The 72089-nt window shown below is 38.5% G+C and overlaps 2 protein-coding genes across 6 annotated transcripts in view; both read left to right on the forward strand.

Moving 5' to 3' along the window:
• Positions 1-8386: 8386 nt before the first annotated feature.
• Positions 8387-37260, forward strand: arhgef37 (Rho guanine nucleotide exchange factor (GEF) 37). 5 transcript variants are annotated; one of them, XM_048176408.1, is made up of 13 exons: positions 8387-8481; positions 14375-14673; positions 15525-15654; positions 16934-17081; positions 17214-17413; positions 17555-17685; positions 19911-20015; positions 20289-20402; positions 22414-22731; positions 26126-26254; positions 28064-28259; positions 30910-31082; positions 34102-37260. In XM_048176408.1, exons 1-13 carry the CDS (start codon positions 8409-8411, stop codon positions 34309-34311), a joined length of 2226 nt encoding a protein of 741 aa, XP_048032365.1. In that variant the 5' UTR covers positions 8387-8408; the 3' UTR covers positions 34312-37260. The 5 variants fall into 5 exon arrangements, with proteins under 5 accessions (XP_048032365.1, XP_048032368.1, XP_048032367.1 ...); XM_048176411.1 differs by lacking the exon at positions 8387-8481 and adding an exon at positions 8491-8858; XM_048176410.1 differs by lacking the exon at positions 8387-8481 and adding an exon at positions 8491-8846.
• A 29247-nt stretch (positions 37261-66507) lies between these two features.
• The window catches only part of ppargc1b (peroxisome proliferator-activated receptor gamma, coactivator 1 beta), a 61060-nt gene continuing 55478 nt past the window's right edge, over positions 66508-72089 (forward strand). Inside the window, exon 1 of the mRNA XM_048175781.1 lies at positions 66508-66669. The gene's annotated coding sequence lies outside the window, so the exon portion shown is untranslated. The remainder of the gene's footprint in view (positions 66670-72089) is intronic.

Raw genomic sequence — 72089 nt, forward strand, 5'->3', positions numbered from 1 at the left:
ATCCAGCTCAGATCCAGATGTGCAGGAGGAAGAGCACTATGGCTGACCGATCTGTCTTTATCTATTCTCATTCTGCATCCTCTGTACTGTTTCTCTGAAAGGTCAAATGTGCTCTCTGAGAAACTCTTTGAAAGGGACCTGAAAATTGCGCTGCCAGCCGCTTTCGATTATTTGTGCCCTAAAAGTCCTGTAAAAGAAAAAGGCTCAAACCACAGCAGAAATTACTGAATTCTTTCATAAATGCCTACATTCGTTCTTGCCTGCACCATTACGCAATAGCGGCTTGGCTGGTGTGTGCCTTGTTTCTTACGCTACAGGACATCCATTTCCACCTTTAAATGAATATATTGCATAGCAACTGACCACCGTGTCTTTAAACACAATTAGAATAGCTCAGATTTACATTCAATTTCAAAACTGATGGATGTTGGTAGGATTGGTTTAAACAGCCATGCTTCTGAAAAATCATTTTGTTATAAAATGGGATTCAAAAGTCTAAGGGCATATTAAAAATGTAATTCAAAATCAAAATCTAATCTAAAACCTGGAAAGGTTTTTTTGTAAATAGAAAAATAATAAAACAAAGAAACTTTATGACTTAAAATGAATACTTTTTTGTGATCGGTCAATGCTGCTATTATGAAATATGATTACAATTTAAAATAACTGATTCTATTTTAATATATTGTAAAATATAATTTATTCCTGAGGTCAAAGCTGAAGTTTCAGCATCATTTCTCCAGTCTTCAGTGTCACATGATCCTTCAGAAATCATTCTAATATGCTGAGTTGATGCTCAAGAAACATTTATTATCAATGCTCAAAACAAACAACTTTGATGAATAGAAAGTTCAAAAGGACAGCATTTATTTGAAATGAAAATCTTTTGTCACATTATTAATGTCATTTTTGATCAATTTAATGCATTCTTGCTGAATAAAAGTATTAATTTATTCAAAAAAACCTAAAACAATTTCAGTTTTGCATCGAGGTTCTGATCACCCAGTTGGTGTTTATTTTTCTATAATGAACGGCTGACTGCACATTATCCCTTACGTATTTAAGACTGGTAAAAAGCAAACACATTTAATAGAAGTGTTTTCACCAGTACTCAGACATTTGAACCCCACTCTATTTATCTGTTCCCTGATTTTATTAAAGAAAACATGTTTGTTAAAGCTGCCAAACCAATGTGCGGCATGATATGCACGACCACGTTTCCCTACAACCTAAATTTGGACTAAGAGACAGAGTGTTGTGCTGAGTCTCGATTATACAATTAGACAAGGCAATAAATGTGTAACTTATATAAGCAAAGACCATGGCAAGCAGACCAGCAATTTTTTATTTGACATGGATAGCCCTTAGCTGCAAACAAACCACAATAGCCTCACATCAACCCAGACTGCTCGTTCTCATCATTCAGCCATGATTGCTGGCGAACTACCAATTAGCAGCTTATGGGACGCAGCTATGCAAATGCGGGCTGACTGGGCTTAGACGCCAATCAATGGCGGGCTGAACCGAAATCAATGACACAGTTGACATGTTTTAATGGGCTGTGGGTGAAGGTGTCTCTGCCAGCCAGGAGATTATTTTTGCTTGTGGTAAAATGAAATGTAGCCTTACTCTCTCAAACCCAACAACCCCTAACTCTTCCTGCTCCAGTTCTCTCTTTCACTTATGACCTACTTCCTATCTGACCAAGTCTTACTCACAGAGAAATCACTCAGGTAAGGAAATTGTGAGTCAGGGATATTCTACCAATCTTCAAGCACATCAGCACAGGATTCGAGACAGCCAGGAGGAGGTTGTGGACCGTGCCTCTATCTGGCAGGTGAATAAACGGCCTCTGTTGATGTATGTTCCGATACTGCAGTGCCAATCAATCTGAACACCCACACCCCTTGGAGGAATGAGTCACTTGGGTCATTCCTGGGATTTGGTAATATTTCAACTTGGATTTTGTCATTTTTAAATACATAGAATTAATTTTCTCAATGCCCCACATCACAAGGCACATATCAAACCTCCAACAAATCATATTTTCCCACTTCAGGCATTAAAGACCTTTTATTATTTTCACATTTTATTCTCAATCCCATAACGGACAAAATGGAATATACATCTACCTACTGCTCATGTGTCCCTCATAACAATTTAATAACTACAAATATAACATTTATGAAAATTTTAGCATTTTTATGAGACTGAAGTTAAAAGTAAACAAATTGTGTGTGTCTGGTCTATTTAATTTTGTAAAAAATGTTTTCAATTTAGATGTTTAACTAAAACCACAATTTTATTGCGTTAGTTCTTAACATGTCACGTGGTAATCAGCAAGAAATGTCTTCATTTTTAATCGTCTTCCCTATTTTTTTCCCCAAAATAATAGTTGAGAATACCGTGACGGGGTTGAAGACCGGCTGCGTCCGAAATTGAATTGTAATTGAGTAGTATGCACAAAACAGTATGCAAACAGAGTATTCATAGTATACGAAAAACAGTAGGCGAAAAGTACCCGGATGACTTACTACTTCCGGTGAGATTCTGAAGTGTGCATACGATGGACACTTCACTATCCCATGAGGCCACGGGAGAGGATTTGTGAATGGAGTTGAAGGGACGGAACTGACGCTGGTAGGTCATGTGACAGTAACAACAACATGGCGGATTTAGTACGTCCGAATTCATTCATACTACATGCATTCTTACTATATAGAACGTACTTTTTCAATGGTCGTGAAGTAAATTTAAATTCAAATGTAGAACCTACTCAACAGTGCGTGATTTTGGACGCAGCTATTGCCTTCAATTTTATATATTTTTTCTCTCGTATTGGCTGCCATTTCTGACATAAGATGTCTGTCAATATTTAAGTGCACACATTATGTAAAATATTCTATTTTTAACTAAATTATGAGTTGTCATGATTTTAGTAAGTATATCTTTACTGAAATCATGACAATTTTATTATTATTATTATTAAAATTATTCATAAACGAAGTGAAAAAACTCAACCCTGTCACAATTTTTCAACCCCGAAACAATGAGAAATATACAGATATGTAAATGGCCTAATGTCAAAATGACCACTGCTCCTCTTGCAGTGTAGGGGAGTAGGCCATATATGGCAGCAATGAAATAAGTACATTGTTTAAAGGTGCTGTAGAATGTCTTTTTAAAAAATGTAATATAAGTCTAAGGTGTCCCCTGAATGTGTCTGTGAAGTTTTTTTATTCATTTTTTTTACTGCCTATTTTGGGGCATCATTAAATATGCGCCGATTCAGGCTGCGGCCCCTTTAATTCCTCACGCTCCCTGCCCCAGGAGCTCGCGCTTGCCTTAAACAGCATAAACAAAGTTCACACGGCTAATATAACCCTCAAAATGGATCTTTACAAAGTGTTCGTCATACAGCATGTCTAATCGCGTAAGTACAGTGTTTATTTGGATGTTTACATTTGATTCTGAATGAGTTTGATAGTGCTCTGTAGCTAAAGCTAACATTACACACTGTTGGAGAGATTTATAAAGAATGAAGTTGTGTTTATGAATTATACAGACTGCAAGTGTTTAAAAATGAAAATAGCGACGGCTCTTGTCTCCGTGAATACAGTAAGAAACGATGGTAACTTTAATCACATTTAACAGTACATTAGCAACATGCTAACGAAACATTTAGAAAGACAATTCACAAATATCACTAAAAATATCATGTTATCATGGATCATGTCAGTTATTATGGCTCCATCTGCCATTTTTCGCTGTTGTTCTTGCTTGCTTACCTAGTCTGATGATTCAGCTGTCTTGCCCTTGTCTAATGCCTTGAACATGAGCTGGCATATGCAAATATTGGGGGCGTACATATTATTGATCCCGACTGTTACGTCACAGTCGGTGTTATGTTGAGATTCGCCTATTTTTCGGAGGTCTTTTAAACAAATGTGATTTATATAAGAAGGAGGAAACAATGGAGTTTGAGACTCACTGTATGTCATTTCCATGTACTGAACTCTTGCTATTTAACTATGCCAAGATAAATTCAATTTTTGATTCTAGGGCACCTTTAAAATGTTAAAACTAAGATGGAAAATTATAATTTTCCATCTTAATTTTATCTGATGGGGTTGAGTTGTACCCTCCCTGACTATAATACACCTCATAAAGTATGATACTACTTACCATCTTCTGCACCACTGTTAAATTATGTCATTTCTGGTAAATGATGTCACATATGGGTGGAGTCTAAATTATTATTGTCGGAGAATGTTTGGCATGACGGGGTTGAGTTTAGACTGAGGGACATAACTTTATAGTCTGTTTTTTATAACATATCTTGAATTTTTTTAGAAAATTATTTTTTCACAAGAAAGTAACACAAATAAATACTTTAAATATTGCCAAAAAATATAGACATTGTGATTTTGTTTGCCTCAGGGACATGACAAAATGCTTAGTGAACCACCAGTTTAAAAAGTCTGGGGGGCTGAAATATTACCAAATCCCGGGAATGTTTTAGCCTCGGTCGCTTCTCATGCACTGTATTTATGTGCGTGGGCACATATTATGACAAAATCAAAAAGAAAGTGGAAATATCCATATTAACAACGACAACCCGCTCAATATGACGCTCACGCTCTATAGAGGGTGTTTATTTTGGGTGTTTCGAGGGACTTTATGTACCGCAAATTCATATGTATGAGTCTCTGTGTGTTTATACTGTATGTGGTATAGTGAAATACAGGGCAAAAACATGTGGGAGAGCTGGAACAAGCCCTGGAGTGCATTAGTCCAGGTTCTCTAGTTTTTTAAGTTGAACTTACTTCAAAGGTAGCCGATTCTTTCTTGACTCATTGGACCTGGCGTACCCTTGCTATAAACAGAGAGAGAGAGATAATGGGTTTCAGTCTATTGGCTGTATCTGATGATATTCCTTAAACTTTTTATAAACATAAACACCAGATAAAATGAATCACACTTCTTTTAAGGTCAGCTGCTGCTTCCAAATGTTTTTACTTGCTCATACTGCCCCCTCCTGGTGTAATACAGGTACTCAGAATGTTTATTGTCATTCATTGGCTGTCAGAGTGAGACTGCTTACCTAAATTGACCCCCTGATGAGAAACTAATTTCCCAGAGCTCAAAGTACATAATGGTCAGCACTTAACATAAATGACAAAGGTGACTCATGCTGTTGGCTATCACTCTACAAATGATGGGGATCATCAGGAGACGAGGGACTAAATTAGCCTCTGGTCTCTTAGCGAGTGATTCAACCATACTCATTTTGAATGAATGATTCTAAATTAAAGAAAATATCCCTTCTTAAGGGATTTCTACTTAACTTTGTCCAGAGACAGATGTTTCCACCAAATATATACAATATGTGGAGAGTGGTGATATCATTACCGAAAGAAAACAGTCATTTCTTTATGTCTGGTTGTTTAGGCCTGGAACATATTATGATTATATACAGTATTTTTCATTCAGGATGAAAACATGTTCATTTTAAAAAGCGATTTTTAACACCCCTTACTCTTGTTTAGTGTTGACTGCACTGTAAAAAAATTATTTTCATGATTTGTTATCACAACATTTTTTCTTTTGGCAAATCAACTAGCATAATATTTTGAGTTTCTGTTGATTAAACCAGTCGCCTTTATTGCAGTAACTAACATTTCTAATTTCAATGATCTAAAAATTTTAAGGCAACTTACTTTTTTAAGTTAAACCAACAATTCTTTTTTACAGTGTGCATTTGTGGTGAGAGGACATAATGACAGGTTGCTGTTTCTGTGTGCAATAGTTTGTTTGATAGGGTTGGGCTGTTGCCATAGCAATGTAAAGCTGACCTATAATGCATGTGCAGCCTTCATTCTCGTGTGTTGAATTGTTTTTTCTCGGAAGAAGCTGCAATTTACCTCACCAACATTGATAACCAGGAAACCACAGCAGCGCTTCCAGTCCGAGCTGGAATGAAGCATGCATTCATGGAAGAGTTATGTATGGAATGCACTAAATGTCAGAAAATAAAACATGTGCATAGTCACGATTTTTACCTTATTTTTTACTTACTCGATTGCTTGTGCAAAAAAAGGGCCATTACTCTGTCAACTGAATTAAAAAATAGGACTTTCTAAGAACAATTTAAGAAGATTTGTGATGTTATTATAGGAAAAGTAAAGTAGCATGTACAGGGAACATTTCTTTTATAGCTTTGTGTATGTGCTTTTAGTAAAACCTACTGTCTGTAAAGCCTTATTCTGTAAATGACAAGCAAGACAGATGGAAAATGTGCAAATAAATGGCTACATAAAGGTAAATATCTACAGTATAGGGGAGAGCAGGGAGTGACACGGTCAGTAATAACACAGAAGAAGTAGAAGACTCTGTGTAAAACTATAAAGGACAAACTAAAAATGTGTGATAATGTTAATGGATGTACTATTCAACATTTCACACAAGCCGTTCATTTGCATGTATAATAAAACTTTAGGTTAAATATCAAGTCAGAGCAGAAATGACTTGTAAGCCTGTTTTGTGTATTTGTTCTGTATTTGTATGTCTTTAGGCTATTTGTTGTTCTGATGAATCTGTTTAAGAATTAGAATGGTAAAAATGAAACAAGGATTAGGGAATTGATAATGAGAAGATGGGGGAAAAAAAGCACAAACATTTAAACTGACAAAATTAAAAATGTCAGATCTTGCAAATGGGGTGCAAGATCTGTTTGGTTACTGACATTTTTCCAAACATCTTTCTTTGTGTTCAGCAAAACAAAGAAACTCATACAGGTTTGGAACTACTTGAGGGTGAGTAAATGATGACAGAATTTTTATTTTTGGGTGAACTGTCCCTTTAAGAAAGGCCTATTGTAGGACCGTGAGAAACATAAAGTGTGCCCAAACTTTTGACAATGAATATGTGGTTTTATACACAAATACTATATAAAATGAAAACCTGTAGTATAAAATTAAAACATTGAAAGACGAATTTGAGGTGTAGACCTTATTCACAGCAGTGCCATCTTTAATTTTTAACGGGAATGAAAGAGGCTGTGGGGGATAGACATAACATGATAACACGTATAACATGAGCACTGACAGGTGAAGTGAATAACACTGATCATCTCTTCATCACGGCACCTGTTAGTGGGTGGATATATTAGGCAGCAAGTGAACATTTTGTCCTCAAAGTTGATGTGTTAGAAGCAGGAAAAATGGACAAGCGTAAGGATTTGAGTGAGTTTGACAAGACGACTCGGTCAGAGCATCTCCAAAACTGCAGCTCTTGTGGGGTGTTCCCGGTCTGCAGTGGTCAGTATCTATCAAAAGTGGTCCAAGGAAGGAACAGTGGTGAACCGGCGACAGGGTCATGGGCGGCCGAGACTCAGCGAAGGCTGGCCCGTGTGATCCGATCCAACAGATGAGCTGCTGTAGCTCAAATTGCTCAAGAAGTTAATGATGGTTCTGATAGAAAGGTGTCAGAATACACACGTATGGAGCTGCATAGCTGCAGACCAGTCAGGGTGACCAAGGCTGACCCGCCGAAAGCACCAACAGTGGACACGTGAGCATCAGAATTGGACCACGGAGCAATGGAAGAAGGTTGTCTGGTCTGATGAATCACATTTTCTTTTGCATCACGTGGATGGCCGGGTACGTGTGCGTCGCTTACCTGCGGAACACATGGCACCAGGATGCACTATGGGAAGAAGGCAAGCCGGCGGAGGCAGTGTGATGCTTTGGGCAATGTTCTGCTGGGAAACCTTGGGTCCTGCCATCCATGTGGTTGTTACTTTGACACGCACCACCTACCTAAGCATCATGGAAACTGTATTCCCTGGTGGCTGTGGTCTCTTTCAGCAGGATAATGCTCCTGCCACAAAGAAAAAATGGTTCAGGAATGGTTTGAGGAGCACAACAACCAGTTTGAGGTGTTGACTTGGCCTCCAAATTCCCCAGATCTCAATCCAATCGAGCATCTGTGGGATGTGCTGAACAAACAAGTCTGATCCATGGAGGCTCCACCTCACAACTTACAGGACTTAAAGGAACATCTTGGGGTCCACAGCACACCTTCAGGGGTCTAGTGGAGTCCTCGACGGGTCAGGGCTTTAAATGTGGACCAACACAATAATAGAAAGGTGGTCATAATGTTATGCCTGATTGGTATACATCTCTTCAGTGGGTTGTACTGTGTTATTTAATGTGTTTTGGATCGTTCTGCAAAATATATTTCCAAGAAAATTACAGACAACATGAGCTGTGGAAAATTATAAGTGATCAAGGAGATTTATACAGCTTTTTTCCAGGTCTCACAGCCTCGCTTTTATACCTGTCATGGCGCTGCTCTGAATAAGGTCTATTTCATAAACACTGAGCTGTACCCCAGGCGCCCACGCGATGTCTCTGTTTCCCAGACAACAGCTCGCGCACAACCCTGGAGAGCAGCATGCGCCCTTTTACCTTGACAACGGTGTGTGTCTCTTCTGGTTTACCACTACTACTGGCAATCGATATCGCTCGTAACCTGTCTAAGAAATCAACGCACCAGATGCCACTCTGCAGCATTCATCCGTTTTAATATGCTAATGAGGAAAACAATGCATGTCATACTTCTCGTGACTAAGCTCACCGCGCGCGGCATGATCGGAATGCGTGACGCGGGGCCTGGTGCGTGAACCTGTTTCTCAGCCAAGGACCGTAAGAACAGGTGGTACTGAAGCAACATTAGTCAGTCTTGCTTTCGAGGTCAGATTAACTTTGACAGAGCGGTACACTGCTTGTTGTTGCGATGTTTCAGTGTTCTGCGTCCAAGGAATCTCCGCTGTAAACATACAGGTAAGAACACAGGTGAGATGCAAACGTGTATTTAGCTCTACAGTCGAGATTTCACGCTGCGCGTCAACCATAAGATTAAAGGGACAGTTCACTCAAAATGAAACTCCTTCCATTATTTACTCAACCTCTCTTCAAACCCGTTTGACTGACTTTCTTATGTGGAAAACAAACGAAGATGATACGGAATGGCAGTCTCAGTCATCACTCACTTTAATGGTCTGGAAAAGGATGTACTCTAACTCGTAAATGATGGTGTGGAAATAGTATAATTTTCATTTTTGAGTGAGCTACACAGGTAAAAAAAAAAAAAAAAAGTAAATTTCTATAATGTACTTAAAGTTCTCTATTTCGTGCACTAATTTTGTACTTAATATACTTAAAGTTCTTCTTTAGTACGTCTTAAGATAATCTTAAGGACATCTAAGTGTACTCAACTGTGCTCTTTTGAGACGGCATTAAATATGAACTAAAATGTGCTGTATTTAAAAAATGTATTTAGATATCACTTATAGTACATTTGAACCCATCATGTACTACGAGTGATATCTAAATATATTTTTTAAATACAGAGATGGTATATTAAAAGCACATTTTAGTTCATATTTCATGCCGTCTCAAAATAGCACAGTTGAGTACACTTAGATGTTCTTAAGATTATCTTAAGACGTACTAAAGAAGAATTTTTAGTATATTAAGTACATAATTAGTGCACAAAAATAGAGCACTTTAAGTACATTATAGAAGTGTACTTTTTTTTCACCTGGGTTTACAATGTGTAAGGTGAAATTACGTATTATGTGACTGAGGATTGAGTGAATACATTTGTTGAATAATTGTGAACATAGATTACAAAATAAATTGTATCGTAATCATACAACACTGGTTTTTCATGTTCATGACAAACAGTTTTCCTAGTACATAGTCCATTTGTTGTCAGGAAAAAATATAGCCTAAGTAACTGATAAGATGTCATTAATGAGTTTCTAGGAGCCTTTTATTATAGGACTAAGTATCATGCTATAAATGCAAATCAATTTATGTATAATATATTCAGTTCATTTGCATAAATTAAGAAACACACACACACATTCCACATAATGTAAGGCTGCTGTCAGAGTTTTTGATATGACATCTCAAGCATTTTCCTGCAGTGTGTCATGCTATACTTCCTTAACTAGTTAAAAGTCAGTTTGAAACGGAAGTTGTGATAGACTTTTTCTTCCCTGTTGTGACACACATCTACGTGAAATGGCTTCTCAGACAAGAAAAAATGTAGGGCGGGACTTGATTTTGTCTGTTGAATTGATTGGATGGTTGTGGTTTGCTATTGGTCGATCTAATGTGAGTGACAGGTTGATCCGCTGTTATAGATTTTAAAGTAGGCCTATGTGTGTTTTCTGAAGACGGAAACCCATGACCTTTGAGTTGCAGGCATTGTGCTCACTATAATCTACATTTTTTTTTAAATACAATAAATAAAATAAGTAAAAAATGTCAATGCAGTGAACTACACAATTCAATATTTTTTCTCATTATAAATTACATTAACGGCATAATGCGAATAACAAGTTTGCTTGAAAAAATGACAAAGTGAACATGCATATATGCATGTGAATATGCATTTCTGAATATCACTTTTATGGTTGATCGACAATTTACACATTTTAATAGGAATCCACACGATTAAGAATTTCAAATAAAGTTGAAAGATTTCGCAACAGGTTCAAGTCGGTCATGCGAATTTGCCACTTGCCACTCTTTTGTGACTCATAAATTGCTACTCTATTGACAATAAACAATAGGCATTTTTTCCCCATTTTGCTAATGTGACCGAACCTTTAGTATTTGGATTACCCCCCTTTTGGCCATACTTGAAATGTTTATTCAAGGGTTAGTTCACCCAAAAATGAATTTTCTGTCATTAATTACTCACCCTCATGTCATTCCAAACCCGAAAGACCTTCGTTCATCTTCAGAACACAAAAAATAAGATATTTTTGATGAAATCCAAGAGTTTTTTTTTTTTTTTAAATCTCCCATAGAAAGCAACGAAATTACACATTCAAGTTCCAGAGAAGTTGTAAAGACATCATTAAGATTGCAGTGGTTCAACTTTAATATTATGAAGCGACAAGAATACTTTTTGTGTGCAAAAACAAAACAAAAATAATGACTTTATTCAACCAATTCCTCTACCCTGTCAGTCTCTTACGATAAAAAAATTTCATATTTCATACTCTCAGATTTCATCAAAAATATCTCAATTTGTGTTCCGAAGTTGAATGAAGGTCTTGCGGGTGTGGAACAACATGAGGGTGAGTAATTAATGGCAGAAATTTCATTTTTGGGTGAACTAACCCTTTAAAGTCTAAAAATAGAATTTAAGGATTTTGGATCTTACACTGTTTATTTCAAGGTCTAAAAATATCCTAGATTTTTAATGTAGTTTCAAACTTGTAGAAATTTGTGCAAATTTGAACCTAAAATCTTAATGATAACAACACTTTGTGTCCATTTTCATCCTGAAGTTGTCAGGATGTGTTTAAAACAGTTGGCTTTTTAACACCTCCCATTGACCAACAAGTCAGCGAGTTCTTTCCTGGCCACATGGGGCTTTTGTTTACTGCAGTTGCTGCACAGTTGAGTCTGAGTGTGTTGCACCAGCTCTTGAACTCATGCCATCCAATCAGCTTCATCCTTCGCAGGCGTCACTTCCTTCCCAATGACTCCTGCGGTCAATCTGTGTATTTATTAAAGTGTGTGTATCTGCAGTGGTCCATTCCAGATCCCCACTGCTAAAATCCCACCTCCCCCCGGCTTACTCCTGCCAGCTGACCCACCCATCCCCCCCTTCCCTCACACACCCGTGCCACATGAGGCCCTGCAGTGTGACTCAGTGGACAAACTTACACCAGTCTGAGAGTCTGGCCCAGGCTTTCCCCAGCTGCACACCTCGTTTTTCCAGCGCTAGAGACACCAAGGGTTAGTATTTCCCTTGCTGTAAAGGTAATGATGCATTCGGTTGTTTTCTTGGGATTGTTCTTGTTGTAAACCTGTAATTTCTTTACTCCTTTAAGTAGGGGTTAGTCATACTGCAGTGCACCACTGTTAAAGCTCTCAGTGAGCGAGCGTAAGCGCTGCGCTACATGCTGAGTTTGTGGTTTTCGCTTTGAGTGTGCTTGTCTTGAGCACTTGCTACAAGTATGTTGTTTTCTTATTAATGGCAACGGATGTGGTGAGATTTGTGCTTAAAGTTTTTCTTTGTAAACATAGATGTGCTTACAGATCAATGTGCATGTGGGTGTAGCAGGAATTGTAACTAAGGTGTTTGTGGTCATCTTCAATGACTGCACAAATATCATAAAAGTTTGTTAGACTCTGACCTTGAGTTTGTTTATTTTTTGGATATATATATGTTTTATTACAATGAAGTGCATTGCAATCAAAAGCTGTCTTTGGTAGCATCTTCTTTGAAAGTGTAAGGGTCTTCAGACACATGGTGTTTTACCCCCTCTGGGTAGGTGACAATACAGAGCACTCAGCCCTTTATGGGTGGTCCTTATAGTATGTGTCGGAGGAGTCTGGTTTATGTGTAATAGTCCTGATTGATGACCGGTTTTAACTTATTTGAGATAAGCTTATAAGGGAAGTTCATGCAATCCAAGATCAGCATTCTTTTAAGGGGCGTTTACACTGACAAATAACCGCAGATACAGAGCAATCGGAAGTCATTTATTTTCAATGAGACTTGGCTATTTGAGTTCAGATATTATTCAGATGCGCAGTGACTATCAGTGGGAGTGCAGTAAGTATGTTTACATGTGCAGTTATTATGGACTTACAGTGGGTTTTTGCCTAATCAAGCCATTGTTGTTGTTGTTAACTAAAACTATTTAAAATTTGCTATTTAAATGTTTCTGGTAATTGAAATGAAGCTGAAATAAGATATAAATGTTAGATGGAAAAACTTGGTTATTTCAGTTAGTTGCCAAGGCAGAATTGCTCATTTTGTTGTTTAAGTACTATACTTAGTAAAACTGAAATAAAAATAAAGCTGAAATATAGTTTGCCAGAGGAGAACTGGCCCTCCGACTAAGCCTGGTTTCTCCCAAGGTTTTTTTTCCTCTCCATTTTAACACCTATTTTCCACTTGTTTGCCACCTGATGTCACCTGTTGGAGTTTGGGTTCAATGCCACTGTCGCCTTTGGCTTAGTTGGGGACACTTGATATTTGAATAAATCATTTCAAAATAATGTACCAGTTATCAATGTAAAGCTGCTTTGACCCAATCTACAAAAAAAAAAAGCGCTATATAAATAAAGGTGACTTGACTTGACATGACATACTGTAGGGATGGGCGGATTTCCCAAAATTTCATATCACGATCTAGGGGTGGGCGATATGACCAAAATGTTAAGATAGGAGTAATTTTATATCATGATAATATTAATTTGGCTTTAAATAAGTTTTTTATATCACATCACAGTTTTTCATAACATTGAAATGTCATAATTCTACACCATTTTCAATATTTAAAAAATGAATACTAGCCTAAAAAGACTCTCAAGCTTACTGAAGAAAAGAAAACAGTGACAGAGAACAGTCTTTTGTTTAATATTAATGACACAGACAGCAGCAGGTATTTGCATGGATGCATGGATCTAATATAATGACACGCATCCGATTTCTGTTTATTCACTTAAGATGTAACTGACTGTCTTTATGTACAGTAAATACTCGCCAAGATGGACATTTTTGTATATATTTGACTATTTAACCCTTATGCGGTCTTCGCATAAGGAACTACACTCGTGGTCTTCGGGGTCTCTGGAGACTCCGGCAACAAAATGCAATTTTGTAACAATATAATATATTTTTTAAAAACCAATGTAATTTTACTCTGTTTATTAATGTTTTTACTCAACATTTGTGCAGTTTTTGGAGGATTTGTGATATATTTTAAATTTATATAAATAAATTAAAAAATCTTATTTTTATATAAAAAGCAGCTTTTTATGTAAAATTCACTTTATGAAATTTTTCATTCATGGGGATAACATGGAACATTTGACATGGTTTAGTGTGAGATTTTTGCCCATCTTTTGGAAAATGCAGTTATAAAAGTAAAAAAACTATAATTTTTACCAGTAGATGGCTGCAGAGCTCCACTATTCGCTATGTGCTATTTGAATGACTGAAAGACGTCTTTTCACAATTTTTTTTCAGTTGGATTCATATCTAAATGTTATGAAATCACAAAAATTACTTTTTACTAAATTTAGATCTTAAAAGTGTTAACCACCGTACAAAGTCTCATGCCATTTGGACAAAGAGAACATTTTTTTTTAAATTTGAGCAAACATCATTTGCGGGTCAAAAAGACCCCAAAGACCGCATAAGGGTTAAGCATGCACAATATGCATATTGTGCATTACCATCGGACAGGTAAACATATTTACTGTGAGTGCTCCCTGTTAAGTTCTTTAGAAATGTAAAAGCTGATTAACCACTTTTATGTGCATTTTAGGCATTCCTGATATGGCGAATTCGCTGAAGGCAAATGTAAGATTGATGGCAAAGGATGAGATCAGAGAGGAGAAGGAAGAAGCTAAAGAAATAGATGACACCCTGGAAGAGCCTACAGAAGAAGAAGAGGATGAAGAAGAGAGGAAGGCACGGGCCGCAGCGGAGGAGGCAGCAGCCAGAGAGAGAGCCGCTCAGAGGCAGCACATGACGGTAGAGGAGCTGGTGCAGACTGAGAGGAACTACCTGAAACATCTGCAGCTCTGTACGGTCACCATCCACAGCAACCTGCAGAAACTCCAGGTACACACGTTCTCTTGTCATTTTCATGCATTAAATGTCCTAATTTAATTTATCAACAGACCAACTGCCCTCTGTGTTGTATACGTATTGCTTCCACCACCACTAAAATACCATTGAAGCACTCTGATATCATTCTTTATATTAATATAAACATATAATCTAATTATAAATTAGATTATAAATAATAATCAAGTCAAAATAGTCAAAATAGTCAAATAGTCAAAAATGCAATAATTCTACAGCAAGGGTGTAATTTACTACATACTACAACATACTACTTCTATAAAACAAGATCTTATTACAGACATGATCAAAAACCAAGCAAACATAAATAACCAACAAAGAAGTAATATTAAAGGAAATTAGGTAAATAAATAAATAAGGGAACACTTTATTTTAGGGTCTTTTAACTAGTTTCTTATTAGCTTTCATACTACTAGGATATTGGCTGTTTACTAGTACTTATTAAACACATATTAATGCCTTATTCTGCATGATCATATTCTACATTCTTAATCCTACCCAATGCCTAAACTTAACAACTAACTTACTTACTATTAATAAGCAGTAAATGAGGAGTTTATTGAGAGAAAAGTCATAGATTAATAATGAATATGTGTTCCCCATAGAATAATCAATCAAATTGGGATAATACTAATATTAATATTTGAATCAAACCAGGGAAATGGGACCTAAAGCAGAAGTCATGTTTTTAAATTATTATCTTATTATGTTATTTTATACATCATAAATGGGACTAAATGATTTTGCTTCTGTCATATTGTGGAATGTATATACCATTGTAGGTAAACAAGCTTTAGTAATGTCATATATTATTGGGTCTCTTGCAGCCTCCTCCACCGAACCTAGAGAACATGTTCCAGAACATTGATGAAGTGATGGATGTTTCCAGCAGACTCCTGAGCCTCCTAGACCAGGCACAGATACATCACAGCGATCCGAAATACCTGGAAACTCTCTGTGAGTACAGCCGGACAGACTGGAATTTCCAGTTTACTTTCGATTTCTCAGTTGTTTCACAGTCACGCTGTCTGCGTGTCATGTCCACCTACGAATCAGAATATTTATTTTTTTCCTTGAGCTCATGGCTGAAGAATTCAGAACTTGAATTTCAAGATAAGAATAATGATGTATAAGGGTTAGAATGTTGTGTAAATTCCTTTTTGTCTTTTTGGAGCTCTCTTATGCTGAAAAAGGCTATTTATTTAATCAAAAAGACAGTAAAAACAGTAATATTGTGAAATATTATTTCATTGTAAAATAACTTTGGTAACACTTTACACTTTGTTTTAGTATAGGGAACACATGTAAACTATTAACTATGACTTTTCCCTCAATAAACTCCTAATTTACTGCTTATTAATAGTTAATTGTTAAGTTCAAGTATTGGGTGGGATTAAGAATAGAATAATCATGCAGAATAAGGCATTAATATTTACTTGATAAGTACTAATAAATAGCCAATATTCTAGTAATATGCATACTAATAAGCAACTAGTTAAAATACCCTAAAATAAAATTTGAAAACTTTTTTATTTTAATAATTTTTAAAATGAATTTTTTTTACTTTGAATTTTCCGCATCATTACTCCAGTCTTCAGTGTCACATGACCCTTCAGAAATCATTCTAATATGCTCATTTACTGCTCAAGAAACTATTTTTATCAGTGTTAAAAACAATGCTGCTTAATATTTTTGTAAAAACCATGAGACATTTTTTCAAGATTTTTTTATGAACAAAGTACAAAAGTGAACCATTTATTTAAAACAGAAATCTTTTGAAATATTGTCTTTTCTTTCACTTTTGATCAATCTAATGCATCCTTTCTGAATAAAAGTATTAATTTATTTAAAAAGTAAAAAATCGGTAACACTTACTTTAGGGTCCAGTTCTCACTATTAACCAGTAGCTTATTAGCATGCATCTTACTAGGATATTGGCTGTTTATTAGTACTTATAAAGCACATATTAATGCCTTATTCTGCATGATCATATTCTACATCCCTTAATCTACCCAATACCTAAACTTAACAACTAACTTACTAACTATTAATAAGCAGTAATTAGGAGTTTATTGAGGCAGAAGTTGTAGTTGATAGTGATAATTAGACCTTAATCTAAAGTGTGACCAAAAAAATCATACTGACCCCAGACTTTTGAACAGTAGTGTACTGTATGTTGTATGTGAAAAAAGATGTAAATCTTTTATATTATAAAGTATCTTATTCTTTCTCTCAGGTGAATCTTTCCTTAGTCTGTCTCAAGATATAGAGATGGCCTATAAGGAGTATCTTGCCAACTACAACAACATTACAGCTCTAGAGAACAGCTACAAACAGAAAGAGGCCCTGTGGGCAGAAATGGTCCGAACCATCAAGTCATCCGCGTAAGTTCATAAACAACAACTGCCTGAGGTTGTGTATGACTCAAACAACTCATTGAGAGCCGAATGACAAATACACCAGTGTATTACCCAACATTCCTTTCATTTTTGACCCCTGATCCCATCTGTCTTCAGTCCTGATGTGAATGCGTCCACTCTGAGTTTCTTCCTGGTGATGCCGGTTCAGAGGATCGCCCGTTACCCCCTGCTGCTCCAGACCATCCAGAAACACACAGACCCCCAACACCCGGCCTACCTCATACTGGAGCACGCCGCTCACACTGCGGTCCAGATCAACTGCAGGATCAATGAATACAAACGCTTCCGTGAAGTGGGTGAGAACAGGCTATCAATTTAGAAAGTAAAGCTGACTGAACCAAAGTATGCAAATCCATTGATAATAATAGCAGAGTAACATCAATGAAGTGCTTGAGGTTTTGATTTGCTTAATTATTCTCATTCTCTGACTGGCCCAGCTGACAAGTACAAGAAGACTGAGAACCTGACCATCAAGGATAAGATCAATCGACTCAGTGGCCACAGCATTGCCAAAAAGACGGCCCGGCTCAGTCAGTACATAAAGCATGAGACAGGAATGGTGCCAAAGGTAACTTCCATACACTGATACTACATCGAAGAACCAGAGCTTAAAGGGTTAGTTCACCCAAAAATGAAAATTCTGTCATTAACGACATGAGGGTGAGTAATTAATGACAGAATTTTCTTTTTTGGTTGAACTTACCCTTTAAAAACAAAAACAATTCAGTCGAGTCACTCCGAGCAGAATCAGTATTTTAACGTTTCGGTTCCATTTGTAACATAATCGCTCTGAAAACGGTTAGATTAGAAAAAACACCAGTTAATAACGTTTGTTTTTTAGCCTGTACTTTATACCAGAGCTTAAAATTAACTTTATACTAACAGCTTGTGAATAAACCTCGTAACTCGAGTGAATCCTCAAACTGTCAGTAAACCTCATACAGAAGCTCATGAATGAAGTGCTGCACACATTTTGGAGACCGTCTCTGCTTGTTTGGTAAATAAAAAAAACTGGTTCTTTGAATAAGTACAGCGTTTTCTTTATTCAAAACATGATGTGTGTAAAGACTAATGTTTATGTATTTGAGGAGCAGGGAAGAGTGTCTTAGTCTCTTTTGGCCAAATATATTAAAGGTGCTCTAGAATCAAAAATTTAATTTATCTTGGCATAGTTAAATAACAAGAGTTCAGTACATGGAAAAGACATACAGTGAGTCTCAAACTCCATTGTTTCCTCCTTCTTATATAAATCTCATTTGTTTAAAAGACCTCCGAAGAACAGGCGAATCTCAACATAACACCGACTGTTACGTAACAGTCGGGAACATTAATATGCATGACCCCAATATTTGCATATGCCAGCCCATGTTCAAGGCATTACACAAGGGCAGGCAGTATTAACATCTGGATCTGTGCACAGCTGAATCATCAGACTAGGTAAGCAAGCAAGAACAATAGCGAAAAATGGCAGATGGAGCAATAATAACTGACATGATCCATGATAACATGATATTTTTAGTGATATTTGTAAATTGTCTTTCTAAATGTTTCGTTAGCATGTTGCTAATGTACTGTTAAATGTGGTTAAAGTTACCATTGTTTATAACTGTATTTGTGGAGACAAGAGCCGTCGCTATTTTCATTTTTAAACACTTGCAGTCTGTATAATTCATAAACACAACTTCATTCTTTATAAATCTCTCCAACAGTGTGTAATGTTAGCTTTAGCCACGGAGCACTATCAAACTCATTCAGAATCAAATGTAAACATCCAAATAAATACTATACTCACATGATCCGACGCATACATGCAGTATGCATGACAAACATCTTGTAAAGATCCATTTGAGGGTTATATTAGCTGTGTGAACTTAGTTTTATAGTTGAGAGCTCGGGAGGGCAGGGAGCGCGAGATTTAAAGGGGCCGCAGCCTGAATCAGTGCATAGTTAATGATGCCCCAATATAGGCAGTTAAAAAAATTAATTAAAAAAAATCTATGGGGTATTTTGAGCTGAAACTTCACAGACACATTCAGGGGACACCTTAGACTTATATTACATCTTTTGAAAAGACGTTCTACGGCACCTTTAAACGAGCACCCACTTATAGCCACAAGAACCTTCGTAAACTGTAAGTTGATAAAAAATGTAATGCGATGCACTTTCTGCCTCAGATTCGGCTGTTCTAATGACAGACAAAACACAAATCTCCGATATTCGCTGGTGAAAATCCTCGTAGCTCCATTTGAGCTTGATTTTGGTAAAATGCTAATAATATGTGACCACAAAACCAGTCATAAGGGTCAATTTTTTGAACTTGAGATTTGAGTTGAATAAATAAGCTTTCCATTGATGTATGGTTTGTTAGGATAGGACAATATTTGGCCGAGATACAACTATTTGAAAATCTGGAATCTGAGGGTGCCAAAAAATCAAAATATTGAGAAAATCACCTTTCAGCGTCACATTTGCATGAGCCGTACTATTTGAATTCATGATTGGCTGACTGCCAAATTAAACAGAACAATAAAATAACATTATTAACCGGTTAATGGTAATTTCAAATAGGCGTTTCTGTTCAGAACGATTAAACTTGATTACGTTCCTGTAGAAATTTCCGTTCCGTTATTGTTCCTTGAACCGGTCGGGGCCCTGCGAAGAACAATGCTTCATGTAAACAAAGGAACAGAAATGTTTGTCATGTTGAAAGAACCACATTGTTTCCAAAAAGCCACATAAGATGTTTTCACAGTGAATTCTTAAATGATGATTTGCAAATCAATCCCATCATAGGTAAAGGATGAAGAATTTGATGCTCTTGCTGGCTTCTTCTTTGTCCTGGAGAGGGGCGTCTCAGAGCTTCACGATAACATGGAGGCCTATCTCCACTATCTACAGGTTTGGTTTTACTGTTCTTTCTCTTAATGACTATAGCTACAATTTAACATCTTCTCATTTGTTTTGGTGTTCCCTCAATGTGAAGCAAGAACGCCCATGGGATCAAACTCTTCAACATTTTCCATTGTTATTCCAGCTGGTGAATGAAAGGAAAATAACGTATGAGGGTTGATCCCAGGGCAGATGTCGGGTTGTGAAGTTGAGATTATGGCTGTGTGCTTGGAGTGTTTGTAAAGATTTATTTAACCATCTGAGCTCTGTTTCTGTGTACAGAGGTTCCTCAGCTGCAGCCCAGAGGAAGCAGATCTTGATCTGGAAGGGGAGAAAACTGCCTTGTTCTCTAAAGAAATAACAGTGGCACTCAGACAGTGGATTTACCCCTCATATGTAAGACCTTAAGAAGAGTGCAATTCACATCCTTCTGAGAGATTCAGTTCTTGTGAATCTTCCAAATTAAATTGTGTTTTTTGGGGGGAGAACTTCAAATCCTTAGTGAACCGCTTCAAGCTTCCAGCTAAATGACTTCAGTCATTTAATTTTGCATGAAAGAAACAAGGCTGTGAAGGGACAGAATGACCGTTCAATATGTTGTACTGTGCCTTAAAAAACATTCTTAGGTCATGTCTTAATCCTGATGCACCTCTTGATGGAAATAACATCACAACATTTATTTCCATCAAGAGGTGCATCAATTTTTGGTCAAGATCTTGTATTGACAATGCAAGAGGTAAAGTCTCCTTCAGCACATCCCAAAGACTTTCAATGACTCAGAGGTGTCAATTCATGTCAAAATGATTCTTCATGCTCCCTCCTAACCATTCTTTTACACTGATGAGTCTTGGCTTTGTCATCCTGGAATATAGTCATGAAAGACACATGGAAGGTTAAGAAATGAAAAGCTACAAACTCCAACAATTAGGGTTAGAAGAACTGTTGTCAAACATAAAACATGCTAGAAACAAAATAATCACTGCAATAATTATCCAGTCATAGATGCTTAAAGGGTTAGTTCACCCAAAAATGAAAATTCTGTCATTAATTACTTACCCTCATGTCGTTTCACATCCGTAAGACCTTCGTTCATCTTCAGAACACAAATTAACATTTTTTTGATGAAATCCGATGGCTCAGTAAGGCCTGCATAGCCAGCAATAACACTCCCTTTTTCAATGCCCATAAAGCTACTAAGAACATATTTAAATCAGTTCATGTGAGTAAAGTGATTCAACCTTAATATTATAAAGTGACGAGAATACTTTTTGTGCACCAAAAATAACAAAATGGTGACAAAATCTAGTGATGGGTGATTTCAAAACACTGATTCATGAAGCTTCGAAGCTTTACGAATCTTTTGTTTCGAATCAGTGGTTCAGAGCGCCAAAATCCCATGATTTCAGTAAACGAGGCTTCGTTACGTCATAAGTGTTTTGCAACTTCAATAGTTCACGTGACTCTGGCAGTTTGATACGCGCTCCGAACCACTGATTCGAAACAAAAGATTCATCACTAGATATTGTTAAATAAAGTTGCTATTTTTGGCGCACAAAATGTTTTCTAGGCGCTTCATAACATTAAGGTTGAACCACTGTAGTCACATGAACTATTTTAAATATGTCTTTAGTAGCTTTCTGGGCATTGAAAAAGGGAGTGTTATTGCTGGCGATGCAGGCCTCACTGAGCCATCGGATTTCATCAAAAATATCTTACCATCTTATCTTATTATGTCACCAACAACCTCTGTAGTCCCATTTAGCCTTTAGCAACCACCTTTTTCAAGACACATAACACCTCAAAAAAGCAGAAGGGGGTATTTTCTGTCATTGATAAAATGTCTAAATATCTTGTGTTAACCACAGACCTTATTTTAGCCATTTAACCGAACAAAACGTATTCAAAAAAACCCATTGAATTCAGGACAATTGACCCGAAAGTTGAAATATGTTAACTCGTTTCTGGGTTTTTAGGACTCATTTCTGCAGCACTCTGTTACACACTGCCTCTTTTTTGTACTTGTCAAATTAAATATGGCATCTTTGACGAAAGTCTGGAACATCAACATTTGTCTATGACACAGTATTTCTTCACTGTGGTGCCTCTATTCGCCATTTTAGTTTTCTCCATTTATCAATGTCTAACTCTGCTGGAACCAATACTGCTGCAAAAACACCATGTATCATGTAGGAATACAAATTGTGCCAAGATTTTTTAACTGCTCACCAACCATTGAATTATGTTCGCGCACAGCATACTTTTTAGCAGTATTAACCATCTCCATATTTGAGAGGAAGACATATGTGCATGTTGTTTGTTGTTTAAATTAACCATCTACATACTGCATCTGGCCTTCTGAACTTAATTTGCACATCTCTTTTTCTTACACTTTTGCTGCTACTCACAGGAGAATCGTTTGAAGACCCTAGTCTTTAAGCCCTTGTGCTCACTGCAGGAACTGATGGCAGGACCACGAAACCTCATTCGCAAACGTCAAGACAAGCTTCTGGACTATGAGCTAATCGAGGAGAAGAGTAACCTGAATTTCGATGAGCAAGCCATAGCTAACACCTACAAGACCATGAACACTCTGCTGCTAACCGAGCTGCCGCAGTTCAACGGGAAAGCCCTTCAGCTCCTGTGGGCCACGCTGGAGGCCTTCAGCTGTCTGCAGAGAGACCTGGCGGCGGATATGGAGCAGCTGGCCACCAGCTTCACTCATCAGGTACTTTTTACAATGCTGAGGACAAAATACAGTGAGATTTAGCTCACACTTGTAGTTTGGTTCTTTTTTTCTGGACCAAAAATGACAATGGTACATTTAGTCCCAGTTATTTTTAACACCGAACCTTAAACAAAAAACAGGTTTTATGAAGTACATTTTGGAGCTTACCGAACATCCAAAACAATGTTGTGTGCTGGGCTAAATGTGCCTGTTTTATGTGTGCACATATAATGGTGTTTTTACCAGATGAGAACTGGTTAAGAGCTTATAAAATGTGTAAAGCAGTGAAAACAGTGCCAGGAATTCCTCCTTTACACACACAAACAATGATCTGCTGGAAGGAGAGGGCGTTTCTGACACCTTTACCAGACTATCGAGGGCAACGTAGCTCCTATACAAGAAAAAACGGGTATACTTAAAAGATTAGTTCACTTTCAAATAAAATTTTCTGGATAATTTACTCACCCCCATGTCATCCAAGATGTTCATGTCTTTCTTTCTTCAGTTGAAAAGAAATGAAGGTTTTTGATGAAAACATTCCAGGATTTTTCTCCATATAGTGGACTTCAATGGGCACCAAACAGTTGAAGGTCAAACTGCAGTTTCAGTGCAGCTTCAAAGAGCTTTAAACGATACCAGATGAGGAATAAGAGTCTGATCTAGTGAAACGATCGGTCATTTTCTAAAAAAAAATACAACTGTATATGCTTTATAAACACAAATGATCGCCTATTCTACTTACGGAAAAAAACGTAACTGCCGCCACGTACGTTTTTGACGAATAAGGAAAGTGAAGCATGTGCAAGACGATCATTTGTGTTTATAAAGCATTATTCCCCGTACTCTTATTCCTCGTCTGGTATCGTTTAAAGCTCTTTGAAGCTGCACTGAAACTGTAATTTTCACCTTCAACCGTTTGGAGGCCATTGAAGTCCACTATAAGGAGAAAAATCCTGGAATGTTTTCATCAAAAACCTTCATTTCTTTTCGACTGAAGGAAGAAAGACATGAACATCTTGGATGACATGGGGGTGAGTAAATTATCAGGAAAATTTTATTTGAAAGTGAACTAATCCTTTTAAGCATACTGTCCTTTTCAGGGTTGCATCCCGTGACATCACGTCCTGTTTTTGGTTCATTTAGATGTCTTTGGTCCACGTTGCGTTCATATTTCAGTCAAACCATGCCAGAGTTTGTTTGGAAGCGGACCAAGATCCACCTTTTCAGGGTTCAGTTGAACCGCACCAGAGTTTTAGAAGCAGACCGAGACCCTCCTTCTAGCAATCTTGGTCCACTTGTTAGGGTTCGGATGGCAGTGTTCACGCTTATTCAAATGATCCGCACTAATAGAGCAATCGCACCTGAGTTTCTGATGCGGTTCGACTAAAACACGGACCAAAGACATGTAAACAAACCTGTTTTTTCTCATAGTAGCAATGTTTTCTATTATGGTTCGGTACAGGCGTCAGAACCGCGTCTCCTTGCAGCAGATCTTCATTTGTGTTAAAGGTCCCGTTTTTCATGGTTTTTTGAAGCTTTGATTGTGTTTATAGTGTGCAATATAACATGTGTTCATGTTTCGCGTGTAAAAAACACAGTATTTTTCACATAATTTACTTATCTGTATACCGCTGTTTCCACTGTCATAAAAACGGGCTGATGACTTCATTGTTCTATGAAGTCCCTCCTTCAGAAATACGTAACGAGTTCTGATTGTGCCAGCGGTTCCTGTGTTGTGATTCGACAGCAGTTTAGCGCATCTTGCCCGGAAAGGTCACGCCTCTTACCATAACGTGGAGATGCACGCGCTCAGTGTTATTGTAAACATGTCTTTAATTTTACCCTATCAATTTGAGCCGGAATCAGACCCGGTGATTGGACTGCGGGATGAAAATTACAACGTTTCGACGACATGGCGACAAACACACTCTACAAACGCAACTCTTGTGTATTCCTGTGGGCGGAGGTTAGTCAAAAAACTGTTTTAGTGACGTCATTAAAGAAGGAAGTAGAGGGATGTAGTCCAAACTGGCCGTTCGATGTAGGCGACTTCTGTTAAATAAAATATCTCGCTTGGCATTGAACTTTGAGCTTTAAAATTTTACAGATTTTATTTATACTCTAACAACAACATTACACACTAACTAAAGTTTGAAACATGGGATCACGAAGAACGGGACCTTTAAAGGAATTCCTGCCGCTGTTTTGCTTTTCATAAGTTATGAGCTCAGTCATATACCATCATATGTACACACACACAGGCGAGTGCATTTAGCCCAGCACAACAGAAATCAAGTTCTGTTGCAAAATATACTCTGATTTTTTTGTTTTGTTTTTTGTTTTTTGTATCTTTGGGTTCAACGCTAAGCGAACCAGGACTAAATGTATTATTTTCTTTTTTTGGTCTGGACCAAAAGAACCAAGAGAACCGAACTACAAGTGTGAACACTCCCTTAAACGCACCAAACCTGAACTCATTTTTAGAGATAACTTATTAATAAATTATTAATTTGTACAGTGCCTAATTCTAGGGTGAATCAAAGTTTATAAATGAGCTTTCTACTTAGTACTTTCAATCTGACCCTATATTTATTTTTGATCAACCACATAAAGCATCAGCATAAATTAAATGCAGTGCATATACAGTCAAACCAAAAATTATTCAGACACTAGATATATTTTTACTAGTGGGTGCAGGACACACTATAGTTCATTTATGTAAGTGAGGATAACAAAATAAAGTAAACTGTGACATATTATACCCAAAAATTCTTTTATTAATATTAACCATTAAAACTGATAAAAATTTGGATCCAAAAATTATTCAGACACTTTGACCTGACCATGTTTTGTTTAAATGTTATCTGACATAATTATTAATTTAACTCTGAGATCTTGTCATATTTAATAACAATTTTTTTAAACTATAGTAAATAAACTGTAATAATGAATGAAATGTCAAGGTGTCTGAATAAATTTTGGATTGACTGTACTACCAAGTATTACAATTTTTAAATATTTTTTCACATGAAAATAATCTCACAATACAAAAAAAAAAAACAAATCTTAATGGTACAAAACAAGTTTTATTTATTTATTTTTTTTTTTTGTCACACAAAACATTATATATATTTGTCCTTTTGATTTTCAAGTAAATTAAAACCTGGACATGTTGTTTATAGGTTTCATGAGATTCACCTTCAGCGTCATGTAGTTACGTCTTCCTCATGATTTCAGTTACACTCAAATAGCTATCAATTTCAGCAACTGTTGGACATTCTGTGCAATAATCCACCCCTGAACGACACGGCAAGCATGTGGTTGGAAAAGTGTTATTAAATTTAGCTTTTTGCAGGCTGGCAGTGTTTATGAATTGCTCTCTGTCTCCTGGCAGCTCCCACACAGTTATTTGGAAACTGGTGAGTTCTGGAAGTGGGCAGAGACTTCGGTGCTGGAGGGTTCGAGGAGGATGGAGAGCCTGTGTCAGAGCGTTCAGGATGAGCTCAATGCTCCCATTGTGCAGGTCAGTTCCAACACAGAGACGCACTATTGTCTGTTGCAGGGTGGAGACGTCTTCTTCTGGGACACTTTGCCGCCTTACTGCAGTTTAATGTTGCCTGTGGACAGTGCTGGAAAACAACCATAGCTAAACACAGCCATTCATTCATCTTGATATAGTTTAGACCTCATGTGTTTTACATCAATTCATTCATTAATTTAGAGCATATCGTAGTAAAATATGTTATGTCCTGGGGTTACTGTACTACGGGTGGCCCTAAACAGCTGCTTTTTATTTAGTAAAATGCAAATTACAGTAAAATTATACTACCGGTCAAAATGGGACGGGGCTTGATCATGCATCAGAACTTGATTGGTTTGTGAAAAGTGAGCTATGATATTTATGGGTCAAGATTAATTATCAGAAAAGAAAAGCTGTTTGAGAGGAGATGAAAGTTTGTATTCATAAACTTTTTTTTCCACAATGTTCACTGATGAATCATGTCATTAATTTCTCACCCTCATGTCGTTCCACACCTGTAAGACCTTGGTTCATCTTCAGAACACAAATTAAGATATTTTTGATAAAATCCAAGAGTTTTTTTTTTTTTTTTTTTTTTTTTTATCCTCCATTGAAAGCAACAAAATGACCACATTCAATGTCCAGAAAAACATTGTTAAAATAGTCAATGTGACTACAGTGGTTCAACCTTAATGTTATGAAGCGACATGAACACTTTTTGTGCGCAAAAACAAAACAAAAATAACGACCGTATTCAACAATTTTTCCTCTTCCCTGTCAGCCCGTTAAGCAGTTGCCGCATTTCTATGTTTCCATGGTTACGTACGAACGCCGGCTCCTGCGTCAGCATCACACGCATGCATCATGCTGCTCACCTGATCAGGCGTCGGCCAATACTGAGCCGCGGTTTGGAACGTAGAACTTGGAAGCTGCAACGAAAGTAGTGTAGCAGAGGAGAGACGGAAAGAGACAGATTTGTTGAATAAAGTCATTATTTTTGTGCACAAAAATGTTCTCGTCGCTTCATAACATTAAGGTTGAACCACTGCAGTCACAGTGACTGTTTTAACAATGTCTTTGCTACTTTTCTGAACCTTGAATTTGGTAATTCCGTTGCTTTCAATGGAGGATAAAAAAACCTCTCAGATTTTATCAAAAATATCTTAATTTGTGTTACGAAGATCTTACGGGTGTGGAACGACATGAGGGTGAGAAATTAATGACAGAAATTTCATTTTTGGGTGAACTAACCCTTTAAGACCAGGAGCATTTATTACATTAAATAGGGTGCATTTTGATTTCATGTTGTGCATCTTATCGTCTTCTGACGGCGTATGCAGAGACGCCACCATTGTCATGTTTCATATTTCAAAGCCGTATGAATGTTATGTGTTGGTATTACCTCTCTGTCTGTCATGTCATAGGCATTAGACCATCATTACAGCTAATGACACAAACAGTTGTTATTACCCAGAGTCTCAGCGTTCAGGTTCTGATCAATATAATGTCTTCCATCATTAAGACATCAGTCCTGATGAGTTTATAGAGAAGGCAGAAGGATCAAACAAAGAATTGCTCTGTAATCTTCAGAATTACTGTGTGCTCAAAATGTAGATCACAGATGTAATTCCTTGGTGTATCTTCCTCTGTTCATTTTCTCTCTTGGTTCACTGATCCTGCACTCTAATTACTGCACTTATGCCTTATTTCATGTACATGTACTTCATAATGCTGCTGCATGTAATATTGTGTTAAATTTGAGTAGGTACCAATTAAATCAGTGTTTGCTGTTTCCTATCTGTGACGTCTCAGGCCCCCAATCCCATGTGTGAGCATCGTCTCAAGGCTCTGACCGCTAAGCATGGCTCAGAGAAGATCTACCAGCTGACAGGCCCTGTGGTGGGCACCCGTGACCTTGACCTGACCCTCAGCAAGGGAGAGCTGGTGGCTGTCGTCAGTGAGATGGACACACGAGGAGACCGTCGCCGCTGGCTGGTTGACGCAGGAGGTAAAACTGGCATGTGGAAACCTGTGGAGAATTAGGTCATGCTAGTGCATTTGAGCTGAGCTGAAATCGGCAGATTTATTCGTTAAGTGGGTTATTAGGTGAACAAGATTGATCCACATCATTCTCTCATATACTGCATGCATATGGGCCTAAGAACAAGAAGAAATTGGAAAAGAAATGTGCAAATGCAAAAAAAAGGTCTTTTTTTAAATTAAACTTACTTTAATGATCAGTTCAACACTTCTGCCGATATAGATTTCACTTGCTCTAATGCAATCTAAAATCCATCTGATTAAACTGATTTCACTTGCTTTAAAGCAATATATAACCATCTGATAATGCCAATTACACTTACTTTATTGCAGTGATTTGCATTTTGATAGTGTCTGTAAAATGTAAAGATTAGGTCTAATGACAGTAATGGAGGTGTACTGTAATAATAGCTGTTGAAATAAAGTGGTGCTAGAGAACATAATGGTGTAAATGCATTTTAAACATTCATAATTTGTGAAAATTTGCATTGCTTGGTAGTTACTGTTTTGAATTTTGTATGTTCCTTGGACCCTTTGGACATCTTTGTTGGTCCTGGAACAACATTCCAATCAACTAATCTGATTTCAGGATCAGGTTTACAGTTAATGTCAAGTTTAGGCTTACAAGGGCTTCTACACCATTCTTATTCACCTATTATTTCCCTCCCTTTAGTGATAAATTATGGGTTTAGGGGTAGGGTTAAGACTATGTTTTTAGACAGGAATGTTGTTCCAGGATCAACAATAGCTGTTGATCCAGGAACATGTCCAGGGTTTCTGCGTGTCTTAAAAAGGTCTTAAAAATCTTAATTCACCCTTAAAAAGGTCTTAAATCAGAGCAGAAAGTCTTAAATTTATAAAGTCATGGCATTAAATGTTGCATGAATGGCAAAAAACTCTTCCTCTTCCTTCATCCTGTTTCCAATACAAATATGTAAACCTTTAAATCAAAATACATTTACTTGCAAATGCAAAATAAAGTGAGTTTATGCTTAAAACTTTTTCTTTTTTTTTACCCTATTGGCAGATATTTGTTCTTGTTTTGATCATAAACTCACTTCATTTTGATCAATTTCACAGAAAACAAGACTTCATATTGTATATCATTTTGTATATCCAGTAAATGCTTCTTGATTTGTGAATCTTTAAAGATGTAATATAAGTCTAAGGTGTCCCCTGAATGTGTCTGTGAAGTTTCATCTCAAAATACCCCATAGATTTTTTTTAATTAATTTTTTTAACTGCCTATTTTGGGGCATCATTAACTATGCACCGATTCAGGCTGCGGCCCCTTTAAATCTCGCGCTCCCTGCCCTCCCCCAGCTCTCGACTATAATACAGTGCATTTACAAAGTTCACACAGCTAATATAACCCTCAAATGGATCTTTGCAAGATGTTTGTCATGCATGCTGCATGCATGCGTCGGATCATGTGAGTAAAGTATTTATTTGGATGTTTACATTTGATTCTGAATGAGTTTGATAGTGCTCCGTGGCTAAAGCTAACATTACACACTGTTGGAGAGATTTATAAAGAATGAAGTTTTGTTTATGAATTACACAGACTGCAAGTGTTTAAAAATGAAAATAGCGACGGCTCTTGTCTCCGTGAATACAGTAAGAAACGATGGTAACTTTAACCACATTTAACAGTACATTAGCAACATGCTAACGAAATATTTAGAAAGACAATTTACAAATATCAGTAAAAATATCATGATATCATGGATCATGTCAGTTATTATTGCTCCATCTGCCATTTTTCGCTGTTGTTCTTGCTTGCTTACCTAGTCTGATGATTCAGCTGTGCACAGATCCAGACGTTAATACTGGCTGCCCTTTTCTAATGCCTTGAACATGAGCTGGCATATGCAAATATTGGGGGCGTACATATTAATGATCCTGACTGTTACGTAACAGTCGGTGTTATGTTGAGGTTCGCCTGTTTTCCGAAGGTCTTTTAAACAAATGAGATTTACATAAGAAGGAGGAAACAATGGAGTTTGAAACTCAATGTATGTCTTTTCCATGTACTGAACTCTTGTTAATTGTAAATTCAATTTTTGATTCTAGGGCACCTTTAAACATTTGCACTGGAAAACAACTTATAAATACTGAGGAAGAACATCACTGTTTTACTAATACAACTCATCGTGTTTCTCCTTTGACATTTTACATTTAGAGAACATATTGATGTATTGATTTCCCTTCAATTAATTACTTAAATATTCTTTAATTGGTCTTAAAACGGTCTGCAGAAATCCTGATGCCTGTCTTGGCAAAATCACAGTGATCCTTCTAACAGCCAGGTTTAACGTAATAAACTAATTTTTAAAAATGTATTGATTTATTTATTGCAACTGGACAAAGGGATAATGTTGTCTGTTGAAAATGTTCATGTGTGTTTTAAATATATATATATATATATATATTTCTTGCATACTATCAGCACAACAATTGCTGGTGAAAGCCTTTGGTAATGCTATGACTGACATCTGCTGGTCAAGTAGAGTTAAAGCACTCTTTCAAATCAGCTCTCATCAATCTGCAGGATAAAGACCTTTAAATGTGTGAATTTGAGTGTCTTGATAGGACTTCTAATTTGTATTTTTCTTCAGGCCCGAGGGGATATGTGCCCGCCTCAAAACTGACACGCTACCACCAGTTAACTGTTGACCCGCCGCAGTCTCCTCATCTGAACGTCATGCCCACCGGTCCAGGACCCCGAAGACACTCCTACACACCTGGAGCCCAGCCGCTCCCAACCGTCGTGACCACACCCTGTTTTCAGGTGAGTGACACAGACATGCGCTTTGACTGACGGGTCATAAGGCCGCCTAGTTACTCGGTCTGATTCGTGTGTCAAACAGAACGGGACCTTTGGAGATTGATGGCAGGTCTGCGGTATCTCATGATCATCAATCACACACTTCAGCATTTGTGAATTCAGTATTGGAAGAACAGAAATGAACTGCCGCTCCTTGTCAGCAGAACTGACGTACTCTATCACGGCCACCTACGCACACACGCGGCACCCACACATACACACTGATTCAGTCATCTGCATGATCTGACTTTCAAATGGTTCCATATCGTTATGGCTTCATGTTTAGGAAAGCAGAAATGTCAGAGGTAGATCTTGACTCTGGGAGGTACACTGCTGTTGTGACTGTAAAAATGTGACTACGTTTTCTAAACCTCCACGAGTTGTTTATCATTGTGACAGTGCAGAAATTCTCTTTCAGCTTGTGAGAAAACATGACCGGCTAACATTACAGCTCCCAGATGAATTATATATCCAGTTTTTGTAGTCTCAGGTTATATAACTTTGCATTTACAAAGCATTGTTTTCCGAAAACAATATTTTCTGAAGAAAATGTAAGTTGTTGTAGATAATCCATTACACATCTCAGTATGCAAGGATAGATCTGCCGCTACTTCTTTTTTATTGCAGCTTCACCATTTAGGGCCCTATTTTAACGATCTAAGGCTATGTTCACGCTGCGAGCCTTAATGCTCAATTTTCTGGGTTTTTTTTTGTATAGCTGTTCACATTGTTGTTTTAATTGCGGCCAATATCAGATTTCCAGTGTGAACAGATCATGTTTCTGAACTGACTTGCATGCACAAAAGATGGGGTTTCCAGGTTTTTACCACAAAATCCACTTAATTGCTTCTCAAAACTTGTCCAAAACTAGCCCAATTTCATTCCGTGGGGTATCCCAGTAAAAATTGCATTCCGGGGGATAAATATCACGTTAATGCATTCGCTTTAACCCACTGAGTTGCAAAACAACCCGCAGCAACAGTGGAAAAAAGTGACAATTTTGTGGGAAAATCACAGACTTGGCAACACACACAGTGCGCTGTCATAATGAAGGGCCGAGGGCATTAAAGTAAGCAATTAAGCATTTTTTTATAGTGTGATCTGCTACAGGAAGGCAGCAAAATTATGCATAGGAAATATGAAAAATAAAGACAATAATGTGACAAAAGAGTTTTGAATCTTTGATACGAGCCCTCGTGTTTTGCTTGTGTCAGACCTTGTATTATAGAGTTGTCTCTGTAATACTTGCGTCACTTCTTCTACTGACTACCCTTCACATCTGTTTTAATAATTTGGGTATGTAAAATCTTTGAATAGACTCCCATGAGCGCAGAATTGTGTGACGTAAAAATCACATGCGGTCACATTACAAAACATCTGACCCGTATCGAATTTAGTACCACATATGGAAGTGGCACAAATCAGATCAGAATTGAAAAGATCCAATTCCATGTGGTTTGTACTATTCACACTGTCATGGGAAAACAGATATGAGTCACATGTGGGCAAAAAAATCAGATTTGGGCCACATTTACCTGCAGTGTGAACGTAGCCTAAGTGCAAGGCGCAGGTGCACTTAGGGCGTATACGAATCCGCTTTTGTTAGTTTAATGATAAAATTGGTCGGCCAGGCGCATGGTCCAAAAGGGTTGTACCTAGTCTCTTAATGAGTCATGGGTGTGTTTTGGGTGTCAAAGTCCCTTTAAGACAAGCCATTTCACTCAGCGGCCATCTTTGAAACGCCTCTCGGGCATTCAAGTGCAGCTCCTATCACTTTTAATGGGGAAACCTCAAATTCTCCAAAGCTGTTTGCCAAGATTTCGATTTACATTTCATATATATCACCAATGAAATCTGACAACAACGGTCTCATAAATTTTGTTTCTAAACGCTTGAATCGTGACAAAAAAACTGTATTTTTCAGGTTAGATCAAGCTAATGCACATGCGCAGTCATAAAAGCGCGTCTCGTGTCTTATTTTGGATCCGCGCATCTGACTGTTTCTATAGGAACCGGAGTTTCTAACGGCCGCGCAATGACTTTACCAATTGGCGATTGGCTCTTATTTAGATGGCCGGACTTATTCCGCCATATTGCGCGTTGCACTTTCTCCCATTCAAAACAATAAGAGTGACATGTCTTGTGTTATTCTATAGTCTTTGGTAATGTGCAATAAGCCAATCAGAGTCTCATCTCCCATTCCCTTTAAAAGCTTTTAAAAGCGGATTGCTATTTACGTGGCGGAAAATATGTAGGCGCATATTACTAACGCGCCCTTTAAATAACAAAAAAATACTGCGGCATTGACTTTAGAGCAGGTTTTTGTTGGTCAATGGCGCAGTTGTTTTCAGTGTCCTCAAAATAGCAACATGCCAACAATGCACCTGAGCACACCTCATTTTCAGACCAGCATTTCCATGGGCGAACAGATGGGTGCGAGTGCATTTGCTATTTAAACAACGGGTGCTGGACATGAAAATAAAAACAGCATCGGGCTGAAACTAGCAAAAAACACTTGCGTCACAATGCGCCGGGTGTATGATAGGGCCCTTAGAGTTAGAGATGTTCAATTCCCTGTGAGAAAGTGTGATGCTAGCCTTGGCAAACACCACTCATGATGAACATGATTCATAAAGCATTATCGCTGTTAGCCACAGGGGGGAGCACTTCATCTAATTTCTCTTTTCAGTTTTTATTTTTCCACCCAGCTTTTTTTTTATTCCCTTATAAGCTATAATATCATAAACCTCCCACTCTTAACACTTGAACATGTCTCAAGCACATTGTGTAACACTGAATACCACTTAAATCTAAAAACATGTTGCATATACTCAACAGAGCAGAGCACTCAAACACATTCATTCTCTAGGCAGATTTCAGTCTCAGTTGTTCAGTTTTGTTGTTTGTGTGGGTTTTGCCAATGACTCACAGAAAAGAACTCATTCCAAACCAGACTGAAACTCTCTCTATTCTCCATTTGCAGGTGTACGCAGGCTATGACTTCACGGCGAGGAGCGGTCAGGAGCTTTCTCTGAGGGCTGGTGAGCCGGTGCGGGTGGTGGAGCCTCACGATAAGCGTGGAAACAAGGAATGGAGTCTGGTGGAGGCGCGTGGCAAGAGAGGCTACGTCCCCTCCAACTACCTTGCCATCCTCCCCTCTGTGATCGCCTCACCCACCTTCCCTTATCGCTAGCTCTGAATAATATCCATGAAAGAACATCATCTCCTGTTGATATGAGTCTTCGAGCCAGTACCCAAACACACACAGACCATAAGAAGCACTTTCCCTGAAGGGCTCTTCATACGTGAGGGGGCGGATGGCTGCTGTTTGATGCGTCGTTTGACTGGTGTATGTACTGGAGTGGTGCTTGGGCCCTGCTGTGGAGTGGTCGTCCGTATACTTGATCTCCGCTTCGCCCAGGGCTGTTACTGTTGGAGATCTTTTTATCCAATGAGAGAAGAGCTGCAGGGGCAGGCAGACACATGGCTACTGCTGGAGTGCGCTGTTTCCTGCAATTACCGCTTGGATCAACACCTCAGCTGTCCTTCGAAATGATGATTTGGGCAGCCCTGGTACTACTTGCCTGCTTCACTGTCTTACTACTGAAGAAAATGAGAATATTTGGAGTTTTGCTTGTTTTATGAGTCAAAGCTCTTTTGCACTGGTTCCCAGCTTATTGAGATGACTAATATGCTGACTTAAAGACATTCTTACTTTTGCATTTTAATAATACTTGATGGACAGTTTTATAGTTATTTAAATTTGTACAGTGGATCTAAAAAGTATTTGGACACTAAGGACACAAATTAATGTCCTAAAAATAATGCATTGGAAATAAAATATTAATCCAAGTGACATTATAAAAGCACCAATACACTTCCCAAGCAGAGCTTTTCACATAAAGCGGTCGGCTAATATATTGTCAATGCTGATAATTGCCTCTTTTTTTAATATTTGCAAAAGCTGAAATGTTTTTCTGCTTGCCTGATAAATGTTGGCAGACTTTTATTTTGACAGCGATGAGAATGTTGGTGTCTAAAAGCAGATGCATAATTCTATGTAATTCTATGCATATAATTCTAATTCCAAATTGTATGCGGAAAGGAGAATTCTGTTGTCACTGGAACAGTGTTGCCAAGTCTGCGCAGAATTGGGCTATTTTAACACTTTTGCCGCAGGTTTTTATATCTGTGGGTTGAAGTGACCCCAAATAACATGATATTTAGCCTCTGGAATGTGAATTTGTCCTGGAGGAACCCTGCCAAAAAGCGGATTTTACCCCCTGGAACGCGTGGACCCACTCTGCGAAACACGATTGGGTTTTGAGTAGCAATTGGGAGGGTTTTGTCATGGAAATCTGGCAACCCTGCACTGAAAACACATGAAATTTTAATGTATTCACTTCAAACTACGATGCCATATATAAAATTAGCATTTGAGAGAACATGATTCCCAGTAAACACAGACTTGCCAGATTACTGAGTGCACTAGTTTCAGTGCTTACGTCCTTTTTTGTGAAAAAATACTATAATTTGATTACTGAATCAAGAAGTTGCTATTTATTGTACAGGTTTACTTTTTTCCATATTGATTAATGTTCTAATATTACATAAAAAATTATTAATCTTTATATTAAATATCTTTAAATATATTGGTTTTATATCAATCATTAGCCACCCTGCTTTTGAAGATATCAGCATTGCCATCAACCATCAAAAAAAAACCTATATCGGTCGACTACTAAAAAAAAGTATAGTGATGCTTTCTAGTTGTCAAACATTTGTTTGCAGATGCTGGTTGGATTGATATTTATTTATTTATTTATTTATTAATGCAGTGACATTCATACATTTTTAATTGTGTCTTAAATGTCCAAATACTCTTTGGAGGCACTGGGTGGTGGTGGATATCGAAGACACTGTAATGATGCAGATTCAGAACTGCATTGTTCATAACCTCTGTGATGAAGGACTCACTGAAAGATTCAAAGGTGCAGAGGAGTTGCTGCAGTGTCCGTCATGAACAACTGTCTGCCTGCACTTGCATCTGATGTCCACTGGAGGCACCAGAGCACCCTCTGTGAAGACTGTCATGTTACCTTACTCAGTGTTGGATTAATCCCCCAAACAGAATCATATATTATTCATCTGATCCTCACAATGGCCTTAACAGGGATCCAGTGAGAGGCAGTTCGTCTCCTGGCGGTACTACCCCCTGAATATGGCATCATCTGTACATATCACTTTGAAGAGATATTTATTTTATTTATTCTTCATGTCCACTCTAAAATTAAACAGATTCAGTCTTGAATTAAGCCATCAGAACTGTTGAAATCCATCTCATACCTTGACATTTCTGCTGTTATTATGAGAAGCTGTTATTCGTCGTGACTGAAGTCTTCTGCCTGACCTCTGAATGCTCTTATTTGTGACCAGCCAGCAGATTAAAACACTGACGTGAACGAGGCAGATTATTTCTGTCTACTGCAGAGGTTTATTTTGGAGATATGCATTGGGTTGGAGGCTGCTTTTAGCCCAAGACAAGTGCTGCTTTTCCTCTGAGAATGTGCAAATGTCACAGCAGGGCTGATGATGACTGTGTTTTGTCATGCTGCAGGCAGAGTAGACATGCGGTTCGTTGTCCGAGAGAGCACTGCCTGTCAATCGCTCCTACTTCTGCTGAGAGCTGCTTGTCAGCAAAGCTTTGATCCTCTGAACCCCTACAGCTACTGCTTCCTCTATGCGACAGAACTCGAAGCTCTATAAATAAATTTCTCTATTCAATGGTCTAAAAATAGCTGCTTGTCGGCAGGATCCCTCTATGGCTCACCCTATTGGAGCTGTTGGGGACTGCAGCTGCGGTTCCTCTCGCTCCTCTGGGAGGTGGCATCTCTCGCATTACATCAAATCGTGCCCTGGCCCTACTCTTCGTCTCTGCTGAAGAGCCATGGGAAAATGCTACGTAATTAGATATATAATGTATCCCTCACAACATTACATACTATGAAGCATTTCCTAGTGAGAGAGCAAGCAAACCTTACACCCCTATTCTAGCTCCCTGTATCATGTCTGTTTGTGTGTGTATTAGACGGAGAAGGGACGATAAGCCTTGCAGTAGGGGTTTGTAAGTCCGCAGTAAACATTGGCTGTCTTGGTGGCACTGCATATTCATATGTACACGCATGCGCAAAACCTTTTTGTATTTTTGTCTTGTTTTACAGAAATAATATCTGAACATCTTTAAAACAAAAAAATTATTCAAGTAAAATTGCATGAGATATTAAAATATTTTTGTCAGTATATCAGTGGCACAAAGCTAACAATAATTAGTGGGATTTATGGTTAAAACAAACAAAAAAATGGCTAATAGGGTAAGATAAATGAATTCTGGTATATGATATATTCATATAAAATAAGTCTTAATGCTTTATGTAAATATTAAGTTTGTATCATATTATTAATAGTAATTAGGGGTCAAGCCCCGACAGGCTCATGCTAATTCAAATGAACCCTATATGAATATTTTTCTGCCATTTTGAATTTTCCGAAAAACCTATTTTTTTTTATTTTATTTTTTTTAATTCAATTTGCATGAAATTTGGTATGTAGCATCTACTCACACTTCAGGCAAAAAGTTATTAAAAGATTTTTGTTTGGCCAATCCATTCTCATATAGCACGTCAACGAATTTGACAGCAGGCATGCAAAGATGGATTTGATGCTGTATCTTCACAATGATTTGGTGTATTGACACCAAACTAGTCATCACAAGCATGACTTTGCACAGTATCGTCACAGCGCCACCTACTGGTGCCGAGATAGGAAAAAATGTCTATTTTTGCTTATAACCTTTGAATGCCTTGTCCTAAAATCATGAGGATGGTCTCCTTAGATTCCTTGAGGCATGCTGAGTTGAACGATATCCAATTTTCTTTGGTCGGTCATTTTGGGCATCAGCCATTTTTAATTTTGTCATAAATTGTGTTTTACCAACGCATAAATGTATCATTACAAAACTCGGTATAAATCATTGAGGTCATGTTCTGAGAGGACCTGTAAAGTTTTAGGTCAGATGCACCCTAGAGATATAATGAAATGTATGAAAATGCTTATAACATGAAAAATTCAACATATTGTCATTTAACTTGCATCATTAGATTTGTTGGCTTAAGCCGAGTCCTACGATACCAAATTTGCCATATTCTACCGTACTTGATGTCCGCCATATTGAATTTTATTCAAAACCTGCTTTTTCGAACTCCTCCTACAAAACGTATACGAAAATTTTGTATGAAATTTGGTTTGTAGCATCTACAGACACTCATGACAAAAGGTAATTTAAAAGATTTTTGATAATCCCAACCGTTGTTTTATACTGCGTCAACAAATTTCACTGTGAGCATGCCAAAATGGATATGCGGCTGTATCTCTGCAAAGGTTTTGTGTATTGACACGAAACTTGGTACATGTCATCACAGGCATGACTTGAGGGTGCAGGCAGAGTTTTGTCATAGCGCCACCTACTGCTCAGAAGTTATAAACCATGTTGTTATGTTATAAGTGCTTTAACTGTAATTTAACCCTTAAATGCATGACTGTTTCGCCAATCATTCTTACATTTTCTATATCTATATCTAACACGGAAGGATCTTTACCTGAAGAAAACTCCTCTGATATTAGAGTAACAATTACAGAAGAATAAAATAAAGCTTATTTTGTTACCTTTTGGAGCTTGAAAGGGCTCCGTTTGAGCAGATGTTTTATGCCATCATCACTGTCCTCGTCAGAGCTCATTTCCCAGTAAATTCAGCAAATAATAGGCTAGTTTTATGTTTGAGGTCACGAATATGAGCCCATTCGCGATCTCAAACGTATTCTCAAATCTATATAATTTTCAACATCTTCAAAATCAATATTTCGATCGCTAGATCCATCCAATAATAGTTAGTCATATTTGATTGCGTTCAGTACTTGCTCTGCAGTAAATCGCTGAGTCATTTCATGTTTTCTTATTATTTTGTTTTCTGTCTGAATGAGTCGTCACTTCAGCGTTGTGTATCAGACATTGCCACCTTGTGGAATAAAGGTGAATTGCACTTATTCTGTCATCTAAGATTAAATTATTGTTGTGAAGAAACAATATACCTACACTCATACACACCTCGGGTCATTAGCGACCCTATACAATTTTTACAAAAAATGAATACAAAAATAGGCATTCTTTTATAATTTTATGATTTTTTTCTTGTTATATTCTTTATAATGAATTGATTGAAGAATACCATGAAGGTTGATGTCTAACTTTAGATAATGAACGAGGAGGAGGGTAGTGAATGATGTCCCGGGTCACTAAAGACCCAAGGTATGCATTTAAGGGTTAAACAGCTTTATGATCAATTCATTGCATTTCCCAGTATAAATATCTAAACCATGTTAAAACAAGATGCATTTACAGTACTTGAGAAGCAAAATTGCATAACATATTAAGATGTTTTCTGAGAATATATCTTAATGGCAAATTGTTTTTCTTGTTTTAAGCATAAATGATGAAAACAAGAAAAAAAAAACATCTCAATTTGATATATTTACTCAAAAAAGGTCTTAATATCTTAAGTAAATATAAAGTAAATGTTATATTATTAATTAAATATTTTTAATCTCAAAATTAATCTATTTAAAAAGATTATGTATTTTAAAATGTTTACTATAAAACAAGAAAAATACTGATTTTTTTCAGTGGGGGTGAGGGATTGGTAACAGATCTTTATTCAATATCCAGGAAGATTTTTTTCCCGGAACAATCAGGAATCAAAGAGCCTGAGGTCAGCATAGAACAGCTTGTGTAAGTTGACCTGTCAAAAGCTGCTGTGTAGAAATAGACACAGGCCTTGTCCGGCTTAATGCGGGACTGCATTTAGTAACTTTTTGGTGCTGGTGTCGTGATTGTGTTAGGGCCGTCAGCTGACCTGTGGCACAACCAAATAACTTTAACCTACACCGAATCTTGTCCTAGCTTGATCTTAAACCCCCTCATTACAGAGGACTTAGTGCACAGAGTGTACACTGCGAATCTGTCCCTTGCGGCCCCAATGTGAAATACAGCAATGCTCCTCAGACACCTCCTTCAGTGACCTCTGAGCGTGTCTGTATGAGAGGGAATGTAGACTCAACAGATCACGCAGCTGTTTATAACTCTGAACTCTGAGCTTCTTAAGTTTAGAGGTCATGGTCATGCCTATCTGACATTAGAGGCTTGTGTATTTATAGAGGATATGATGTGGAAAGTCTTGGCATTTTTAAATGAATTGTACATCTTGTCAAGTTAAAAAGCAATCATGTTCAAGTCATGTGTACATAAACATCATATTGACAAATAGAGATGAATGCGTACTTTTATTCAACTTTCTGGGCTGGTTTACATGTTGACCTACATGCACGCTGGGTCATTGAACTTTCACTTCCATAAATCCTATTGGCCTTTTAGTGTGTGACCAGGTAGTCATGGAGCCTGTCCAGCACAAACAGGCGAGAACAGATTCAATAAATCAGCTCAATGAGGATCCAAACACGAGGCTTCCATTTGCAGTGGTCTCTGAGAGGTTGGCATGATGTACTCTCTGGATGTCGAACAACACACTCCCTTGCCCTGCGAAATGTTGCATCGGAGTGTCATTTTCCTTGATTTTTGTATGTGTGAGTTCTGGAGAAGAACACTGTTTGAGTGCCACAACCATCAAACTTGACTCATTTTGCAGCCACCTCTGTTTAAACCCTTCATATGTAACCCTCCTCTATGGATTCTGTCTCTCAGATCTCTTCACCTTTACTCTTCCTTTGCAAGCTCTTGTAAACAGTGCTGGCCTAGAATGTCAATGATGTCAGGCATCAACAGGGGGTTGAGAAACTTTGATCTTCAGAGTAAAGGCTGGGACGGGGTTTGTATATGTTTAGGGGTCATGTTCATGAGTGCCCTAGTTTGTAGTGCATGTGCCCACTGGAAATTTGATAGGATACTTCATCGCTCTTGTCCGATGCTCAACTTACAGGCTGTCACTCATTTTCACTACGTGAATTTCAAATGCGTTGCAGCTGAATGCTTTGATCTGAAACACATTTCTGCGTGCAAGCTTTCACACCTACTGCAATCAGAAATTTGATCAGAAAAATCTCCCCCCAATCGTGCAACCCTAATGTCAGACTGATTCTAGTCTACCAACACATAAACCTCTTTAAAAACATCTAGTAATTGTTAGATTCCCCTCAAGGTTGTTTTCTGATTATTGCAATCTTTCACAACTTTTATATTGTGTCATATTTTTGGGCTGTCGAGCGGCGAGAACACTTGGCAAGGCTCAACGTATCTTAGCGCCTAATAGCATTGATTGAAGGAGCCACTCAGCTTTGCAGACGGTATTTGTGCTGCATGATAATGCTGTTTGTATAGAGACTCTATCCTATTTTATAACACATAAGGCAGATTGTAGCCATAAAGGAAGCTATAGCCATAAATGGGGATCTTAATGGCAGTTGGAATAAAGTGGCCCATCCGCTCGCCCACGCAGGTAAGATCTGCTGACCTTTCAGAGTCCATTTCATGCCCTCTTGTCCAATGTTCCTGTGTTTGTCATGTTATATGGAAGCCTGTCCTCCTTCTGATCATCACAAGGACATATGATGTATCTTTGAGAAGTGCTCTTATATCCATTTCACTGGGTTGAGGTGTTTTAGATGCTTTGAGGCTGACACTTCTCAACCAATGTTGAGCTAATATCAAAAATACTTGTCAAAGCACTTTCAATTATTATGTTAAAACTTGTATATTATTTGAGCTGGAACACTGTTTAAATAATTTTAGTCATTTTAAAATGTATGGATTGGTGCATTTTTGGGCATTTACTGCATTTATTTGATCAACAATATGGTAAAAATAGTAACATTTTGAAATTTTTATATATATATATATATATATATATATATATATGTAACCCCCCTTACCCAGGTCCTACTCGCCCCGCTCTGTGCGGGCCTCGAACCCGGGTCTCCGGTGTGGGAGTCGGACGCTCTAACGAGGAGGCTAAAGGCTGCAACCTCTAGCGTCAGTCGCTAGAGCATCTCTTGAGATCAGAGGAGTGAGGTTTACTCGCACAGCAACTACTAGCTGGCCTCCGTTACACTCACCCCCCTAAACCTCACTCCCATCCGGGTCACGGCACCAATGTAACCCCCCTTACCCAGGTCCTACTCGCCCCGCTCTGTGCGGGCCTCGAACCCGGGTCTCCGGTGTGGGAGTCGGACGCTCTAACGAGGAGGCTAAAGGCTGCAACCTCTAGCGTCAGTCGCTAGAGCATCTCTTGAGATCAGAGGAGTGAGGTTTACTCGCACAGCAACTACTAGCTGGCCTCCGTTATATATATATATATATACAGGTGCTGGTCATATAATTAGAATATCGTGAAAAAGTTCATTTTTTTTATTGTAAATTATTTTAAAAAATGAAACTTTCATTTATACTAGATTCCCTACATGTAAAGTAAAACATTTCAAAAGTTTTTTTTTTTTATTATTATTATTTGTTGATTAGAGCATACAGCTAATTAAAGTCCAAAATCCAGTATCTCAAAATATTAGAATATTTACATTTGAGTTTCATTAAATGGCCATCCCTACAGTATAAATTCCGGGTATCTCTTGTTCTTTGAAACCACACTAATGGGGAAGACTGCTGACTTGGCAATGGTCCAGGAGACAATCATTGACACCCTCCACAAAGAGAGTAAGTCACAGATGGTCATTACTGAATGTGGTGGCTGTTTACAGAGTGATGTATCAAAGCATATTAAATGCAAAGTTGACTAGAAGGAAGAAATTGGGTAGGCAAAGGTGCACAAGCAACAGGGATGACCACAAGCTTGAGAATACTGTCAAGTAAAGCCGATTCAAACACTTGGGAGAGCTTCACAATGAGTCGAATGAAGCCGGAGTCAGCGCATCAAGAGTCACCACACTCAGACATCTTCAGGAAAAGGACTACCAAGCCACTTCTGAAACAGAAACAACGTCGGAAGCATCTTACCTGGGCTAAGGAGAAAAAGAACTGGACAGTGAACAGTGGTCGAAAGTCCTCTTTTCAGATAAAAGTAAATTTTGCATTTCATGTTGAAATCATGGTCCCAGAGTCTGAAGGAAGACTGGAGAGGCACAGAATCCAAGCTGCTTGAAGTCTAGTGGGAAGTTTCTGAAGTTAGTAATGATTTGGGGGGCCGTGACATCTGCTGGTGTTGGTCCATTGTGTTTTATCAAGTGCAAAGTCAATGCAGCCAACTTCCAGGAGATTTTGAAGCACTTTATGCTTCCATCTGCTGACAAGCTTTATGGAGATGCTGATTTCCTTTTCCAGCAGGACTTTAGCACCTGCCGACAGTGCAAAAACCACTTCCAAGTGGTTTGCTGACCATGATATTACTGTGCTTTATTGGCCAGCCAACATGCCTGACCCCTGAATCTATGGGATATTTTCAAGAGAAAGATGATCTGAAGGCTCAATAGGGCCTCAGCAGTGCCACAGGCTGATCACTTCCATGCCACACTTCACTGATGCTGTAATTTGTGCTAGGAGCAAGTCATTTGCTGTAATGTGTGCTGCCAACCAAGTATTGAGTGTACAAATGAACATACTTTAAAGAACTTGAACTTTTCTGTTTTGAAAATCCATTTTTTGATTGATCTTAGGAAATATTCTAATATTTTGAGATACTGGATTTTGGACTTTCATGAGCTGTACGCTCTAATCAAAATTAAAAAAAACTTTTGAAATGTTTTACTTTACATGTAGGGCATGTAGAATATATGAAAGTTTCATTTTTAAAAATAATTTACAATAAAAAAATGAACTTTTTCACGACATTCTAATTATATGACCAGCACCTGTATATGTATATATATATATTTCTGTTGGGGATTGTCATAAAAACAACAGATATAAGTGGCACACTGTATGTTGAGCTAAACTGAACCCAGAATATTCCTTTAAGGCCTTTTAGAGTTTGTGGTTTGTCAGATCATTACCTACTTAGAATCTTCTAATTAATTAAGATATATTTAATTAATTAGGAATGCATGCTAATAATATTGGTTGTGTACCACTTATATCTGTTGTTTTTGTGACAGTCCCCCCCCAGTGCTGGCGGAGAGCTGTTATTTCTGGCAGTTCGACCAGCAGACATCATTCTTTGAAAGCTGACACTCGCAATCTTTTCATACAAGTGTGAGGAAAATAACCCTGTCGTTCACCTTCCCAAAGGCGGGTGGCTGGGAAAGTATCCAGGAAGGAGAGGGAAGGGAATACCACTGCTGCGGATCCCATGTCTTTACCCAGCCCGAGTCCGATCTCACGGTTTGTTTGTTTGTTTGTTTGTTTTGAGACCCGGTGATCATGTGCTCAACTCCTGTCATCCCAAATCCGTCATTTCCCTGTTCTTGGGTTAGCAGCTTTTCCCATCCTCATCTTAATAGGCCTGCTGGGAAAACGCATAGACATCATTTGGTTTTAGCTGTTGTTGGTAGACTGTGTTTTGTTTAGATACACACATGGTGATGTTTTGAGAACTTGCTTGGAGGAACTTTGAGAATGTTCAGAGGAGATTAACAAAGAACAGAATGTAAACACTGATCTGTCTTGCCATGGAAACTCCATGGAGCTGCTCCTAACACACTTTCATTAAACATTAGTAAACCTGTCTGTCCAAAAGCATTTAACTGTTTCTAATGTGATCTGTTTAGCATTATTGGGAAACATTATGACGTGTTATAAATGTAAACTAGATTTTTTGCACGTTAACAAAAGATAATATTTACCACGACAATGCATTGGTGTTTGAGGGGGATTGCAAATGCATTGCAATGTGTTTTGCTAAGATGTTTTCAGTTAGTTTTTTTTAATAGATAGGGTATTGATAAGTGGTTGTTAGGTTGTTCTGGTGGTTGCTGGCACATTGTGGTGGTGCTATGTAGTTGTTCTAGGTGGTGAAGGCATTGCAGGGGTGTTCTGGGTGGTTGCTAAATGTTTTTTGTGGTTTTCAAGTTTGTTCTGGTGGTTGTTAGCAGGTGTTGTGGTGGTGGTTAGTGCATTCTGGGGTTGCTAAGGTGTTGCTATGTGGTTAATAGCGTGTTCTGGGTGATTGCTAAATGTGTTGTGGTGGTGGTTAGTGCATTCTGGGGTTGCTAAGGTGTTGCTATGTGGTTAATAAGGTGTTGTGGGTGATTGCTAAATGTGTTGTGGTAGTGGTTAGTGCATTCTGGAGTTGCTAACATGTTGCTATGTGGTTAATAGGGTGTTGTGGGTGATTACTAAATGTGTTGTGGTAGTGGTTAGTGCATTCTGGAGTTGCTAAGGTGTTGCTATGTGGTTAATGGGGTGTTCAGGGTGGTGGTGAAGACATTACAAGGGTGTTGTGGGTTGTTGCTAAATGTGTTGTGGTGGTGGTTAGTGCATTCTGGAGTTGCTAAGGTGTTGCTACGTGGTTAATGGGGTGTTCTGGGTGGTGGTGAAGACATTGCAAGAGTGTTCTAGGTGGTTGCTAAATGTTTTCTGGTTGTTTCTAATTTATTCAGGTGGTTGTTAGCACTTTCTGTTTGTTGCTAAGGTGGTGTGGTGGTTAGTGCATTCTGGGGTTGCTAAGGTGTTGCTATGTGGTTAATAGGGTGTTGTGGGTGGTTGCTAAATGCATTGTAGTTAATGCATTCTGCGGTTGCTATGGTGTTGCTATGTGGTTAATAGGGTGTTGTGGGTGATTGCTAAATGTGTTGTGGTAGTGGTTAGTGCATTCTGGAGTTGCTAAGGTGTTGCTATGTGGTTAATGGGGTGTTCAGGGTGGTGGTGAAGACATTACAAGGGTGTTGTGGGTTGTTGCTAAATGTGTTGTGGTGGTGGTTAGTGCATTCTGGAGTTGCTAAGGTGTTGCTACGTGGTTAATGGGGTGTTCTGGGTGGTGGTGAAGACATTGCAAGAGTGTTCTAGGTGGTTGCTAAATGTTTTCTGGTTGTTTCTAATTTATTCAGGTGGTTGTTAGCACTTTCTGTTTGTTGCTAAGGTGGTGTGGTGGTTAGTGCATTCTGGGGTTGCTAAGGTGTTGCTATGTGGTTAATAGGGTGTTGTGGGTGGTTGCTAAATGCATTGTAGTTAATGCATTCTGCGGTTGCTATGGTGTTGCTATGTGGTTAATAGGGTGTTGTGGGTGATTGCTAAATGTGTTGTGGTAGTGGTTAGTGCATTCTGGAGTTGCTAAGGTGTTGCTATGTAGTTAATGGGGTGTTCAGGGTGGTGGTGAAGACATTGCAAGGGTGTTGTGGGTGGTTGCTAAATGCATTGTGGCGGTGGTTAGTGCATTCTAGGGTTGCTAAGGTGTTGCTATGTGGTTAATAGGTCATTCTGGGTTATTGCTAAATGTGTTGTGGTGGCGGTTAGTGCATTCTGGAGTTGCTAAGGTGTTGCTACGTGGTTAATGGGGTGTTCTGGGTGGTGGTGAAGACATTGCAAGAGTGTTCTAGGTGGTTGCTAAATGTTTTCTGGTTGTTTCTAATTTATTCAGGTGGTTGTTAGCACTTTCTGTTTGTTGCTAAGGTGGTGTGGTGGTTAGTGCATTCTGGGGTTGCTAAGGTGTTGCTATGTGGTTAATAGGGTGTTGTGGGTGGTTGCTAAATGCATTGTAGTTAATGCATTCTGCGGTTGCTATGGTGTTGCTATGTGGTTAATAGGGTGTTGTGGGTGATTGCTAAATGTGTTGTGGTAGTGGTTAGTGCATTCTGGAGTTGCTAAGGTGTTGCTATGTAGTTAATGGGGTGTTCAGGGTGGTGGTGAAGACATTGCAAGGGTGTTGTGGGTGGTTGCTAAATGCATTGTGGCGGTGGTTAGTGCATTCTAGGGTTGCTAAGGTGTTGCTATGTGGTTAATAGGTCATTCTGGGTTATTGCTAAATGTGTTGTGGTGGTGGTTAGTGCATTCTGGAGTTGCTAAGGTGTTGCTACGTGGTTAATGGGGTGTTCTGGGTGGTGGTGAAGACATTGCAAGAGTGTTCTGGGTGGTTGCTAAATGTTTTCTGGTTGTTTCTAATTTATTCAGGTGGTTGTTAGCACTTTCTGTTTGTTGCTAAGGTGTTGTGGTGGTTAGTGCATTCTGGGGTTGCTAAGGTGTTGCTATGTGGTTAATAGGGTGTTGTGGGTGGTTGCTAAATGCATTGTAGTTAATGCATTCTGCGGTTGCTATGGTGTTGCTATGTGGTTAATAGGGTGTTGTGGGTGATTGCTAAATGTGTTGTGGTAGTGGTTAGTGCATTCTGGAGTTGCTAAGGTGTTGCTATGTAGTTAATGGGGTGTTCAGGGTGGTGGTGAAGACATTGCAAGGGTGTTGTGGGTGGTTGCTAAATGCATTGTGGCGGTGGTTAGTGCATTCTAGGGTTGCTAAGGTGTTGCTATGTGGTTAATAGGTCATTCTGGGTTATTGCTAAATGTGTTGTGGTGGTGGTTAGTGCATTCTGGAGTTGCTAAGGTGTTGCTACGTGGTTAATGGGGTGTTCTGGGTGGTGGTGAAGACATTGCAAGAGTGTTCTGGGTGGTTGCTAAATGTTTTCTGGTTGTTTCTAATTTATTCAGGTGGCTGTTAGCACTTTCTGTTTGTTGCTAAGGTGTTGCTATGTGGTTAATAGGGTGTTGTGGGTGGTTGCTAAATGCGTTGTAGTTAATGCATTCTGTGGTTGCTATGGTGTTGCTATGTGGTAAATAGGGTGTTCTGGGTGGTTGCTAAATGTATTGTGGTGGTTAATGCATTCTGCGGTTGCTATGGTGTTGCTATGTGGTTAATAGGGTGTTCTGGGTGGTGGTCAAGACATTGCAAGGGTGTTCTGGGTGGTTGCTAAATGTTTTCTGGTTGTTTCTAATTTATTCAGGTGGTTGTTACACTTTCTTTTGCTAAGGTGTTGCTATGACATTAATAATGTGTTCTGAATGGTTGCTAAATGTGTTGTGCTGGCACTTAGTGCATTCTGTGTTTGCTAAGGTGTTTCTGTGTGATTGTTAGTGCATTTTTATGTGGTTGCTAAAGGTGTTTTGGTGGTTGTTTGAGCATCCTGCTGGTTGCTGTGGTGTTCCGGTGGAACGGATGGTTCTTAGGTTGTTCTGGGTAGTTGCTATGGCATTGATAGCTGGTTGCTAGGGTATTACTAGGTAGTATCTAGGGTGTTCTCGTGGTTGCTAGGTAGTTCTGGGTAGTTGCTGGGATGCATTCTTTTTCTCTCTCTCTCTCTCTCTCTCTCTCTCTCTCTCTCATTTTAATGTCCACAGGGTGAACATCATAAGTAGTTCCCCTCATCAAGCCACATGATTTGAGGTATCACTCATGTCTGTAGCACAAATGGAGTGGGACGAGTTACACAGTGAAGTTAAGTATGAGCAGCAGTAATAGTGAAGCATGCCTTAGCAAGCACCAGCAATCATTCTTCGTTCCAAGAACAGCTTCCTCAATTCACACATTTGTTAAACCACTTAATCATCTCATTTCCCCACTGTAGGTCTGGTTTCTGTTACTGTCCATTTCATTAAGTAACCTTTCATTTTCACATTCACTGTAACAATTGCCCTGCTGCTTCTTGGTCAAGGTTGCTCAGGAGCTCAAGGTCAGCCGCACAATAGTGCTGACAGGCCAGGAATGCAACTGCGATAAAAAATGTCATTGGTCCCAGGCATGAGGGCAGAGCTCCATGCAGCCTGCAGCCCAGGGGCTTGCATGCGATAATCACGTGCCACTGCAATGGAGCTCTTTCAGACCTCTCCGTTTATGCTCAAGCGCCGATGGGGTCACCTCTGGCTCATCACATAGTAATCACGCTTGCCGGAAACACCTGTTTCAATTCGCCAAAATAATCTTTAGTGCAGATGAAGAGATTTCGAAGTCTAATCTTTGGCATTTACTGCCTTTTTTTAAAACCGGCCCCTCTGCACAGATGTACAGCATACTGCAAACACAGGACTTATTGTTTTGCCCCTACTGTAATATGCTTTATGTGTAAACACAGCCCGCAACAAAACCCTGTTTTCAGTGTAAATAATCTGCAGGAGACAACTGGAAATGAAAACACTGTCTAAACCGGTGTTGATTAAAACATAAACTAATCCCAAGAAGTCATAAAGGAAAATTAACTTTCTTTTTAAATAATTCAAAGTCCTTTTGCTCTGAATTTGAATTTCCATAGAGTCAAGCAGACCAAAGGTGTAAATATTATTGTGCTTGAATATAAAATACTAGTATATTAAAATGTGCCATTTTTCTGTAATAACCGCCTGGCCTTTGAGCTGAAGCAGGAATTGTGAATCCCCTCAGGCGACGTTCTCATCCTCAGTCACGTGAATGATTGCTACTATTGCTGTCTGGAGCTGTATTTATGGACTACTGATGTGAAATGTGACCACTAGGGGGAGTTTTGTGCTGCTCTGTCTGCCATTGCAGCAAAACAAATAAATATCCTGCTTTTTATGTGTCTCCATCTGTATTAATCTGCCTGCAAATCACAACAAGCAGATAATGCTTTTCCATAGTGGCAGTAATGAAACGCTCCACACACTTGCTGAGGCAGCGCGCCATATCTGAAGGTTAAGGTGTCCTCGACTTCCTGCCTGTGGCGAATAGAGATTTAAATTAACCAGTCATTTTCTGAACAGCCCTTTGATATTAAATGGGGAAAAATGACGTGGCAAAGCAATGAAAAATCAGAGTTGATATCCGTGAGCAGAACTCTGAAATCATTCCGTTTTGTGGAGCACAGTGTCACTAAAAACCAGGAACTTCAGGAAAATGTTATCAGCGTGAAATGACATCAAGCGGCACTCGGCTTCGGTTTACTGTTATTGCTGTCAATATGGAAACAGAAGGGCAGGTCAGCATGAGTGCAGTGCTGAAGCAATGGCGAGTTTTCATAAACTGAGACAGGGTCATTCCGGTGCCCACAGTTGCTTGACCTCTGTTCCCTGCTGCCCTGCTGGGATTTGCGTCAGATTATGTCTTGCAAGAAAACCGATTTCCATTTCTCCCTCCCTTTTTGCGTTGTTCTGCTGTAGATGCCTGTGGCCGTCCAGGTTTGCTCTGTCAATTTCAAACCGAGTCCTTTCATAAAGCCTCCGGTAAGAGTCTTAAGCCTAATTTGATTACATCATGACCGACAGCACTCACGTCTGACGTGACAGAGTCCCGGAAGAGATTTTCCGTCCTCAGCTTTAACCAGTCCAGTGAAACATTGACACTGTGGAAAAAGGATGATGAAATTTCGTTTTGTCAACACTAAGCTTTTGGTCCCATGACTATACATCACCTGTCCGAATGTTACACAAATATTTTGAGCAAATTCCCCATGGAGGCACTTTCTCTTGGCCATGTATTATTTTGTGTTTTTTTATATATATATTTTGTATTTATTATTTTATATTTACTATCTACTGTATATACTACAACTATTCTAATTTTACCTTTTCCAAGTACATCCAGAGCGCTTGTAAGAAAAAAATGATGAGGACGTTGAAGATCTTGATTGAGTTTAATGCATCTTAACAGTGACAAAGTCCATGCAGCACCTTGTGTTCAACAGAGTTGGAATGAAGCCAGAACATCCAAATCTCAAGCCTTTTATCCCATGACAGTTTACCACCCCTAATGTAAATGAAGTTTCTCCTGTTGGAACAGCTGTGGTCTGTATGTTAAGGAAGTTCAGAGACCCCATTTTCCCTCACCTGCTCCCATTCTACAATTAATAACCATTTGCTCGTGATGTGATCCACTCAAGTGGTGCAGTAACAATAAAACTGTTGACTTTGTTCTTCTCTATGATAATTAAGCCATTTTGGGGAATGAGCCTGATCAAACCACCTATCTTGAAGTGGAATCTGAGTTGGGGCAGAATATAATTTCTTACACACTTCACTTTATCTTTTGTCTAGTGACGAATGAGCCAGCAGTGATATCAACACTTTGAGATGTCTTATGGATTCATTTTGTATTTAACATGTCAAAATTAAGACATTTCTTTTTTTGTTTTGTTTTTTGTTGTTGTTTTTTTCTTGCAACTCCAGGCTTCACCGTCACATGATTCAGAAATCATTCTGATTTGGTGCTGAAGAAACATTTCTTATTATTATCAATGTTGATGCTTAGCATCAATGAAGCAGTAATACTTTTTTTTTTTTTTTTTTTTTTGATGACTTACATTTGCCAAAATTTCTAAATATGCATACTTTGTCGTACTACGGAAGAGGATTAGGGCCAAGCAATAATAAAAAAATAAAACCATCTTGAGATTAAAGTTGTTAAATTTCGAGAAAAACGTCGAAATAAAATGTTGAGAATAAACTCATTCAATTACGAGAAAAAAGTCGAGATAAAATGTTGAGAATAAACTTGTTAAATTATGAGAAAAAAATCGTTAAATTTCGAGAAAAACGTCGAAATAAAATGTTGAGAATAAACTCATTAAATTACGAGAATAAACTCATTAAATTTCGAGAAAAAAGTCGAGATAAAATGTTGAGAATAAACTTGTTAAATTACGAGAATAAACTCGTTAAATTTCGAGAAAAAAGTCGAGATAAAATGTTGAGAATAAAGTCATTAAATTATGAGAAAAAAGTCATTAGATTATGAGAACAAATTCGTTAAATTATGAGAAAAAAAAGTCATTAAATTTCGAGGAAAAAAAATCGAGATAAAATGTTGAGAATAAAGTCATTAAATTACAAGAAAAAAGTCGTTAAATTACGAGAACAAATTCGTAATTTAATGAGTTTATTCTCAACATTTTATTTAGACTTTTTTCTCGAAATTTAACAACTTTAATCTCAAGATGGTTTTATTTTTTTATTATTGCTTGGCCCTAATCCTCTTCCGTAGTCCTACAATGCAATGTATCTGACATTTATTTATAAGATGACAAAGTATCCATCAGTGATTTTTTTTTTTTTTTTAAATCTTAATTTATTTATTGAAACTGCCAAAAAGTACAACATTTTTACACACAATTACAGTACAAATACAAAAGAATTGTAAAAGAACTAGACTACTGTCTGAATTAAATTAAACGTATACTACGTTTTGAAATATTTATTTACACATACTGCGTATAAAGGTAGTGTAGGTAATTTTGGAGAGGCTTGCAATAGCAAACTAGTTTTGAAAGCACCCTCCATTCAAAGATCTCTCCAAAGCCACGCCTCCTTCAAAACACATGAACGTGTACAGGCAGAGCAGAGTCTGCAAATCGTCACAAGAGACTGCATTAAATAACCTAATGTCTCAAAGCACATAACATTACAATAATATTGAACACAACTTACAGAGCTCTAGTTGTACCACCTGACTGCTGCAGATTCATTTCAGCATTTAATAGTGTTGCCAGAGAAATGCATAAATCTGAGTCTGAGGACTCAAACAGCTCCGGGTAGAATTTTATGCATTTCCATCTCTTAATTACAGTAGTTATGGCCTGAACGCAGCATAGGCTCGTAATGACGTGTGAGGTCTGTGTGAGCAAAAATCACGTTCCAGGGGGGATAAAATCCGCGTTTTAGCAGGGTTCCCCTGGTAAAACTCGTATTCCGAGGTCTAAATGGACATGTAAAAAAAAAAAAAAACACTGCAGCAGTGTCAAAGTAGGCCAATTCTGCGTGGACTTGGCAACACTGACGTTCATTTAACCCTCGCGCCACCGGCCTCGCTCTGCTCGTCACAGTAACATTAAAACGACAGTAATTTGAACAATAAAGTCTTGTGTATTTTTTCATGTAATCAACTATTGTTTTCAGTGTCGACTACTCTTGCACATCCCTAGTAAATACATGGAAATACATACATCAACAGGCAGGTAGGACATCCTATTATTGCATTCGGACTAAATGCAATGATTGGACGAGATATTTAGATCACTTCTAATATTGATTGCTGTCTGGATGTCAAGAGAGTTTCAACCAGTATAACAAAAAATGTTTCTGGAAAAAAAAAAAAAAAACATACCCTACCTTTTAAAAGAGTAGTTTTCTGTATGCACTTTTATTACGTGCAGTATGCAGTATGGAAACATTCTTTTCCGAACATAGCCAGATATATCATCCGTTTGGTACTACCCATGGCTGTTTGTCATTCCAAAACCACAATGACGAACTAACTTTAATATAGGATCTAAATTTAATACAGGTGTAATTTAACAAAAGCTGCTGTCTGGGATTTCTGAAAGCCCTCTCCACATCTGCGTATGTGATGAGTGATGCGGAGCTGCCATGAATAGCACACCTTCCTGGAACACCTGTAGGCTGGGCTCTAATCTAACAGATGGCTCTTCTGATCAGCACTGCAGTTGAATACACTACATGTTTAACGCTTCTGTAGGTTAAAGTAAGTTCTGGAGATTTTCCCAGAGATGTATTGGCATTTGTGATTCATGCTTTTACTATTGATCGCGGAACACTATCTGTTGAGATTGTTTGATAACGTTGCATAACTCGATCGACTGCTCACAGCCCAAGCCTTTATTAAACTATATCTAAGGTGGAACAATGTTGATATGCTGATGCAAAAAAAATATTTCTGCTGATTTCCTGCAACTCTTCCTGGAGGTAACATGATGCTCAAAACCACCCTCTCACAAGTAAGACATAATGTACAGTCAGCTGTCATCGCAAATACAAATCCAGACAGAGCGATCAGTACTTTTCCATCAGTATCACCCTAAAGGGGTTTATTTTTTTAAATAATGACCATGACTGCACATTATCTCTGTTATTACACAGCTACTTAAAGCAAATATATGGACATGACATACTGGTTTGAGCTTAAGTTTACAATGTTAAAAATGATATAAGGCTCAATTACAGAGTTTATTTGAAATATAATTACAAGAAGAACTGTTTTGTCCATATAATGTCACTGGGGTCCATAATAATATAAAGTCACTGGGGTCCAAAAAACACTTTCTCCTTTTATGTTCCACACAAGAAAAGTTGTATAAGGTTTGAATGACATGAGGGTCATCGTACACATGGCCAGAGAGAAGTTTTGATTAAACATTATGGTAACGCTTTAGTATGGAAACACATGTTCACTATTAAAGTATTAGTTCACTTTAAAATGCTTTACTTACCCTCAAGCCATCCTAGGTGTATATGACTTTCTTCTTTCTGATGAACACAACTGGAGATATATTAATAAATATCCTGACGCATCCAAGCTTTATAATATCAGTGAATGGGAAGCTCAAGAAAGTGCATCCATCCATCATAAACGTACTCCACATGGCTCCGGGGTGTTAATAAAAGACCTTCTGAAGAGAAGTGATGTGTTTGTGTAAGAAAAATATCCATATTTAACAAGTAATAAAGTAAAATATCTAGTGTCAGTTATGCTTTCTTCGTAAGTTGAATACGGAAGGCGGTCTGACGGAAGCTAGATATTTTACTTGTTAAATATGGATATTTTTCTTACAGAAACGCATCGCTTCTCTTCAGAAGGTCTTTATTAACCCCCTAGAGCCGTATGGAGTATGTTTATGATGGATGGATGGACTTTCTTGAGCTTCATACTCGTTGGTATCGTTCACTACCATTATGAAGCTCAGATGCCTCAGGATATTTATTAGTATAACTCTGATTATGACTTTCTTCTTTCTGATGAACACATACACCTAGGATGGCTTGACTAAATCTTGGGTAATTTTCATTTGAAAGTGAACTAATTCTTTAACTATGACTTTTCCCTCAATAAACTCCTAATTTACTGCTTATTTATAGCAAAGACTATAGAAAAACACAAGACATGTCACTCGTATTGTTTTGAATGGGAGAAAGTGTAACGCGCAATATGGCGGAATAAGTCCCGCCTTCTAAATAAGAGCCAATCGCCGACTGGTAAAGTCATCGCGTCACTTCAGCGGCCGTTAGAATCACCGGTTTCTATAGAAACAGTCAGACTCGCGCCTCCGAAGAGACGCGCATTTAGGTCTGCGCATGCGCATTAGCTTGATCCAGCCTGAAAAATACATTTTTTTTGTCATAATTCGAGCGTTTAGAAACTAAATTTATGAGCCGGTTGTTGTTAGATTTCATTGGTGATTTCAAATATGAAATTTAATCATAAGGTTGGCGAACAGTTTGGGAGAATTTGATGTTTCCCCATTCAAAGAGATTGCATGATGCCCAGGATGCCCGAGAGGCGTTTCAAAGATGGCCGCCGAGTAAAATGACTTGTCTTAAAGGGACTTTGTTTATAGTTAGTAAGGTAGTTGTTGTAGTGGTTAAGTTCAGGTATTGGGTAGGATTTCGGGATGTAGAATATTCAGAATAAGGCTTTATAAATAATAAACAGCCAATATACAAGCTAATAAGCAACTAGTTAAAAGTGAGAATTGTTCCCTATGCTGAACTGTTACCAACATTACAAGGTAAAAACATTTGATTAATTAAACATCCACGGATGAATTGTTCACTGTAATATTCATTTAGAAAATATATAGGGTGAATTTTCATTTCATGCTGACTTGTACTGGGACTTATTGCAATATTTTGATCACGAGTTCATGCCTGAGTTTGCAGATGCTTGTATTATGAATTATATGTGTTCAATACCGCATAGAGAGCATCCTTCAAGATATGGCCAAGGTTTAGATGTTGCGATCCAGATATCCAGGCTTTCACTCCAGAATTGATGCACTTGTGCGGAGGAGGTGTGTTTTCCGTGTCCCTGCCTCCTGGCTCCCTGGTGTGCTGTGTGTGTGTGTGTGTGTGTGTGTCTGTGGAGAGTGTGATGTGCTCATCAGAGCTGAGTTCTTAATCCCTGGAGATAGAGCTGCCCATCCCCATGAGCTGAATAATGGATGCCCGCTTCAGCGGTCCAGCAATCCACTGCTCAGCAAGGACAGGATGGGACAGGACAGTCTTCCCGTGCTTTCCAACCTCACAGCTTGGGAAAAACCTGACAGTGCAAACCAATGTCCTGCAGTTTGCATCTAATACTTGACTGGGCAGATGTTCAACCCATAGAACAATGCTTTTTAAATGTAGCAAGTTGACCGTAATCACATAACGCCATACCCCTTTTCCATATTTCCAAACCTCCATCTCTGGCCTCTAATCTGATAAGCAAGCAGGCAGATGTTTATCCTGCCTAATTCATCCTCCCAGCTGATGCACAAAGTAATCCCAGAGTGTATCCCACTGTGACATCAGAGACCGTTTTGCGTGCTGTGTGCAAGGATAAAGCGAGGATGATTTCTTTTTCCATCCCGTGAGCTGGAGTAGCTCATAACGTTGTTATGACAGCACAGCCTCCAGCAGAGACCGTTTGCTCGGTCCCCTGTAATTCCAGGAAGGACTAGAGTTAATGTGTACAGGTCCTGTTTTTTGGCCTCTCTCACTTCCACGACCTGTTTATCACCCGCTTGCCCTTCATGCAAAAGTCAACCAGCAGAACACATTGTTAATTCAAAGCCAACTATTAACAAAACAGTGAACGCTGTTATCAGGATAAAGGTGAGTTTGTAGCTGCCAGCACAATCTGTAAATGATTATCTCCCGGATAAGACTGCTGTGACCTCTGGATATTAAAATTACAAGCATTAGCAGTTAGCATGTGAATATGTATTTTTTTTTTTTTTTTTTTTTTTTTTTTTCGTTTAGAAGAGGTGAGTATAGGTGAGATTTCTAGTTGTCACATGTATCTTAGTAACTACAAGATTTGGAGTCAAAAGTCCATTTCACAAATGGTTTAATGGTTTTGTAAGCTGGTTTCAAACACCTAGGCCTTAAAATAGGATCATTTGTTAATTCTATGCTCCAAATTGAGGTGAAACGAGTTATTTTATTCTAATGCTGAATAAAATAACCTGATTCATGATTATTTTACATGCTTCTGAAAAGCATGTAAATAGGTGTCCAATAAATGGCAAGTTACACTGTGATAGCTTGCTTTAAGTGGTGTGACATTATGCCCTGCTGTAGCGTTTAACGAAAATGAAACAAAAATGAAGCTATTTTAATGAAAGTTGAGAGGTCTCTGTTCCTCCATTGAAAGTGTAATCCACCAAAACTTGATCAATATTGATCAATGCGTAGAGCACTTCAGATATGATAAACATAAACTCAAATGTACAAGAACAAACATTTGTGTTTACCATATCAGATGTGCTCTATGTATGTGTTGATCAATGTTTATCTGTGAATAAATGGCTAAATTAAATCTGTTTATCATATAAAGCGATTGTGTCTTTATAGAAGACTTAGATTAAACCGCTTGATTCTAGATTACTTTAACGATTGTTGTAAAAAAAATCTTGATGTTTTTACTGGGGAAAAAACTGGCACTTGTGGTTGCCAGAATAACTTTATAAGAAAACCACATGATGAATCAAAGTTCATCACAAGTAGCTTTTCCACAAGTTGAGATAAATACTAATATATAGAAAGTGCACGGTGTCATACACACAAATACAAAAAAATTCATGGTAACGACACTAACATAATGCAATAAAAATTCATTTGACGACATAAAAGATATATAAAACCCCAATGTTCTAAAAATGTAAAGTGTCACAGGGAATTCTGAAAATGTCAGTTTATCACTGTAAATTATAAGATGATTTTTTGTTTTTACCTCAAAAATGGTACATTTAACAGTGTTTTACAGTTAAATGACAGGAAATGTAAGGTTAGATGCATTACGTTTATAGTAAGGGAACTTAGTAATAACCAATTAACAGGCTTTTACTGTAGCATTTTTCAGTCTTTTACAGTTAAAACTACAAAAATTTTTTACAGTGATGATACAAACGAGGATCAATTCAATGCTGGATTTGCATAAAAGATTAACATGACGGCACATAGTCGATGCAACTACATAAATTTATCCACTAACCATTCAGAAACGTCCAGTTTCATTCTAAAAGTTATAATTTCTTCCTGAGTCTCTCCATCAGTGTCGACTCCGGTTTGAACAATGTAAGGCTGAACACCGTTACTGACAATCCTCATTTTGGCTGCGTGAGATTCTCCAGCTTTGTTGTTGTTGAGCAACCGAAGCGTGAGCTGTTAAAGCTCCGCCCTCTTCTGGAAAGCGAGCCGGGAGCAGCAGCTCATTTGCATTTAAAGGGACACACACAAAAACGGTTTTTGCTCACACCCAAATAGGGGCAAATTTGACAAGCTATAATACATTATCTGTGGGGTATTTTGAGCTGAAACTTCACAGACACATTCTGGGGACAACAGAGACTTATACCAGAGACTAAAAGGGCTTTTGAGAGAATTTTTTTCTGGTAAATGATCCATTTAAATTATGTTAAATCAACTTTCATTTTTTCCCAGGGTGATAATGGTGGAAATATTTTGTAGCTTTTCAATTGTCAAGACTGTATAAGGTGCCTATACAGAAATTAAAAATAAAATCACTGAGAAATATTCACTAGTAAAAAGTGTGTGGCAACTAAGTCTTTTTTATTGCATCCATTTATACTTTAACATCATTCCAAAGTTCTGCAGAAGATTCTTACAAACACAGCCAAACCCTTTTACTACAATGAGCTTGAGTAAAAAAAAAAAAAAAAAAAAAAAAAAACCCTCTTACTGCAATAGAAAACGCCCTGTCATAAACGATGTCTACACGGCTTTGACATTAAACCCAGGCTGCCCCACCCTGTTTACATTTCAATTTCACATTCTTAAAAAGATCTCAGACAGGACATGCATATTTAATGCTGGTTTTATTTAGAGGACAGATTTTATGGCTTTTTAGGGCTATGCTAATGAAGATTTTGTGAGCTTGGTGCACATGCTGCACATATGCATGATGTTTGTACGCTGACTGCTGGCTATTTCAGCTGATGGCATTGATGCGGTGACCTCTTTGTCCTGGGCCGGAACTGTGCTGCTCAATAATACATCAGCATGTTCTTATGCAGCAGTTGAGGTAAACCCGGCAGTGTTGGGTTTGGGGTGCATGCATTTTTCAAAACCTACCTCTTCTTCTGTTTCTTTGCTTCTTTTTTAAGGCCCCAAGCTTCTCCCTCCATTAGTCATCAGCGTTTTAGCTGATCTTAGTCTCTGCTTCAGTGAGTCAGTGTAGCCGTACCACCCACTCGCCTCAAAAAAAACCCCACATTCACATACATATCCGCATTTAATCGCTAGAGGTTAGACACAAAGAAATAGTCACTCCTTTATTGGATGTAGTTGCATGAATCACTATGAAAATAAGCTTGAAATGTTTGTCTTCATACAAATCATTTTTCTACAAACTAACAGGCAAGAATATTTTCCTTGATTTTCCAGTTATGTTGGATATGATGTGTCACTTAGCTAGAAGGAAGCAGGGTATGTAAATACATTTACTGTTTGAGATTATGACATGTCTGTGTGCCATATATAAGTTGTTTTTAATTAATATGGTGTGAAAACGCCTATTGTCTTTATTAGGGCTTGACATTAACTTTTTTGCTCACCAGCCTCTGTGGCTAATGGTTTTCCAAAGTTACTAGGCACTCATCATTTTCACTGGCCACAATTTAGACATCAATACCATGGGGAAACCTGCCATATAGATATTTTTAATATTATCTCATAATTTGGCAGCAGGTTTATTAGGCTGCTGTCACTTTAAGAGCTGAAGCACAGATCCATTATACTGTTACACATGCGTTTTCTTTCTCAACTGTTTACATTCACTTAAAACAACTGACTGTGTTTACATGAATACTCACCAAGACCAGCATTTGACATTATTTTGTGTGTATTTGTATGTTTAAGTTCAATTAGCACGAAAAAGAACTCGATTTAGTACTGAGAGGCGGATTTATGTGCCGCACTTTGGGCGTGAGAACAAAATGTGAGTAAAATTATGCACAATACCCACAATCCCACGCCAAAAAAATACTGACCCTAAACTGTTGTGTACATATATTAACAGGCTAAAAGCACACGTGACTTTCTTTGCTTAGGTGATTCTAGGTGCGCCATAGTTGAATGTTAATCTTTTTATACGTATACGCGTACAGAATGACCTTACAGCAAGCGTTCTCTCCTGATTTACAGGTGCATAGCATGCACTGTGTCTAATGAGAAGCCTTCAGCCAGGTGTTGAAGTGACTGGGGTTGCCTGGGCTACGCTGTGCACCTCGCTGAGCTAGCTGGAAGCGTATAGCGCTGAGCTAATGCAGGTACACTCTGTTCTGACAGGAACAGTTCCATAGGGAGGGCAAAGGAAAAGATGGAGATACTGCACCCCCAACTCTCTCTCTCTCACACACACACTCATAGTCTTCTAAAGTATACTTTTCACTCACAGTCTGTCTGGCCTCATCATCACTCCCGCTGTTCACCTGCAAAGTCAAAGTATTGAATCTAGCAGGTTGAAAACTTGGAGGAGTGTTAACAAGATGTTGCCATTTTCAGTAGCTGGACTCTTGCAGTGAGCCACAACTGGATGATTTCATTGCATATTAGAAATATCCTTAGCTTTTGGTTTTATTTGCTATGATTTTTTTGAATGTCAGTATCTACGCCCATCTTACCATCATGTCATGATTATGAATTTATTCAATCTTAACCAAGCACATATGCTTTTTATGTTGTTTTTTTGGAAATTTGCCTGGAAATTTTATTCTCATCACAGTGTTTTCATCTAGCTTTTTTAATGGAATATCCCAAAATTCACATCACTGTTGTTATTCTTAACTGAAATGTTTTGTTAATTGAAATACAGCTGAAATAAAATATAAAAACTTTAAAAACTTATTTTAAAAAATGAAAATATGGCAACTAACCGAAATAAAATGTTTAATATGAAGGTTTAAAAAATAAGGGTACATTTTCACGACAATGATGTACTAAAACTGGAAAAGTTTTTTCTTTGTACAGAGGACAATGTTGTCAAAACAATCCATGAAAATGACTAAAAACGCTGTATTCTGCTGCCAGGCCAGTAGATGGCGATGTCATTTTGTAAAGAAATGCTACACACCTATAGACTGAACATGTAATATGCATGTACATGCCGTCACCATTTTCATAAATTTGCGTTTTTGTAGTTTACACAGAGATGATAACACTATCGTTGCACTTTTTCAAAAGTTTGCATTTTCAGGTCCCCAAAATGCCGTTGTCGTGTGAATGAATGGCCAAACCGCATAAAAAGTTTTCCATTTTAGTTCAAAACAGTGTTGTGTAAACTGCCCCTTAAACTGAATTTTTAAAAAAATGGAAATATTTTAAAAAATAAAACGTGATAATTGAAGTTACAAGGTAACCAAAAATATATTAATACTGATAATATCAAAACCTCTTCTAAATTTACTGTACAAAAATATTTTCGTGATTTATCACAACATTTTTTCTTTTGTCAAATCAACTACTGTGGTTCAGTTAACATCATATTTTGAGTTTCTGTTCGCATTCATTGTATGAACTCAAATTTTTAATTTCAATGAACTCAAAATGTCAAGGCAACTTACTTTTTTTAAAGTTAAATCAACAATTCTTGTTTTAAATGTATTTCATATGAGATCAGTATCTGATTTAAAATATGATGTGATCTGCTGCGAAGCAAATAAACCGTGTGAACGTAGCCACGTTCTGCTCCGGTTTGATGTTTCGCTCACATCACTTTAAACATTCACAGCTGCACACATGTTTTCAGGTCTGTATGGCAAACATACATCCCGTAGAGATCCCGTACTGCATTCCATGATCTTCTTCATCAATACTGCATGATTCAAGGCCTGAATCTGCTGCCATCCCCAGAAACAAAAGCTGAACAGTATCGCTCTCGCTCTCACAGAATCAGCTCTCCTGCTCTTTCCTGGCACGTCACTCACTCGCTCCTTTCCCTTTCTCTGTTGCACTGTTTGTGGGACATTGATATTACATTGGTTATTTCGGGAACGGAGGGGGTTGAGGTTCACCTTTGAGAGTTGTATTTCCGTCATACCGGAGAGGGCACACAGATCCATTCCTCCTTTGTGACAGGCGGCTATTTCCAGAGCAGATCACATGACATGACAATAAGCAAGCATGCACATCCACCGTTCTGCTCTCTACACACTAACAGCCAGACTGGAGCCAAACTACATGCACTTGGATGCGTTTAAACTTTAATCAGAACCTGAAGCGTGAGATGCGCTCGCTCACCAAACGCCCAGCTGCTCGGGCCGCTCTATTCTTGTTGTGTTAAATTCACTGAGTGTTTTCCACCCTCCACATGCGTGCGATCGAGAGAGATGAACGTGCTGAACTCCTCACATTACCGGCGGCACGTTGCTTTATGAGCTAATCTAATGTAGCTGCATCTGTTGGTTACACCTGCTGTGTGCATGTGTGCACGACTTTTCCATGTTCTTTGTTTTCTGTTCTTCTGGGTTCACAGGGAAATAGTTCACAATCACACTCGCCCCATACGGCAAGAGGGTAAACAACTAAAATCTCTGGGACGCTCGGGGTGAGTTGAACTTCATCCTTGCACCAAGATGGGACCACCATAAGGCCCTCGTATCAACCCAACACAAGCACAGCTGCTTCAGACGGGCTTTACCCGCACACCAGCTCGAGTTTGTTGCACCTGCAAAGGGTTAAAGATCATGTGAGGTCTGTTTTCTGCTCTATCATCCATGTGTATATTTTAAACAAACAATGTTGAATTTAACCTTTACATGCCGTTATGATAACAAGCAGGAGTGAAGGAGGAGTGGCCAAAAGGCGTGGCCTCAGTGCTTTGGTAAGAGTACGCTACGCTCTTGTTTTGAATTCCTCTGCTCCAACTGTCCAAATATCCTGGGAAGTTGGCAACTGGTTCTGGTTAGTCACATGGTTGGTTGGAAAAGTACAGCTGTGGGCTGGAGGAAAAATGGAATTTCACATTTCATAAAAATCTGACTAAAAAACTGGTGACAACTAAGGGTTGTTAACATTTGTTAATGCTTTATGTATTATGAACTAACAATAAACAACATTCTTTACAGCATTTATTAATGTAGATCAATGTTAAATATTACTTATGACTTTATATGTTAAAGGGTTAGTTCACCCAAAAATGAAAATTCTGTCATTAATTACTCACCCTCATGCTTTTTTTGATGCAATCTGAGAGCTTTCTGTCCCTCCAGCTACGCAACTGACAGTTTGACGCTTCAAAAAGTTCATAAAGAGATTGTAAAACGAATCCATATAAATTGAGTGGTTTACTCGATCACTTTACATGATGAACAGATTGATTATAAATATAGGCTTTTTCACATATACACATTCATTAGTTCACATATACACAGACGCACACATCAGTTGTGGTAAACCGAAGCTCAAACATGCTTGCTTGGCGTGCGAGAACCAATGAGGTTCATTCTAGTGTGTTTGAGATTCTGCAAGAACTGGTGAGGTTCATTCTCGAGTGTTATGCAGCACGTTTACACTTCTGCAAGAAGAAATGAGGTTCATTCTCGTGTCCCCCTCAGGAGAAATCACGTGGTGGGTAAACACGCTACTGTGTAGAGGTAGGCGCTTTTGACTTGAGCAATCCCAGAAAACCCTAGCAACATGGTGGTGAGAAAATGACAAAATCTACTTGTCAAGTTCTGTGCTCTTAGTTTTGATTCTCCTGTATTTACCCAGCTCACAGCAGCGTTCTGATAGAGCACCTGCTTTAGCGCATGAGAATGAATGCTGATTCCTTCAGAGGTGAGGTGAGTAAGGGTCTAAGCGGCCTTGAAACGGCCTTGCAGCGTAATTAGATGGAAGCTTATCATCTCCACCGGTATCCCCCTCCCCATGTGACCGAGCACAGCCATTGATCTGTGGGCTGCTTCTCCATTGACCTAAACGAGAGTCTCTCTCAGAGAGAAAGTTCAGAAAGGGAGAGGGTTGTTCCTGATTCAAGACGCTGCTGAAATGGGACAGACACATGTGACCCAGGCAGTGGGGCGGCGCTCTGATGTAAATGGTGCTTGGAGGTCACCCTGGCAGAGCAGCTGACTCTCAGACATGGAGCGACACCCCTGGAATTCCAGGCCATTCGTGTGGAACTAACCTTCCACTCATGGCAGTTGTCCTTGAGTAATGAAAGTGTTTTGAGCTTGGGTTGCTGACAGATGCTTTTTTTTCTTGTGCCATAAGACCAAGCCAACTGACCTTCGACCTACCTCTGCCAGGGCGGATTACTAAATGAACAAAAAGCTTTCTTAAATCTCAATTTGATCCTTTTTGAACTGAGAGAATCTGACAGGTGTGATTTGGAGCTGTCGTGCAGAAAAAAAAAAAAACGAACACAGTTATTGTGACACCCAATCCCTCTTTCAAACTTTCAAACAATCCACATTTCCTGTTAGTACCTTCACAGGTGTCCATTAGCTCCAGACTTCCATGTGAAATGATTTCTTAATCAGACATTCTCTGAGGTATTCACCCAGAAAGCAGTAAAGCATTAGTGAATAATGATCTGCAGATAAAAGGAATTAGAGCAGCATCTTGGAATCGTTTCATGCGCTCCACTTTCTTTTGTAGACAATAACCAACAGCGTTTTTTATGACTTTTTTTTTTCCCCCTGTGATGTATGCAGCGTTTCCTCAATGCCTCAACACTTATCAGCAGATTGATTTAGTTAGGGTAGATAAGAGAATGAATGCAAACATTCCAAGTCACCGAGGTTGCACGGTGTGGAGGGCAGCAGAGAACTTGGCAGTCTTGAATATCACGGGACTTGGCCAAACTTACGCTGTCCTTGGATCCTCTCAGAGGAATGATAAATAAATGACAACGCCAGTCACCCCACTATTAATTCAAATAACAAAATAAAAAGAGGGGTAAGAGGAAAAATGAACAAGAAGAGAGATACAGTTCAGTAACAAATAAAATGATTTAAATTATGCACATGACTTGGAGGCTGTTCCGAAACTAGATGCCTTTTCTGGACAAAGCACTGTGTGTATTCTTTGTGGAAAAGGCAATCTCAGAATGCACTATGACAAGGTGATTACTTTTTTTTATTATTTTCATAATCATATTATTTATATGCATACTATATACGGTAATATCGATACTCATTCAATCAGAAAAGTATCAATAAAAACTAAATGTAGTTTTACCCAATATTTACTAATGCTATCTAGTAAATGCTTGTAGAGTATTGTGCCATTCACTTTCCTTTTTGAATAAAAGGAATGGGTTTTGATGCACACAATTACTGTAAATCAGGATGCTTTCCTGTTTCTGTCTAAACCAACAGTACTTGAGAGTACAATCTAAAAAATGCTGGGTTAAAAACAACCCAAGTTGGGTTGAAAATAGACAAACCCAGCGGTTGGGTTAAATGTTTGCCCAACCTGTTGTTTAACTCAACTATTGTATTGCTTGCTTAAAATGAACCTAAGTATGTTGGAAATGAACATTTATTAATATGTTTAATGAAGTTTAATGAATAATAATTAAACGATAAACATTTGTTAAATTGCTTATTAATAAATGTTCATCTTTTGATTATTATTGTTGCCTCTAGTAATTATGTGTCTGATTTTTGGTTAATTTTAAGCCAGGCATATAGTCATTTTTAAACAATAGTTGGGCAGTTTTATTTAACCCAACATGTTGGCTAAACATTCAACCCAACCGCTGGGTTTGTCCATTTTCAACCAAACTTGGGTTGTTTTTAACCCAGATTTTTTTATAGTGTCTAATTAATTCACATTGGCTATTCCAATACTGGTTGGTCATAAGACGCAGAAAGCATTTTACACAGAAAAAACACAATAGCGAAGAAGAATGAAATAATTATAAACATACTTTGGTTTTCCTTTTTTCCTTGCAGACATCTGGGACATTACAACGCTTCAGTAGTGAAAGGTGATGTAAACACAGTCTTTACTAGCACACGTGCTCTTTACCCTTTGCTCTCTTTCAAACGCTATTTTATACTTATTTTATCATTTCTAAGAATGCGTAGTCCTTTAAAATTTGATAAGTATTCAATTACAATGTAGATAATCTCCAGTTTTACAGTTCTTGAAAAAGGTTGGGCCTCACCCTCTATCACAGTGACCAGAGTTCAACTAACCCGCTTAAAGATGTGTATGAAGTGCTGCAGTAATAACAAAACTTGATAACAGTAATGTCAGTTAAGTCAGGCTGCTCCTACTGTAATTCCATGCTGAATATCAAATCTCTAGCCATCATGTTTCATGGGAACAAAACAAGGCACTGCAGAATTATGTTCCTGCTTTCTGTGTTATTCTTGACATGTCCAAAAGAGAGAGACAGGAAGATGAATGTATCTAGTAAAGTATTAGATGACCATGTCTGCGTTGCAGGGGCGATCTTGCCTGAGCCTGCTGCGCTTCCTCCTCCACCGATGAATCAGGATTCACTTCCTTGTCTTGTGGGAATGTGTTGTCATAGACCCGTCTCAGCCTGATTGATTCCTCACACTCCCCTCAGGAGGGAAACTCCTACTTCCCTTATTTCATCTTTTTGGCTTTGCTTCACCCAATCCTCAAACCAGAACAGGTTTGTTATTGCATTTTTTTTTTTTTTTGACTTTTTGACTTTTTGCAGATTTTGTGGGGTTGGGGATTTCTCAGTGGGTCATGTGCTGGATAATCTTTGTGTAATTGCAAAAGCTCGCATCTCATATCAGCAGCTCACGAAGAGTTCTGCTGGGTAAGGCTTTGTTTCAATGGGAGTATGCAATAGGTAGCATTTTCTTTTGGTTTTATTAGCACTATTCTTTTCCCGTTCCCCTCATCCCATCTCACTTTTTCACTGGCCAAGCCCCCAACCTCTCTGGCCAACTGGAAGGGAGAACAGCAAGAGGTTTAAGGTCAACGAATGTACCTTAACAGATGAGCAAATACACATTAATTACGTTGCGATGGCTGACGTCCTCTGGGCAGGATGAACCGATGGTTAAATCCAAAGACCTTCCCCCTACCCTGCAGAGCTGTGCTTACATTAAGCAGACTTAGTAAGCTAGCGTTCTGGTCCATCTCCAACAACAGCTGTTGAGAGAGATGGACAGAGGAAATCAAAGACATGACATTGCATAATATATCTTTCCCCATTTGGAGAAGCGAGAATAGTGACCCATTCCTAAATGCAGTAATATTCTGGTCAAAGCAAAACGTTTATGTTTCAGTCAAGGGACAAGCATATACCATGAATCCCAATGGAAAACCCATCAGTTTGTCATTTCAACCAGTGGAGCTCTTTGGTTCGATAAGCGCCCCGGTAAGCGAATCTGTCTGCTGGAGACCTACTTTGTGATAATAAAGTTGCTGAGGGTCGGACACTTGGTGAAAACACTGACAGCATGTGGGCATATGAGGTTGAGGCCCCCAACCGTTCCATACTGATAATAGATGAACAGCTTTGTTTGGGTTGTCAAGGATTATCTGAGTCACATGGGAGTCACTAAATGTAAGTTATAAGATATTGCAAACATTATCTTGAGGTTCTCACCTAATGGCCTAATTCAAGAGTCAAACTCCCCTGTTTCATCATCACAGTCAAGGGGAGTTCGAAGGAGCTAGTCTTAGCAGTCAGAAATTTACACATCAAGCTCTTTCAGACTTTGATATGAACGAGAGAAAAGATCATCTTTAGGGAAAAAACTAATCTGCGAAGCCTCTTATGTAACAGAGTTATGAAGGAATCCATGATTCCCATCCTTGGTTTGAGTTAAATGCTGCAAGTAAGTCACATTTACATGCGATAATCTTCATGGTGCAAATGTATTGTTGACCTTTCCAGAGATGCCGCCATCTGCATTTATATTTAGCTCCATTTTCCTGCTTGGCGAGCACAAGGTGGAATGAAGTGAGTTGTAGCTGTTGTATAATCCCCATATGACTAACCACTGCAGCAAGGATTGGACCAATAGCATCTTTCAGTGTGAGGAAGCTAGCATACCCAGTCACCACCTGTCTGTCCCTTTTTAAATACCATTCACAATCAGACAAATAGCCCTGTGCATGATTCAATTACCTACGGATTCAGCACCAAGGGAGTGTGCTTCTGTGATAAGATGGTAGGGTTATCAGGGCCCGTGTCTCTTGGCTCCAAAATTGCAGAGACGCGAAGAGAAAACGAGAGGCTAGGGGTCAGTTCCTTCCATCAATCTGCAGTTATCCTGTTGGGACTGGCTCAAAGCGACCAAGCATTTGGTAATCACAGGCTATTGTGTGGAATTTATTTGCATAGTCAGTTATGCTAAATGTGTTTGAAAGTGTCGGTCTGGTGGTGGATATTGAAAGACTGTGAGTGATGTGATCTTACTGCTGAGTCGTGAGCAAAGCGAAATTGGTGTGAATGTCACATGTGGAGAGAAGACTCCCTTTGCCCTGTTTAACCTTCCTTCAAGCTCTGCTCTGTTGATAATTCTTCATCGTGTAAATGTCAAGATATGCCCACGATATCTCCAGATATGCCCCCGGGCTACCAAAGATTGCAAAAAATGCATCTTCCTCCTATTCTTGCCTGCTTTTCCATCTTTTCCCCTTCTAAGGTGACAGTCTACTGAACTCATATAATGTCCTTCAAAAAGCACATTATTGCCTCCTTGTGATTTATAGAGATTTCCACTTCGATGTGGGTTCTTTCATGCGATGCACTCATACTCTTGTCTCCAAAAGCTTGCAATTCAAGGTCTTCCATCTCATTGAACAGGATCAATGTTTATGACTTTGATTGTTAAGCATTTTTCCAATATTTCTAAACGTGTTTGTCACTGAGCTTGTGAAACAGTGCTGTCGGGATTAGAGTCATTTGTCCCTTATGGTGCTCATGGCCATAAATCAGCATGTCTCAGGGGAGGCCGAGTAACGTAGCGCTGGGCCGTGCAAAGTGAGAATGGAGGAGCACTAGACTGTTCCAGTACTAGCCTACTTTGGCTGGGCGGCATCTGGCTGTGCACTCAGCGTTTCAGCAGGTGGGCTATCAGCACAGACTATAGCTCAACCTCTCCCATGCCCTGATAACACTAGATCCTTCACAAAACAAAGACCCAGCTGAGACCCAAATCAACCTTGTCTGATGTTACTGTTTCAAAATGGCTGGCAGTTTTGGAAACGAGTGCCTGGGATCATGTATAGTGATAAAATGTATACCATGAATGGATTGTAAATTGTTTTGGATAAAGCCATCTGCCAAATGTTACAACACTGCCACTAAAACAAACTAGCAATCCAGTCCAGAAGGGTCTTGTTCCAGCCACTTATAATCATTGGAAAGGAAACCCTTGTTTGGGAAATTTCATACTCATTAATTTTTAAATGCTTGGGTGGAGAAGAGACCCAAGGGATGACTGAAAGGGATGGCCTTGCCATATAGCATGTAGCTAACTCAGCTGGCACCTTCTCTTGGCGTGTTGGGACAGTGAGTCCGTTAGATCCTGATAGACCATGATGGGCATCTCCTTCTGGTCTCTACCCCACAGCTGTCCAACACTGTGACAGTCACATGTCAACAACTCTTTAACAGACTCCAGGCCTGAGATCAGCATCTCAGTGTCACTACAAAAACATAGCACACTGCTTTCAGAAGGTTTGCAGCAATGGCGTCAACCATTCCTACCCATATTGATCATTACTGCATGGTTACTTACTCAGCTGCAGTAACAGCCACCTTCTTTCCTGCCAATGGACATGAGTGTAAATAGAGCATGCAGATTGGGAAAAGCCAGTTGCTACAAGTTTGGTAAATACATAATTGATGTTGAATTTAGGCACTTACCACACAGCCTAGTTCACAAACACAGTGCATTGGAATAGCAAAAAAAGTTGTTGGGATTGTGAAAGCATTGATGGGTGTGTCTTTGAAGACACTGGTAGGTTTAGTGATGGAATGCCACACATGCAGCAGTGTACACACATGCTGTGATGACTAAGGCTCAGACACTCTCAAAGCATTGCACATGGCCCCGCAGGTCAATCGCCCACAGACCCCAGACAGAAAAGGCCTCTATCCTTTGTTCAAAGCAACCCCTTGTTTTGATATGCACTGGAATAATGGGAAATTCCAAATAGTTCAGGTCAAAGATAAAAGTCAGGATTTGAGCTTCTTGGTCAAACCTTCAATTTTGGCTTTCACCTATTCCCAGAAGACAGATTTCTAAAGCATCTTGTTTTTCCCAGTCTAACTTATGGATGCTTTTCACTAGCACTTTTTGGTGCGCGCCCGGCTTCGATTTATGTTAAAGTTTGGTTTGCATGTGCTGATGCTTTGAAAATGAAATCAAAGATTCAAAAACCAAAATATAAGAGTGTGGTGAGCAACACTTTGCATTTTGCTGCCTTCTCTTGCATTGTCGTTACCATGCAACAGGAGTAAACAGCTGCTCCTTTGATGATGCAAACCACACCGCGGTTCGGACCAAAATTATACAAAGTGAACACAGTACAGCAGGGAGAGGGGAAGCAATCAAACTTGATCTGAGTTCAGACCATGCAATCTAAATGTGAAAGTGTGAAAGAGCCCTAAAACTGGTGGGTCACAAGACCGTTTTGAGTGAGTCACAGAGTATGTAGTATGTAGAAACAACAACAGCAAACAACGTAATTGTAAATGTTTTTCTGATACAACTTTTTTTTTTGACGTGTCAGACACAGTTTAAGTAAATAATGCCTAAGAAAAACACGTAGTCCAAACTTTCCTGTCCTGTCAGACGCAAATGTGGAGGTGCGCACTGTAAATCATTATATATAAAGAGCGAATGAAATCATGAGCATGCAACGTCATAGTTATGAAATTACCAAACAGTATAAATTATGTAAATATTACACAGTGCTAGGGTATAGATTACTTACAAATTGTAGTCAGTTTATTCAACAGTGTTGGTGATATTCTTACAATTTATGTGTATGTTAAGAGGCAGTACTTGTGTACCTTCTGTCCATTTTTGAGAAATAAATTTGCTTGGTTCAAATTCCTACAAATTTGGGTCGCAACTTCATGAACATGGGAAAATGTGGGTCCCATGGCCAAACCAGTTGAGAACCACTTTCCTAAAACATATGTTGTAGTAGAGGGTTTTTGTGTGTGTGCATGTGTGTGTGTGTGTGTGTGTGCCTTAGATCAATATACACCACAATAGAGACGCCGCATCATTTTAAGTCAATATTTCAAACAGATTTCACTCAACCAAGCTTTGGTTAATCAAATAAGACATAATATGGTATTTGATGCTGCTCTTCGGTAAAGTCTACAGATACAGACACCACACCAATTCAGATATTTTATTTGTAATATTTATTTATTTATTTTTTTGTATTTTTAGTATATATTTTAACTCTTAATTATATTTATATGATTATGTTCCCCTTTCACTATGCTTTTTACAATGACGATATATGGCAAAAGAAATATTTTTAGTATATATATATATATATATATATATATATATATATATATATATACATACATGCAGTTGCACACAGGTAGTATGTAAGTAGTACACTTTTTATTGGCATTCTTTCCCTATTCCTTTTTAAAATACTTATTTGGGATAAATATGGCATTAGCCTGCTCAAATTGTTTGTCACCTTTGCACCTTTGTGTTTGTGTAAGATTTCTTTTCAACTTTCACCTGTGCAATCATCCTTGTCTTTTCATCTAACCAACATGGCAAGCGTAAGCACTATGCACGGTCAGGCAATGGAAAAAGGAATCATGTGACAAGCATGCACGTGTTTGCTCGGGAAAGCATGTCTCTAATGCAGCCTGCTTTACTCTACTCACTCCTTCTCCTACTATGCACAGAGACAGGAGGAGCCCCAGCCAATCACAGCGCATTCTGCCTTGCATGCTTTGCATATCTGTAGTGTCCCGGGCATTTCCTCCAATCATGGCTCGGCTTTTTTTGAACTATGCCTTGTAGTTCAAATTGCTTGTAACTGCTGCATACACAGTGGCATGTTGTGATTCAGTCGTTC

This window comes from Megalobrama amblycephala, linkage group LG23 (assembly GCF_018812025.1).
Source record: "Megalobrama amblycephala isolate DHTTF-2021 linkage group LG23, ASM1881202v1, whole genome shotgun sequence".
Taxonomy (NCBI): domain Eukaryota; kingdom Metazoa; phylum Chordata; class Actinopteri; order Cypriniformes; family Xenocyprididae; genus Megalobrama; species Megalobrama amblycephala.

Bases quoted from the DNA above. Each gene is read 5' to 3' on its own strand.
- arhgef37 (XM_048176407.1), top strand. From the start codon at position 11,720: ATGAGGCCCTGCAGTGTGACTCAGTGGACAAACTTACACCAGTCTGAG. The intron at 11,829-14,374 runs GTTAGTATTTCC...TGTGCATTTTAG, and splicing joins CAGCGCTAGAGACACCAAGG to GCATTCCTGATATGGCGAAT. The intron at 17,686-19,910 runs GTAACTTCCATA...ATCCCATCATAG, and splicing joins AGACAGGAATGGTGCCAAAG to GTAAAGGATGAAGAATTTGA.